The following is a 72,089-nucleotide window of genomic DNA, read 5'->3' as shown; positions in this document are numbered from 1 at the left end:
GAATGATCAATGATTGCACCCAAACCTTGTCGTCCCTTATCATTAGTCCAGCTAACAAACTGGGCCTGTTCCCTTTGAATACCGCAGCCTGGGAAATGAACAAAGAGCAAAGAAAAACTTCCTCTGATGCTGGAAATCTGAAACAACGACAGAGAGAGGTGGAAAACACTCCGCTCGGTCAAGCCGCATCGGTGGAGAGAGAAAGAGCGGCGTCAACGCTTCAGCTGTGGGTCCGGTCATCAAAACATTAGCCTAAGTATCGCAACAACTTGCATTTCTATGGCGCTTTTAACATAGGAAAACGTTGCGAGGCGCTTCACAGAAGCAATTATCAGACAGCATTTGACACCGAGCCACATGAGGTAGTAGGACAGGTGACCAAAAGCTCGGTCAAAGAGGTAGGTTTTAAGGCGGGAGAGATTTATAGGGAGTGAATTCCAGAGCTTAGGGCCCAGGCAGCTGAAGGCGCGGCTGCCAATGGTGGAGCGATGGAAATCGGTTTGCAATGTTGACAGACAAACACACAACACATTCATCCTATTTTAGCGGAGGCGCCAACCCAGTTAAAACGATCAGAACATAAGATATAGGAACAGGAGTCGGTCATTCGGCCCCTCGAGCCTGCTCCGCCATTCAATAAGATCATGGCTGATCTGATCTTGGCCTCAACTCCACTTCCTCGCCTGCTCTCCCATAACCCTTGACTCCCCTGTAGCTCAATATCTGTCTATCTTCACCTTCAATATATTCAATGACTCCGCCTCCACAGCTCTCTGGGGAAGAGAATTCCAAAGATTCACGACCCTCTGAGAGAAGAAATTCCTCCTTATCTCCGATTTAAATGGGCAACCCTTTATCCTGAAACTATGCCCCCTAGTTCTAGATTCCCCCACGAGGGGAAACATCCTCTGTGCATCTACCCTGTCAAGCCCCCTCAGAATCTTACATGTTTCAATAAGATCCCCTCTCATTCTTCTAAACTCCAATGAGTGTAGGCCCAACCTGCTCAACCTTTCTTCATGAGTCAACCCCTTCATCTCAGGAATCAACCTAGTGAACCGTCTCTGAACTGCCTCCAATGCAAATATATCCTTCCTTAAATAAGGAGACCAAAACTGTACGCAGTACTCCAGGTGTGGTCTCACCAATACCCTGTACAGGACTTCCCTGCTTTTATACTCAGGATATCATCTGTGTTAAAATAAGACAAAGGAATGTCACATTAAGCATTCTGCCATTAATATTGGCATTTTTAGGCTTGGCTCTCTTCCTCACATTGGTAACTACTCTTTCACCTCAGCCATCAAAAATAACTGGAAATACTCTCCCCTACGTCATTTACACAGTATATTACAAAAGGGATATCGAGTCACTGGCCAAGGTGCAAACAAGATTTACTAGGACGATACCAGAACTGAGAGGTTATAACTTATCAGGAAAGACTGAACAGGCTGGGGCTCTTTACTCTAGAAAAGAGAAGGCTGAGGGGTGACCTGATCGAGGTCTTTAAGATTATGAAGGGGTTCGATAGGGTAGACGTAGAGAAGATGTTTCCACGTGTGGGGGAGACCAGAACTAGGGGCCATCAATATAAGATCGTCACTAATAAATCCAATAGGGAATTCAGGAGAAACCTCTTTACCCAGAGAGTGGTGAGAATGCCACAAAATATTACAAAGTATTTGCAGCACAGAAACAGGCCATTTGGCCCAACTGGTCCGTGCCGGTGTTTATGCTCCACACGAGCCTCCTCTCACCCTCTCTTCATCTCATCCTATCAGCATATCCTTCTATTCCAATCTGGAACTCGCTACCACAGGGAGTGGTTGAGGCGAATAGCACAGATGCATTTATGGGGAAGCTGGATAAACACACGAGGGAGAAAGGAATAGAAGGATAGGGTGAGATGAAGTAGGGTGGGAAGGAGGTTTGTGTGGAGCATCAACGCTAGCACAGACCAGTTGGGCCGAATGGCCATTCTCTGCGCTGTAAATTCTATGCAACTCCTGGGGACCCAGAACAAACGGCAGCAGAACTCTTGACAGTCACTGCCCTCACCACAGTCAGAGAGCCTCGGCTGTTTATTAACACCCTCTGCTCTCTGTTGCCGAGACGGTTTTCAATCTAGCCGGTCAATCTGCTGTTTAACTTGGCGAGGATGAATGGACCTTGCGTGAGTCAAAGTGATCAGTCATTCCTGGTCTATTCAGCCCGCCCCTGAGCCGTGTGAGACAGAGCGGGAAGGCCGGAGTCTCCAGGCCTGTTCCTTACAGCTGGCTCCCATTGTCCCATGCAGCGAGCCCCTTTTAACTGCTCGGTAAACCGTTCTGACCACTGACTGAACATGTCAGCTATCCCACTGCGCTGCAAAGGCTGTGCCGCGACAATTAATGACACAGCCTCCCCGGATGGCTCAGTTGGTTAAGTCAGTGAATAATTGTGTCAGGCAGACCAGAACATCCCAGCTTGAATTCGCAGTTGGTGCTGAGTTAGCTGAGGGACGGTATTTGGGACACGATAATTAGCCCCAGTGCTGAACGGACAATGGAGGGGAGGAATCAGCAAAGGCTCCTGCTTCTGACCTCTGGCCAGTGACTCTACTGGAAAGCGTGGAGGCTAAGGTGTCAGCCTTGGATCCCTTGGTAGCACTCTCGCCTCTGAGTCAGAAAGTTGGGGGTTCAAGTCCCACTCCAGAGACTTGAGCACAAAATCTAGGCCGACACTCCCAGTGCCAGTACTGAGGGAGTGCCGCACTGTCAGAGGTGTTGTACTGAGGGAGCGCCGCACTGTCGGAGGGGCTGTACTGAGGGAGCGCCGCACTGTCGGAGGGGCGGTACTGAGGGAGCGCCGCACTGTCGGAGGGGCGGTACTGAGGGAGCGCCGCACTGTCGGAGGGGCGGTACTGAGGGAGCGCCGCACTATCGGAGGGGCGGTACTGAGGGAGCGCCGCACTGTCGGAGGGGCGGTACTGAGGGAGTGCCGCACTGTCGGAGGGGCTGTACTGAGGGAGCGCCGCACTGTTGGAGGGGTAGTACTGAGGGAGTGCCGCACTGTCGGAGGGGTAGTACTGAGGGAGCGCCGCACTTTCGGTGGGGCAGTACTGAGGGAGCGCTGCACTGTCGGAAGGGCAGTACTGAGGGAGCGCCGCACTGTCGGAGGGGCAGTACTGAGGGAGCGCCGCACTGTCAGAGGGGCAGTACTGAGGGAGCGCCGCACTGTCGGAGGTGCCGTCTTTCGGTTGAGACATGTCGGAGGTGCCGTCTTTCGGTTGAGACATTAAACCGAGGCCCCATCTGCCCTCTCGGGCGGATGTAAAAGATCCCACGGCCACTATTTGAACAAAGAGCTGGGGAGTCCTGGGGCCAATATTTATCCCTCAATCAACATCACTCAAACAGATGATCTGGTCATTATGACACTGCAATTTGTGGGACCTTGCTATGCACAAATTGGCTGCCGCGTTTTCTACATTACAACAGTGAGCACACTTCAAAAAATACTCCATTGGCTGTAAAGCGCTTTGGGACGTCCTGAGGTTGTGAAAGGCGCTGTAGAAATGCAAGTCTTAATTTTTTTTCCTATTAAGGCGAGGACAGAATCGGGCCCTCGATGGGAAAATACAAGCAGTTGCCTTGAGAGGCATTGGCCCTCACCCCCCACCCTCTGCATTCCCTGCGGAATCAAACACAGAGGAATTTGAATGATCAGGAGACGGATATGCAAACACGACAACATGAAAAACAATGGAGCCACAGTCAATGAAACACAGCGACCTCCCAGCCAGAGGTCATCAATTCCCGTCAGCACGAGCACTTCAGTAGAACATCTGACAGGTGATCCCTTAGTGTGGATGAAAAGTCGCCTACTTTACAAAGCGTGACCGTTCAACCAATACACAGGGAGGCATTAACATGGTGGAGAGAGGACCATGCAGTTAAGGATTAATCAGCGCCAACCAGCTCCAGTTTCTTTCCCAAGAGACTCCCGCACAGGCTGTGGACTAAATGAGAAGTGAAATTGCATCCAGCTGCGATTTCATGTGCTAGCGCCACAGCGATTATTCTAATGGCCTGTTAACCCTCAAAATGCTAGAGTGATTGGAGACAAGATTGGAGGCTCTCGGGAACAGACGACAACACTGAGTATCTGGGACCAAGGGCAGATCATGAGCTTAGGACCAAGGGCAGATCATGGGCTTGGGACCAAGGGCGGATCATGAGCTTGGGACCAAGGGCGGATCATGAGCTTGGGACCAAGGGCGGATCATGGGCTTGGGACCAAGGGCGGATCATGGGCTTGGGACCAAGGGCGGATCATGGGCTTGGGACCAAGGGCGGATCATGGGCTTGGGACCAAGGGCGGATCATGGGCTTGGGACCAAGGGCGGATCATGGGCTTGGGACCAAGGGCGGATCATGGGCTTGGGACCAAGGGCGGATCATGGGCTTGGGACCAAGGGCGGATCATGGGCTTGGGACCAAGGGCGGATCATGGGCTTAGGTCCAAGGGCGGATCATGGGCTTGGGACCAAGGGCGGATCATGGGCTTGGGACCAAGGGCGGATCATGAGCTTAGGACCAAGGGCAGATCATGGGCTTGGGACCAAGGGCAGATCATGGGCTTGGGACCAAGGGCAGATCATGGGCTTGGGACCAAGGGCAGATCATGGGCTTGGGACCAAGGGTAGATCATGGGCTTGGGACCAAGGGCGGATCATGGGCTTGGGACCAAGGGCGGATCATGGGCTTAGGACCAAGGGTGGATCATGGGCTTGGGACCAAGGGCGGATCATGGGCTTGGGACCAAGGGCGGATCATGGGCTTGGGACCAAGGGCGGATCATGGGCTTGGGACCAAGGGCGGATCATGAGCTTAGGTCCAAGGGCGGATCATGGGCTTGGGACCAAGGGCGGATCATGGGCTTGGGACCAAGGACAGATCATGGGCTTGGGACCAAGGACAGATCATGAGCTTAGGACCAAGGGCGGATCATGGGCTTGGGACCAAGGGCAGATCATGGGCTTAGGGCCAAGGGCGGATCATAGGCTTAGGACCAAGGGCGGATCATGGGCTTGGGACCAAGGGCAGATCATGGGCTTAGGGCCAAGGGCAGATCATGGGCTTAGGACCAAGTGTCGTGCAACTGCAGGCAGATCCACGGATATAGGAAGGCAGTGCAGTACCGAGGGAGCGCTGCACTGTTGGAGGTGCCATCTTTTAGATGAGACGCTAAACCAAGGCTCCGTCTGCTCTCTCGGGTGAAAGATCCCGTGGCACTATTTGAACGAAAAGCAAGGGACAATATCCCTCAACCAAACAATAAAAACAGATTATCTGGCCATTATCACATTGCTGTTTGTGGGAGCTTGCTGTGCGCAAACTGCCTGCCGCGTTACTACATTACAACAGTGACCACACTTCAAAAGCTGCTTCATTGGCTGTAAAACGCTTTGGGACGTCCTGAGGTGGTGAAAGGCACTGTATAGAATCATAGAATGACACAGCACAGAAGGAGGCCATTCGGCCCATCGTGCCTGTTCCAACTTTTTAACAGAGCTCTCCAATTAGTCCCATTACCCCCTGCTCTTTCCCCATAGCCCTGTAAACTTTTTCCCTTCAAGTATTTATCCAATTCCCTTGTTACTATTGAATCTTTCAGGGAGCGCATTCCAGGTCATAATAACATGCTGCGTATAACTATTTTTTTCCTCATGTCGCCTCTGGTTCTTTTGCCAATCAATCACCTTCAATCTGTGTCCCCTTGGTTACTGCCCCTTCTGCCACATGGAAACGGTTTCTCCTTATTTATTGTAGCGAAACAGATCAGAGCTTTGAACGCCTCTGTCAAATCTCCTCTCAACCTTCTCAAACGAGAACAATCCCAGCTTCTCCAAACTCTCCACGTAACTGAAGTCCCTCATCCCCAGTACAGTTCCAGTAAATCTCCTCTGTACCCTCTCCAAGGCCGTGACATCCTTCCTAAAGTGCGGTGCCCAGATTTGGACTCAATACTCCAGCTGGGGCCGAACCAGTGATCTATAAAGGTTTAGCATAACTAAATAATCCAGAATAAGGGGTCGTCCATTTAAGACGGAGATGAGGAGGAATTTCTTCTCTCAGAGGGTGGTGAATCTTTGGAATTCTCTACCCCAGAGAGGTGCGGAGGCTGGGTCATTGAATATATTCAAGGCGGAGATTGACAGACATTTGAACTGCAAGGGAGGCAAGGGGCATGGGGAGGGAGCGGGAAAGTGGAGTTGAGGCCAAGATCGGATCAGCCATGATCTTATTGAATGGCGGAGCAGGCTCGAGATGCCGATTGGCCTCCTCCTGCTCCTGTTTCTTATGTTCTTAAACTGCAAAGTTTTTATGTTAAAAAGTGGAACTCTGTGCCACTACCTCAGAGATGCTGCCTTCAGTGGCAAAACACAGCGTGAAATCACATTCTCGGTCACCTTCACAAGCTATAAATTCGGCCAAATACCATAACTTTGAAAGCACTAATTTGATTTGTTTCTATTTAGACCCATTATATAAGGACATACCAGAGTCCCACTGGATAAATGCGTGTCCTCTAACCCTTGCTTTACAATCTGTCAGCTAAGAGCACAAATAGCTCTGGGGACTGGCAGTAAAACATCCGCCTGCAAATCCCCCAAGGGTTGAGATCAGTGAGGACGAGCTGCCTGGATCCTTCTTTCCCCCTGCGCATCGGGGAGAATTTACGGAGCAGCATTTCCAAAAGAGAAGCCAGGAAGTCAGGCGTGAAATGTCCCAGCTCGGGATCTTTCAAAGCTGCTGAATAATGAAGGGCAGAGAGAAGGGATAGGTGGAGGAGGCAGTTTGTGGCTATGTGATGTGAAGTATGATGAAAAGGTGCATCTTCTCACCGGCTAAATATGTAATTTGCTATCAATGTAATGTTTAAACTCACTGTTCTGACCTACAGTCTTAATTTTTTTGTGTTAATCGTTCTTTATAGTAATATTTCAAGTCACCAAGTCACACACCATCCTGACTTGGAAGTATATCGGCCGTTCCTTCATCGTCGCTGGGTCAAAACCCTGGAACTCCCTCCCTAACAGCACTGTGGGAGTACCTTCACCACACGGGGCTGCAGCGGTTCAAGAAGGCGGCTCACCACCACCTTCTCGAGGGCAATTAGGGATGGGCAATAAATGCTGGGCCTTGCCAGCGATGCCCACATCCCCCAGGAACTAAGAAAAAAAATTAACAGGGTCTTGGATTGTGAAACTCACATTCGGAGATTCCAAACCAGCATTTTTTTTCTCCCACTATAAATGACCAGATAATCTGTTTTATTGATGTTGTTTGAGGGATAACTGATGTAAGAAAACTCACTAAGCACTTGGTTGAGTATAAAACAAGGCTTTAATCAACTGTTTCACAACCATGAGATTCTAGTTACATCACTAGTTCCTGGTTACAAAAACGTCCTGGGCAAGCTGGGCCCACGCCCGAGTATTTATACTCCTTGGACGGCGCCACCAGCTGGCCGCCCAGTGTTATTTCATGAGTCATTTCTTCATGAACAATAAGATTCATGACAATAACTACTGTCCAGGACACCGGGGAGAAATCCCCTGCACTCCTTTGCATAGTGCCATGGGATCTTTGATGTCTACCCGTACATTGATGTAGCCTAGATGGCTCATTGTGTGATAGTCAGAGACCCAGCTTAGAAAAGACCCCCTGCTTCAAAAGACACAGAGGTGCACAGTTCTGACTGGGCCACTGGGCTCTGCAGCCAGCTGCTCCAGCTCCGACGGCACCATGAGGCTGGCTGGCCTTCCGCCACGGTCTTGCTCCTCTCCCTGGTGTTGTGCGCTGTCTTGTCCTGCAGCGAGAGCAGCCGGCAGTTGGTGAGTGTCTCCGACACAGCACAGTGCGGACGTGAGGGAAAACACGACGGGGTTGAACAGCAAGCGAGCCTTTGGAATACCAAGTGGGGGGAAGGAGTCCCAAGAGAAGTTGCTCATTCTGCAATGTCTACCAAGTGAGAAGAGAATTGCTGCTAGTGGCTGCTGAGAAAGGGGCAAGGAAGAGGAAAGCGTGTCTGTGGAATTTCAATGCAAAATCAATTGAAAAGCAAGCCCTTATACTGGAAGGTGAAGTATAAAGAAAGTAAGACTTGCATTTCTACAGCGCCTTTCACGACCACCGGACATCTCAAAGCGCTTTACAGCCAATGAAGTACTTTTGAAGTGTCGTCACTGTTGTAATGTGGGAAACGCAGCAGTCAATTTGTGCACAGCAAGCTGCCACAAACAGCAATGTGATAATGACCAGATAATCTTTTTTTGTTTTGTGGATTGAGGGATAAATATTGACCAGGACACTGGGGAGAACTGCCCTGCTCTTCTGCGAAATAGTGCCGTGGGATCTTTTACGTCCACCTGAAAGAGCAGACGGGGCTTCGGTTTAACGTCTCATCCGAAAGACGGTACCTCCAACACTGCGGCGCTCCCTCAGCACTGCCCCTCCGACAGTGCAGCGCTCCCTCAGCACTGCCCCTCTGACAGTGCAGCGCTCCCTCAGTACTGCCCCTCCGACAGTGCGGCGCTCCTTCAGTACTGCCCCTCCGACAGTGCAGCGCTCCCTCAGTACTGCCCCTCCGACAGTGCGGCGCTCCTTCAGTACTGCCCCTCCGACAGTGCAGCGCTCCCTCAGTACTGACCCTCCGACAGTGCGGCGCTCCCTCAGCACTGCCCCTCCGACAGTGCGGCGCTCCCTCAGCACTGCCCCTCCGACAGTGCGGCGCTCCCTCAGCACTGCCCCTCCAACAGTGCGGCGCCCCCTCAGCACTGCCCCTCCGACAGTGTGGCGCTCCCTCAGTACTGCCCCTCCGACAGTGCGGTGCACCCTCAGTACTGCCCCTCCGACAGTGCGGCGCTCCCTCAGGACTGCCCCTCCGACAGTGCGGCGCTCCATCAGCACTGCCCCTCCGACAGTGCGGCGCTCCCTCAGCACTGCCCCTCTGACAGTGCAGCGGAGCTCCCTCAGTACTGCCCCTCCAACAGACTGCGCGCTCCCTCAGTAACGGCCCTCCAACAGACAGTGCGGCTCTCCCTCAGTACTGCACTGGAGTGTCAGCCTAACTTTATGTGCTAAAGTCCCTGGAGTGGGACTTGAACCCACGATCTTCATGACTCAGAGGGGAGGGTGCTACCCACTGAGCCACAGCTGACACAGCTATAGAGGGGAGGGAATAGATCATAGGGACATAGTAACAGGAGTAGGCCATTCAGCCCCTCATGCTTGTTCCACCTTTCAGTTAGATCTGAGCTCTGGATCAATGTGCTGGAGCAAGGGATGGGAAGGACTGTTGGCAGGTGTCACTGAGAGAACTGGAGAATGCAGAGTTGTACGCACCCTGGTTACGCTAATGAGGTCATTGAACCTTTTCAGACATTGAATCCAGGTTCTGGAGGTGATGCTGCTGGGGCTGACCACCCCACCTCTGTCATCTCCTTCCAGGCCTGGTGGACCTTATTCTTCGGGACTCTCCTTCCAGCACTGGGTAAAGGACCCTACTCTTCCTCACCTCTTCCAGCAGGATCTTCAGTAAGGTCTCAGAGAACCTTGGGGCTTGTTTCCTTGACCTTCCCCTTCTCAAAATTTACCCAGTAGCCAGAAGGCAATGCAACCTCATCTGAAAAGCTGCAATGCCACTTTAAAGAAAGAAAGACTTGCATTTCTGTGGGACCTTTCACGACCACCGGACGTCTCAAAGCGCTTTACAGCCATGAAGCACATTTTGAAGTGGAGCCACTGTTGTAATGTGGGAAACGCGGTAGCCAATTTGCGCACAGCAAGATCCCATAAACAGCAATGTGATAATGACCAGATAATCTGTTTTTGTTATGTTGGTTGAGGGATAAATATTGGCCCCAGGACACCGGGGAGAACTCCCCTGCTCTTCTTCGAAATAGTGACATGGGATCTTTTACGTCCACCTGAGAGAGCAGACGGGGCCTCGGTTTAAGGTCTCATCCGAAAGACGGCCCCTCCGACAGTGCGGCGCTCCCTCAGTACTGCCCCTCCGACAGTGCGGCGCTCCCTCAGTACTGCCCCTCCGACAGTGTGGAGCTCCCTCAGTACTGCCCCTCCGACAGTGCGGAGCTCCCTCAGTGCTGCACTGGAGTGTCAGCCTAGCTTTATGTGCTCGAGTCTCTGGAGCGGGACTTGAACACACAACCTTCTGACTCAGGCGAGTGTGCTACCCACTGAGCCACAGCCAACACTACATAAGCCTTTGTTTGACCCCCCATGAAATTGCGCTGCCAAAGTGGGTGGGTTTCCCCGTTGTGTTGGCCAATCAGGTGGGAAAGCCGCCCGTCAGATTACAATGAGGCCCGGGAGTTAAAATCCCCCGAGCCTGTAGCTTCTGCGGCAGGTGCGATTACTCACTCACCCCACCCATAACCCGCCCGGCGTTAAAACCACGCCCTGTGGTGTAGTCCAGCAGAGCCGAGCGGCAGAGGAGTCCAGGGATCTGGGAAAGCAAATCGGAACATAGGAACAGGAGGAGGCCATTCAGCCCCTCGAGTCTGTCCCACCATTCAATTGGTTCAAGACTGATCTGTATCTTAACTCCATCTACCCGCCTTGGTTCCGTAACCCTTAATACCCTCACCCAACAAAAATCTATCAATCTCAGTTTTGAACGCTCCAATTGACCCCCCCCAGCCTCAACAGCTTTTTGGGGGAGAGAGTTCCAGATTTCCACTCCCCTTTGTGTGAAGAAGTGCTTCCCGACACCACCCCTGAACGGCCTGGCTCTAATTTTAAGGTTCTGCCCCCTTTGTTCTGGACATAAAGGGGACGATTTTGTCAATGGGGGCGAGTTGGAGGCGGGACTCCCACTTGTCGGGTTTCAGTCCCGCCTCCATCAACGTCTGGCCAACCCACACTATTTTCCCTTGATTGACCTTGTTAAACCCGCCCAGCGGGCACAGTAGGCCAATTAAGGGGAAGCCGGTTACAGAGAACGTCAGCGTATGACGTTTCATCTGTTGTCATCGTTTGACAGCTCTGTGAAGCTGTCAAACACTGACATTCTCTGTAGTTTAATGAGGCCTTGCATACAAGAACTCATCAAACCTCTTTCTTTTTACAGAAATGAGATGGTTGTTGCATATGAGAATGCAACGGCCATCTGTCATCTGCAACACGGAGGTGCGAGACTCTCCGTATAAAAGCCGACTGAAGCCTGCAGGAAGAAACAACGGAAAGTACACTTTTAAAAACACTTTGCACTTACCTCCGATACTCACCTCTACACTCTTGCACCCATCACTTACCTTCACACCACACTTTTGCACCCCGCAGACCCAGTCCTCGCCTTGCTGAGCTGGCGGGTTTCGCAGCCATCGGGAAGCCCGCACTTGTGAGGGCAAAAAGGAGATAATCCTATTTTCTGCCTGTTACCTACCTGTTAACAGGCAATTAATAGGCTTTAATCCCTTCCCGCCTCCAAGGAGACGGGACCCGGCGCGGGACGGCTTCCCGCCTCCTGGGAAGATGGCACGGGGGCGGCTTGGGCACCCGCCCCCAAATTCTGCCATTTTCCCGGCAGTCCCGCCTCCATACCTGCCTCCTCGGGGCTGAGACAATCGCCCCCAGAGTGTACGATGTTATAATTGAACCAAAATGATACGTTTCGAAGAGCCGACCTTCAACTGTTGAAAAGGCACGGTTTTTATAAAACTAGACGATTTGCACTTTACACCGCCTGAGGGTGTGTTGAGTGCCACTTTACCTGTTCCCAAGACACAGAGAAATGAAGGAGCTCCAGAGATTAATTCCCACTGCGGATGTTTTGTTGATTCAGTTTATTCTGATCGGGAATCCTCCTCCTCCAGATAAGCTTGACTTGGCTGTTTGCCCAGCTCTTCGATCCGTATCATGGTGTTGGTTCAATTATTACATCGTACACTTTATGTTCAGTGCTGCAGGCTAGTACACTTCCAACCCAGAGATACGCCATTGCCCCAGCGTAGCATAGGCCAAGGAGATATGGGGGTGAGGGAAGTGCAGAGGGGGGGGGGGGGGCGGTGGCGTGACAAACATGTTATCATTTGACTGGATAGGGGTCATTCATGACAACATCACACCAAGCGCAAGGTTTTATTACCTCGGTTGAACTAATGAAACCTTCAAGCCTAGTTGCCCTTCACTAAAGCCGAGTGTAACCCACGGAAGAGTCTGGTCCAAAATACATGCAGCTCCTTTCTGAGCCGTGCTGTACCCTTAAGACAAGAGTTGGAACGGAAACAGCTCACAGCAGATCAGAGGTCATTGGGGGGTAATTTGGACTTTGGGCAGTTGTGTAAAACGGGCGATGTTGGCTCGGCTAAACACTCACACAAATACAGACACACTAATAAACACACACACACACACAAATACAGACACACACTAATAAACACAAACATACACACACAAATACAGACATACACTAATAAACACATACAGACACACAAATACAGACACACACTACAGTAATAAACACAAACACACACACAAATACAGACACACTAATAAACACAAACACACACATACAAATACAGACACACACTAATAAACACACACACACACATATAGACACACACTACAGTAATAAACACAAACACACACACAAATACAGACACACACTAATAAACACAAACATACACAAATACAGACACACACTAATAAACACATACAGACACACAAATACAGACACACACTACAATAATAAACACAAACACACACACAAATACAGACACACACTAATAAACACAAACACACACATACAAATACAGACACACACTAATAAACACACACACACATATAGACACACACTACAGTAATAAACACAAACACACACACAAATACAGATACACACTAATAAACACATGCAGACACACAAATACGGACACACATTAATAAACATACACACACAAATACGGACACACAATAAACACAAACACACACAAATACAGACACACATTAATAAATACATCCGCACACAAATACAGACACACATTAATATACACAAACACACGCACACAAATACAGTCACACACTAATAAACACACACAAATATAGACACACACTAATAAACACACACAAATACAGACACACACTAATAAACACACACACAAACACAGACACACACTAATAAACACGCACACACACATACAGACACACACTAATAAACACATCCGCACACAAATACAGACACACATTAATATACACAAACACACGCACACAAATACAGTCACACATTAATAAACACACACAAATACAGACACACATTAATAAACACATACACACACATAAACAGACACACACTAATAAACACAGACACACACATACACAGACACACACTAATAAACACAAACACACACACATTAATAAACACACACAAATACAGACACACGCTAATAAACACAAACACACACACACATACAGAACACACTAATAAACACAGACACACACATACACAGACACACACTACTAAACACAAACACACACACACATTAATAAACACATACACACACACAAATACAGACACGGACGTAAGAAAACTACTAGGCACTTGGTCTGAACGTTAAACAAAGCTTTAATCGACTGTTTTACAACATGGAGGTCTAGTTGTGTCCTTCACTAGTTCCTGTTAAGAATGTCCTGCGCATGCTGGGCCCGTGCCCGAGTATTTATACTCTCCCTGGACAGCGTCACCTGCGGGCCACTCAGTATTATTTCATAAGTCTTTCTTTCATGAATGACTGATTCATGTCACACACTAATAAACACACACACACAAACAGATATAGACACACACCAATAAACACATACACACACACACAAATACAGACACACACTCATAAACACAAACACATACACAGACATACACTAATAAACACAAACACACACACATTAATAAACACAAACACACACACAAATACAGACACACAATAAACACAAATGCACACATACACAGACACACACTAATAAACACACACACACAAATACAGACACACACTAATAAACACAAACATACACAGACACACACTAATAAACACACACACAAATACAGACACACACTAATAAACACAAACACACACAAATACAGACACACACTAATAAACACAAACACACACAAATACAGATACACACTAATAAACAAAGACACACACAAATACAGGCACACACTAATAAACACAAACACACAAATACAGACACACACTAATAAACATAGACACACACACAAATACAGACACACACTAATAAACACACACACACTAATACAGACACACACTAATAAACACAGACACACAAATACAGACACACACTAATAAACACAAACACACACGCAAATACAGACACACAAATAAACACAAACACACAAATACAGACACACACTAATAAACACACACACACACACAAATACAGACACACACTAATAAACACAGACACACACACACAAATACAGACACACACTAATAAACACACACACAAATACAGACACACACTAATAAACACAGACACATGCACAAATACAGACATACACTAATAAACACACACACACAAATACAGACACACACTAATAAACACAGACACACACAAATACAGACACACACTAATAAACACACACACACTAATACAGACACACACTAATAAACACAGACACACACAAATACAGACACACACTAATAAACACAAACACACACGCAAATACAGACACACAAATAAACACAAACACACAAATACAGACACACACTAATAAACACACACACAAATACAGACACACTAATAAACACAGACAAAACACACAAATACAGACACACACTAATAAACACAGACACACACACACACAAATACAGGCACACACTAATAAACACAGACACACATATTCACAAAGACAGACACACACATCCACAGATATTAGTTACTTGGCAGTAACCCTAATTTTAATGTAATTTCCACAAGCTTTTATTTCCCACATGGAATTACTCCAGCAATGTATTAGCAGGAAACTCAAACAATGAAATAATTAATTAAGGGACAGACCTGATTAAACTAAGCCAGGCTGCTGTTTTTTAACACTTTGTTGTGTGTTAAACGTTGTGCTATAAGCCATAGTTGAAGAGGAATCAATACTTTCTACGCTGTTTGAGTAACGATTAGTCACAGATCTCTCCGATAGCTTCAGTACAGAAGAATCAACTGGGATTTATTTGGCGAGGGAGATCTGTTAACGTTCAGCGGGAGGCAGTCGCTGAGGGAGTTTTTGCACTTGAAAGCTATGTATATTTAAAACAAACTATTTTACTTTTTCGGCTTAAAGGAACAGCAATAATTATGACATAAAGTCATGTTCCAATCAATTCAAGTCCTAACACGTGAAAGATAGTCAATATGACAAATCCATGCAGCACTGTTGGAGTCTCAATAGGGACACCTGACTTCAGATGCATCTGAGAACTGTCTTTTTCACATGACCTCCGTACGGAGGGCACCTTTGAGTCTCGGCTGGAGTTGTCCGCTGGCTTTGGTCTTTAAGTCCAACTTAGCTGCCATTTTGATGAGGTTATAACTTAGATGTGATGCGGCCTCCTTCGCCCCTTTCCTGACAAGAGAAGAAAATTCTATTCATTGTCACCACCAACCCCATCTTAAAAAAGAAATGGTGTGGAGATGCCGGTGTTGGACTGGGGTGGACAAATGTGAGAAGTCACACAACACCAGGTTATAGTCCAACAGCTTTATTTGAAATCACAAGCTTTCGGAGCGCTGCTCCTTCGTCAGGTGAAGTGGAGAGATGCATAAAAACACAGCTTATATAGTCAGAGAATAATGTCAGATGTTTACAGGTAATCTTTCTAACTGCCATTTATCACACCTCGGCAGAGAGATAATCACAGCAATCAATAACCTGGTGTTGTGTGACTTCTCACATTAAAAAAGAAAGGCAAGGGATGAACTCCCAAACAGAGGAGTCTATTTGGCCCATTCTACCTGTGCCAGCTCTCTGCAAGTCCCCTTCCCCGTACCCTTTTAATTTTTAATACCTCCATAAACTCCAGCTCATCCCAAACTCTGCTGCCCCGTGTCCCAACTCGCACCCAGTCCCGTTCACCCATCACCCCCTGAGCTCGCGGACCTACATTGGCTCCCGGTCCAGCAACGACTCGATTTTAAAATTCTCATCCTCGTGTTCAAATCCCTCCACGGCCTCCTCGTCCCCCTCCCCATCTCTGTAACCTCCTCCAGCCCCTACAACCCTCCCTATCTCTGTAACCTCCTCCAGCCCCTACAACCCTCCCTATCTCTGTAACCTCCTCCAGCCCTACAACCCTCCCTATCTCTGTAACCTCCTCCAGCCCCTCAGCCCTCCCTATCTCTGTAACCTCCTCCAGCCCCTACAACCCTCCCTATCTCTGTAACGTCCTCCAGCCCCTACAACCCTCCCTATCTCTGTAACCTCCTCCAGCCCTACAACCCTCCCTATCTCTGTAACCTCCTCCAGCCCTACAACCCTCCCTATCTCTGTAACCTCCTCCAGCCCCTACAACCCTCCCTATCTCTGTAACCTCCTCCAGCCCCTACAACCCTCCCTATCTCTGTAACCTCCTCCAGCCCTACAACCCTCCCTATCTCTGTAACCTCCTCCAGCCCTACAACCCTCCCTATCTCTGTAACCTCCTCCAGCCCCGACAACCCTCCCTATCTCTGTAACCTCCTCCAGCCCCTACAACCCTCCCTATCTCTGTAACCTCCTCCAGCCCCTACAACCCTCCCTATCTCTGTAACCGCCTCCAGCCCCTACAACCCTCCCTATCTCTGTAACCTCCTCCAGCCCCTACAACCCACCCTATCTCTGTAACCTCCTCCAGCCCCTACAACCCTCCCTATCTCTGTAACCTCCTCCAGCCCTACAACCCTCCCTATCTCTGTAACCTCCTCCAGCCCTACAACTCTCCCTAGCTCTGTAACCTCCTCCAGCCCCTACAACCCTCCCTATCTCTGTAACCTCCTCCAGCCCCTACAACCCTCCCTATCTCTGTAACCTCCTCCAGCCCTACAACCCTCCCTATCTCTGTAACCTCCTCCAGCCCCTACAACCCTCCCTATCTCTGTAACCTCCTCCAGCCCCTACAACCCTCCCTATCTCTGTAACCTCCTCCAGCCCTACAACCCTCCCGATCTCTGTAACCTCATCCAGCCCCCGACAACCCTCCCTATCTCTGTAACCTCCTCCAGCCCTACAACCCTTCCGATCTCTGTAACCGCCTCCAGCCCCTACAACCCTCCCTATCTCTGTAACCTCCTCCAGCCCCTACAACCCTCCCTATCTCTGTAACCTCCTCCAGCCCTACAACCCTCCCTATCTCTGTAACCGCCTCCAGCCCCTACAACCCTCCCTATCTCGAAAACCTCCTCCAGCCCCTACAACCCTCCCTATCTCTGTAACCTCCTCCAGCCCCTACAACCCTCCCTATCTCTGTAACCTCCTCCAGCCCTACAACCCTCCCTATCTCTGTAACCTCATCCAGCCCCCTACAACCCTCCCTATCTCTGTAACCTACTCCAGCCACTACAACCCTCCCTATCTCTGTAACCTCCTCCAGCCCTACAACCCTCCCTATCTCTGTAACCTCCTCCAGCCCCTACAACCCTCCCTATCTCTGTAACCTCCTCCAGCCCTACAACCCTCCCTATCTCTGTAACCTCCTCCAGCCCTACAACCCTCCCTATCTCTGTAACCTCATCCAGCCCCCTACAACCCTCCCTATCTCTGTAACCTACTCCAGCCACTACAACCCTCCCTATCTCTGTAACCTCCTCCAGCCCTACAACCCTCCCTATCTCTGTAACCTCCTCCAGCCCCTACAACCCTCCCTATCTCTGTAACCTCCTCCAGCCCCTACAACCCTCCCTATCTCTGTAACCTCCTCCAGCCCTACAACCCTCCCTATCTCTGTAACCTCATCCAGCCCTACAACCCTCCCTATCTCTGTAACCTCCTCCAGCCCCCTACAACCCTCCCTATCTCTGTATGAGGAGAGATTGTGTCGATTGGGCTTATACTCACTGGAGTTTAGAAGATTGAGAGGGGATCTCATCGAAACCTATAAAATTCTTTCAGGCCTGGACAGACTAGATGCAGGAAGGATGTTTATGATGGCTGGGGAGTCCAGAACCAGGGGTCATAGTCTAAGGATAAGGGGTAAGCCATTTAGGACAGAAATGAGGAGGAATTTCTTCACCCAGAGAGTGGTGAACCTGTGGAATTCTCTGCCACAGAGGGCGGTGGAGGCCAGTTCATTAAATATCTTCAGAAAAGAGTTGGATATATTTCTTAAGGCTAAAGGGATCAAGGGATATGGGGAGAAGGCAGGGACAGGGTACTGAATTTGGATGATCAGCCATGATCTCATTGAATGGCGGAGCAGGCTTAGAGGGCCGAATGGCCTACTCCTGCTCCTATCTTCTATGTTTCTATGTTTCTATGTAACCCTCCCTATCCCTGTAACCTCCTCCAGCCCCTACACCCCTCCCTATCTCTGTAACCTCCTCCAGTCCAACGACCCTCCGAGATCTCTGTAATCTCCTCCAGCCCAACAACCCTCCGAGATCTCTGTAACCTCCTCCAGCCCTACAACCCTCCCTATCACTGTAACCTCCTCCAGCCCCTACAACCCTCCCTATCTCTGTAAACTCCTCCAGCCCCTACAACCCTCCCTATCACTGTAACCTCCTCCAGCCCCACAACCCTCCTATCTCTGTAGCCTCCTCCAGCCCTACACCCCTCCCTATCTCTGTAACCCCCTCCAGCCCCTACAACCCTCCCTATCTCTGTAACCTCCTCCAGCCCTACAACCCTCCCTATCTCTGTAACCTCCTCCAGCCCTACAACCCTCCCTATCTCTGTAACCTCCTCCAGCCCTACAACCCTCCCTATCTCTGTAACCGCCTCCAGCCCCTACAACCCTCCCTATCTCTGTAACCTCCTCCAGCCCCTACAACCCTCCCTATCTCTGTAACATCCTCCAGCCCCTACAACCCTCCCTATCTCTGTAACCTCCTCCAGCCCTACAACCCTCCCTATCTCTGTAACCTCATCCAGCCCCCTACAACCCTCCCTATCTCTGTAACCTCCTCCAGCCACTACAACCCTTCCTATCTCTGTAACCGCCTCCAGCCCCTACAACCCTCCCTATCTCTGTAACCTCCTCCAGCCCCTACAACCCTCCCTATCTCTGTAACCTCCTCCAGCCTTACAACCCTCCCTATCTCTGTAACCGCCTCCAGCCCCTACAACCCTCCCTATCTCTGTAACCTCCTCCAGCCCCTACAACCCTCCCTATCTCTGTAACCTCCTCCAGCCCCTACAATCCTCCCTATCTCTGTAACCTCCTCCAGCCCTACAACCCTCCCTATCTCTGTAACCTCATCCAGCCCCCTACAACCCTCCCTATCTCTGTAACCTACTCCAGCCACTACAACCCTCCTTATCTCTGTAACCTCCTCCAGCCCTACAACCCTCCCTATCTCTGTAACCTCCTCCAGCCCCTACAACCCTCCCTATCTCTGTAACCTCCTCCAGCCCCTACAACCCTCCCTATCTCTGTAACCTCCTCCAGCCCTACAACCCTCCCTATCTCTGTAACCTCATCCAGCCCTACAACCCTCCCTATCTCTGTAACCGCCTCCAGCCCCTACAACCCTCCCTATCTCTGTAACCTCCTCCAGCCCCTACAACCCTCCCTATCTCTGTAACCTCCTCCAGCCCCTACAACCCTCCCTATCTCTGTAACCTCCTCCAGCCCTACAACCCTCCCTATCTCTGTAACCTCCTCCAGCCCCCTACAACCCTCCCTACCTCTGTATGAGGAGAGATTGTGTCGATTGGGCTTATACTCACTGGAGTTTAGAAGATTGAGAGGGGATCTCATCGAAACCTATAAAATTCTTTCAGGCCTGGACAGACTAGATGCAGGAAGGATGTTTATGATGGCTGGGGAGTCCAGAACCAGGGGTCATAGTCTAAGGGTAAGGGGTAAGCCATTTAGGACAGAAATGAGGAGGAATTTCTTCACCCAGAGAGTGGTGAACCTGTGGAATTCTCTGCCACAGAGGGCGGTGGAGGCCAGTTCATTAAATATCTTCAGAAAAGAGTTGGATATATTTCTTAAGGCTAAAGGGATCAAGGGATATGGGGAGAAGGCAGGGACATGGTACTGAATTTGGATGATCAGCCATGATCTCATTGAATGGCGGAGCAGGCTCGAAGGGCCGAATGGCCTACTCCTGCTCCTATCTTCTATGTTTCTATGTTTCTATGTAACCCTCCCTATCCCTGTAACCTCCTCCAGCCCCTACACCCCTCCCTATCTCTGTAACCTCCTCCAGCCCAACGACCCTCCGAGATCTCTGTAATCTCCTCCAGCCCAACAACCCTCCGAGATCTCTGTAACCTCCTCCAGCCCTACAACCCTCCCTATCACTGTAACCTCCTCCAGCCCCTGCAACCCTCCCTATCTCTGTAAACTCCTCCAGCCCCTACAACCCTCCCTATCACTGTAACCTCCTCCAGCCCCACAACCCTCCTATCTCTGTAGCCTCCTCCAGCCCTACACCCCTCCCTATCTCTGTAACCCCCTCCAGCCCCTACAACCCTCCCTATCTCTGTAACCTCCTCCAGCCCTACAACCCTCCCTATCTCTGTAACCTCCTCCAGCCCTACAACCCTCCCTATCTCTGTAACCTCCTCCAGCCCTACAACCCTCCCTATCTCTGTAACCGCCTCCAGCCCCTACAACCCTCCCTATCTCTGTAACCTCCTCCAGCCCCTACAACCCTCCCTATCTCTGTAACATCCTCCAGCCCCTACAACCCTCCCTATCTCTGTAACCTCCTCCAGCCCTACAACCCTCCCTATCTCTGTAACCTCATCCAGCCCCCTACAACCCTCCCTATCTCTGTAACCTCCTCCAGCCACTACAACCCTTCCTATCTCTGTAACCGCCTCCAGCCCCTACAACCCTCCCTATCTCTGTAACCTCCTCCAGCCCCTACAACCCTCCCTATCTCTGTAACCTCCTCCAGCCTTACAACCCTCCCTATCTCTGTAACCGCCTCCAGCCCCTACAACCCTCCCTATCTCTGTAACCTCCTCCAGCCCCTACAACCCTCCCTATCTCTGTAACCTCCTCCAGCCCCTACAATCCTCCCTATCTCTGTAACCTCCTCCAGCCCTACAACCCTCCCTATCTCTGTAACCTCATCCAGCCCCCTACAACCCTCCCTATCTCTGTAACCTACTCCAGCCACTACAACCCTCCTTATCTCTGTAACCTCCTCCAGCCCTACAACCCTCCCTATCTCTGTAACCTCCTCCAGCCCCTACAACCCTCCCTATCTCTGTAACCTCCTCCAGCCCCTACAACCCTCCCTATCTCTGTAACCTCCTCCAGCCCTACAACCCTCCCTATCTCTGTAACCTCATCCAGCCCTACAACCCTCCCTATCTCTGTAACCGCCTCCAGCCCCTACAACCCTCCCTATCTCTGTAACCTCCTCCAGCCCCTACAACCCTCCCTATCTCTGTAACCTCCTCCAGCCCCTACAACCCTCCCTATCTCTGTAACCTCCTCCAGCCCTACAACCCTCCCTATCTCTGTAACCTCCTCCAGCCCCCTACAACCCTCCCTACCTCTGTATGAGGAGAGATTGTGTCGATTGGGCTTATACTCACTGGAGTTTAGAAGATTGAGAGGGGATCTCATCGAAACCTATAAAATTCTTTCAGGCCTGGACAGACTAGATGCAGGAAGGATGTTTATGATGGCTGGGGAGTCCAGAACCAGGGGTCATAGTCTAAGGGTAAGGGGTAAGCCATTTAGGACAGAAATGAGGAGGAATTTCTTCACCCAGAGAGTGGTGAACCTGTGGAATTCTCTGCCACAGAGGGCGGTGGAGGCCAGTTCATTAAATATCTTCAGAAAAGAGTTGGATATATTTCTTAAGGCTAAAGGGATCAAGGGATATGGGGAGAAGGCAGGGACATGGTACTGAATTTGGATGATCAGCCATGATCTCATTGAATGGCGGAGCAGGCTCGAAGGGCCGAATGGCCTACTCCTGCTCCTATCTTCTATGTTTCTATGTTTCTATGTAACCCTCCCTATCCCTGTAACCTCCTCCAGCCCCTACACCCCTCCCTATCTCTGTAACCTCCTCCAGCCCAACGACCCTCCGAGATCTCTGTAATCTCCTCCAGCCCAACAACCCTCCGAGATCTCTGTAACCTCCTCCAGCCCTACAACCCTCCCTATCACTGTAACCTCCTCCAGCCCCTACAACCCTCCCTATCTCTGTAAACTCCTCCAGCCCCTACAACCCTCCCTATCACTGTAACCTCCTCCAGCCCCACAACCCTCCTATCTCTGTAGCCTCCTCCAGCCCTACACCCCTCCCTATCTCTGTAACCCCCTCCAGCCCCTACAACCCTCCCTATCTCTGTAACCTCCTCCAGCCCTACAACCCTCCCTATCTCTGTAACCTCCTCCAGCCCTACAACCCTCCCTATCTCTGTAACCTCCTCCAGCCCTACAACCCTCCCTATCTCTGTAACCGCCTCCAGCCCCTACAACCCTCCCTATCTCTGTAACCTCCTCCAGCCCCTACAACCCTCCCTATCTCTGTAACCTCCTCCAGCCCCTACAACCCTCCCTATCTCTGTAACCTCCTCCAGCCCTACAACCCTCCCTATCTCTGTAACCTCATCCAGCCCCCAACAACCCTCCCTATCTCTGTAACCTCCTCCAGCCACTACAACCCTTCCTATCTCTGTAACCGCCTCCAGCCCCTACACCCCTCCCTATCTCTGTAACCTCCTCCAGCCCCTACATTACTCCCTATCTCTGTAACCTCCTCCAGCCCTACAACCCTCCCTATCTCTGTAACCTCCTCCAGCCCTACAACCCTCCCTATCTCTGTAACCTCCTCCAGCCCCTACAACCCTCCCTATCTCTGTAATCTCCTCCAGCCCCTACAACCCTCCCTATCTCTGTAACCTCCTCCAGCCCCTACAACCCTCCCTATCTCTGTAACCTCCTCCAGCCCTTACAACCCTCCCTATCTCTGTAACCTCCTCCAGCCCTACAACCCTCCCTATCTCTGTAATCTCCTCCAGCCCTACAACCCTCCCTATCTCTGTAACCTCCTCCAGCCCTACAACCCTCCCTATCTCTGTAACCTCCTCCAGCCCTACAACCCTCCCTATCTCTGTAACCTCCTCCAGCCCTACAACCCTCCCTATCTCTGTAATCTCCTCCAGCCCTACAACCCTCCCTATCTCTGTAACCTCCTCCAGCCCTACAACCCTCCCTATCTCTGTAATCTCCTCCAGCCCTACAACCCTCCCTATCTCTGTAACCTCCTCCAGCCCCTACAACCCTCCCTATCTCTGTAACCTCCACCAGCACCTACACCCCTCCCTATCTCTGTAACCTCCTCCAGCCCTACAACCCTCCCTATCTCTGTAACCTCCTCCAGCCCTACAACCCTCCCTATCTCTGTAACCTCCTCCAGCCCTATACCCTCCCTATCTCTGTAACCTCCTCCAGCCCTATACCCTCCCTATCTCTGTAACCTCCTCCAGCCCTACAACCCTCCCAAATCTCCACCGTCCTCCAATTCTGGCCTCTTGCGCAGCCCCCGATTTCCATCGCTCCACCATTGGCGGCCGTGCCTTCAGCTGCCTGGGCCCCGAGCTCTGGAATTCCCTCCCTAAACCTCTCCGCCTCTCTCTCTCCCCCTTTAAGACGCTCCTTAAAACCGACCTCTTTGACCCAGCTTTTGGTCACCAGCCCCAATATCTCCTTATGTGGCTCAAATTTTGTTTGATTTACGCCCCTGTGAGAAGCGCCTTGGGAAGTTTTACTACGTTAAAGATGCTATATAAATACAAGTAGTTGTTGTTGTTTTCAAACATTTATTCATGGCCCTTTTAAAAGCTATTATGCATTCTGGTTCCATCACTGTTTCTGGTAGGACTTTTCATATCCTAACAATTCTCTGCGCCAAAAAAAATCTCCTAACCTCTCCCTTTGTTCTATTGGTGATGATTTTAAATTTATACTCCCTCATTGCCAATTCACTGACCGGTGGAAATTTCACCGCAAACTTCAGCTCATCCAAAACTCTGCCAGTGCCAGAGGAAGCGAACCCGAGTTGGAATCAGAGCTATCAGGAGAGGAGACGGAGGGAAGAAATTTGAGAAGCGGATGAAGAGAAGATTTAGAAAAGGGGTAGACTGTAAAAAGCGAGATCAGGGAAGCAGAAAACACAAAAAATAATAATTTAATTGGAATCGCAGAAATAAAACCTGGAGTTTTAAGGGAGTGCCGCACTGTCAGAGGGGCAGTACTGAGGGAGCGCCGCACTGTCGGAGGGGCGGTACTGAGGGAGCACCGCACTGTCGGAGGGGCGGTACTGAGGGAGCACCGCACTGTCGGAGGGGCGGTACTGAGGGAGCGCCGCACTGTCGGAGGGGCAGTACTGAGGGAACGCCGCACTGTCGGAGGGGTGGTACTGAGGGAGTGCCGCACTGTTGGAGGGGTAGTACTGAGAGAGCGCGGCACTGTCGGAGGGGCAGTACTGAGGGAGCGCCGCATTTTCGGTGGGGCAGTACTGAGGGAGCGCTGCACTGTCAGAGGAGCAGTACTGAGGGAGCGCCGCACTGTCGGAGGGACGGTACTGAGGGAGCGCCGCACTGTCGGAGGGGCAGTACTGAGGGATCGCCGCACTGTCGGAGGGGCAGTACTGAGGGAGTGCCGCACTGTCAGAGGTGCTGTCTTTCAGATGAGATGTTAAACCGAGGCCCCATCTGCCCTCTCAGGTGGACGTCAAAGATCCCACGGCCACTATTGGAAGAAGAGCAGGGGGAGTTCTCCCCGGTGTCCTGGGGCCAATATTTATCCCTCAACCAACATCACTAAAAACAGATTACCTGGTCATGATCTCATTCCTGTTTGTGGGAGCTTGCTGTGCGCAAATTGGCTGCTGTGTTTCCGACATTACAACAGTGACCTCACTTCAAAAAGTACTTCTATTGGCTGTAAAGCACAGGTCGTGAAAGGCGCGATAGAAACACAAGCCTTTCTTTTGAAAAGGGTTAAAATCAGACAAAGGCAGACAGGTGCGATTTCTCCATTTGTAGTGTCTGAAAGAATCGGCCTTGTCAGAGGCAGGCTTGGCTATTTATCTTGGCGCTGCTCTCAGGATGTGTGGTGGATCACATTACTGACTTTAGCAACGTCCTTCAACATCTTCCCATGCATGACCACAGGGCAGGAGCTCCAAGAAGAAATGCTTCTCACGGACAACGGTGCTGATGGATTCAAGAAGGGTGCCTGCTGCTCGAAGGGCTGCTGCGTTGCAAAAAAAAACACAAAAAAAAGCAACGGTAGCCCAGGCGCGGGCGGCAAAAATCCTGCAGCATCTTGTCGTTCATTGTTGAGGGAGTGCTGGAGCACCGGACTGTGGAGTGGTGGAGCGAGGTGCAGGGGTTCTCTGCCTGGCGGGTTTGCACTTGTCGTGGGGGGTCGTGAGAGAGTGAGGAGGGAGGCGCTTCCCAGAGGGGATCAAGGGGGCGGAATCGATCTCGGGTGGTATTCAGCAATGGGCGACGGAGAATCGTCAGCCCGTTTACACCCGCTCCGATTGTCAAAGGGCAGGATTTTCATTGGGCCGTGGAGGCGGGATTGGAGGCGTGTGGGGGGGCTAAAATCTCGAAATCGGCGGGGGGGGCACGAACCCATCCCGCCCCCAACCCGCCTCCATGCCAGTTTCAAAGGAGGTGGGTACCCGCCCCACACTGGGACCCGCCTCCCTGAGGCAGGAAGGGGATTAGTGCCAATTAATTGCCTGTTAACAGGTAGTTAACAGGCAGTTTTTAGCCTAATCCCTATTTTTATAGCTGAAGTGTGGGATTCCCGACGGCTCCAAACCACGACAAGTTAGCGAGGCGGACCGTCGGGCTGAGATACTTGGAGAGTTCGAGATGTCCAGTGTTCAGGTGAGTGATGGGTGCATGAGTGCAGAGGTAAGTGTGTTTGGTGTGTGTAAAGTGTTTAAAGAAGTTTTAGTTACATTTACTTACCTTTACAGCCTTCCTTCCTTCAGGTCTCAGGAGTCCCTCATCTCACCGGCACAGAAAGCAGAATGGCTGCGAGCTGTCAAAAGTTGCAGCATTCAGCTTTCTGTTCTGGAGAGATCTTTAAATCAACCTGAGAGGAAGGAGTACAGATTGTCAGTGTTTGACAGCTTCAAACAGCTGTCAAACGCTGATATTTCATCTGTCAAAAGCTGGGTGGGCTCAACAAGGTCAATCAAGTGAAAATTGCGTGGGTTGGCCACAACTCGATGGAGGCGGGACTACAACCCCGAAAGTTGTAGTCCCGCCTCCTACACACCTCCTCAAATCAAAATCCAGTCCAAAGTGTCAGCCGCGGCTCAGTGGGTAGCACACTCTCGCCTCTGAATCAGAAGGTTGTGGGTTCGAGTCCCACTCCAGGGACTTGAGCACCACATCTAGGCTGACACTTTAGTGCAGTGCTGAGGGAGTGCTGCACTGTGGGAGGGGCAGTACTGAGGGAGCGCCGCACTGTCAGAGGGGCAGTACCGAGGGAGCACCGCACTGTCAGAGGGGTGGTACTGAGGGAGCGCCGCACTGTGGGAGGGGCAGTACTGAGGGAGCACCGCACTGTCAGAGGGGTGGTACTGAGGGAGCGCCGCACTGTCAGAGGGGCGGTACCGAGGGAGCACCGCACTGTCAGAGGGGTGGTACTGAGGGAGTGCTGCACTGTGGGAGGGGCAGTACTGAGGGAGCGCCGCACTGTCAGAGGGGTGGTACTGAGGGAGCGCCGCATCGTCAGAGGGGCAGTACCGAGGGAGCGCCGCACTGTCAGAGGGGCAGTACTGAGGGAGCGCCGCACTGTCGGAGGGGCAGTACTGAGGGAGCACCGCACTGTCGGAGGGGCAGTACTGAGGGAGCGCTGCACTGTCAGAGGGGCGGTACTGAGGGAGCGCCGCACTGTCGGAGGAGCAGGGCTGAGGGAGCACCGCACTGTCGGAGGAGCAGGGCTGAGGGAGCACCGCACTGTCGGGGGGGCAGTGCTGAGGGAGCGCCGCACTGTCGGAGGGGCAGTGCTGAGAAAGCGCCGCACTGTCAGAGGGGCAGTACTGATGGAGCGCCGCACTGTCGGAGGGGCAGTACTGAGGGTGCGCCGCACTGTCGGAGGGGCAGTACTGAGGGAGCGCCGCACTGTCGGAGGGGCGGTACTGAGGGTGAGCCGCACTGTCAGAGGGGCAGTACTGAGGGAGCGCTTTCGGATGAGACATTAAACCGAGGCCGCGTCTGCACTCTCAGGTGGATGTAAAAGATCCCACGGACACTATTTCGAAGAAGAGCAGGGGGAGATCTCTCCGGTGTCCTGGGGCCAATATTTATCCCTCAATCAACTTAACAAATCCAGATGATCTGGTCATTATCACATTGCTGTTTGTGGGAGCTTGCTGTGCGCAAAATTGGCTGCCGCGTTTCCTACATTACAACAGTCACCACACTTCAAAAAGTACTTAATTGGCTGTAAAGCGCTTTGAGACGTCCAATGGTCGTGAAAGGCGCTATAGAAATGCGAGTCTTTCTTTCTTTTTACTGTTGAAGTCATTATTAGTTATTAGGATGGGGCCTAATTAATTGCAAGCATTTGGGCCGCACGAACCTCCGAGTTTTGCGGACGGCCAAAGTTAGGTTCGGTTCTTGTCACCTTCATATTTTCAGCCTTCGTCCCCTTTCTTCCGCCTGCCTCCCTAACGAGCTGCCCTCATAGGATCATTACGAGAGATCACGGGCCTCTCCGGAGAGGCCATAAAGCCTGATCGTCCGCCTCTCGCCAGCCCAGGGCATTCGGGCTGAGTTAGAACAGCAGCGAGGCAGTCAGCTCCAACACAAACAATGCTTTTATACGCTGATTAAAAAAAGATTACTCGGCCCATTCCTCACACACCGGCAGACCCCATTGTATTCCTTCGATTTTTCCACTTTTCAGAAGAATGGAATCCCCACTTTTCTATGACAGTAATCCTCGGATCCTCCCAGCTGGATCTGACTGGGGTAGTTAGAGTCAGGTGCTCGGGTCAATTACTCTTGCTATGTGTTGAGAGGGCGGAAGGATTAGGCCAGAAAGGGCCTGGGAGAGGTTTGAATGAAGTTTCCGGGGCAGGTATTACACCGTCTTTTGTCCTAAAGCTGCCCTTTTTACTTTCTCGGCGCTATCGGTAAATCAGCCTTACACGCTGCGCACAAAAGGCCACAAACCCTATTAGTGAGGCAGCGTGAGAGCACTATCAGCTAAATGTGGGCCTTTCTCTGTTAAAGCCAGGCGTTTCATTAATAATTTTGTTTTTATTCGTTTATGGGATGTGGGGGTCGCTGGCAAGGCCAGCATTTATTGCCCATCCCCAATTGCCCTGGAGAAGGTGGTGGTGAGCCGCCTTCTTGAACCGCTGCAGCCCGTGTGGTGAAGGTGCTCCCACAGTGCTGTTAGGGAGGGAGTTCCAGGATTTTGACCCAGCGACGATGAAGGATCGGCGATATACTTCCAAGTCAGGATGGTGTGTGACTTGGAGGGGAACTTGGAGGTGGTGGTGTTCCCATGCGCCTGCTGCCCTCGTCCTTCTAGGTGGAAGAGGTCGCGGGTTTGGGAGGTGCTGCCGAAGAAGCCTTGGCGAGTTGCTGCAGTGCATCTTGTAGATGGTACACACTGCAGCCACGGTACGCCGGTGGTGGAGGGAGTGAATGTTTAAGGTGGTGGATGGGGTGCCAATCAAGCAGACTGCTTTGTCCTGGATGGTGTCGAGCTTCTTGAGTGTTGTTGGGAGCTGCACTCATCCAGGCAAGTGGAGAGTATTCCATCACACTCCTGACTTGTGCCTTGTAGATGGTGGAAAGGCTTTGGGGAGTCAGGAGGTGAGACACTCGCCGCAGACTACCCAGCCTCTGACCTGCTCTTGTTGCCACAGTATTTATGTGGCTGGTCCAGTTAAGTTTCTGGTCAATGTTTCCGTTCACATCATGCCTCAGCTACTGAACGTGGTCTGGCTATCACAGAATCACAGAAACCCCACAGTGCAGATAGAGGCCATTTCGGCCCATCGAGCCTGCACCGACACATATCCCACCCGATCCCCGTAACCCCTACACCAACACATACCCACCCTATTCCTGTAACCCCATGTATTTAATCCCCCCTAACACTAAGGGTCAATTTATCATAGCCAATCAACCTAACCCGCACATCTTTGGACTGTGGGAGGAAACCGGAGCACCCGGAGAAAACCCACGCAAACACGGGGAGAATGTGCAAACTCCACACAGACAGTCGCCCGAGGCCGGATTCGAACCCGGGTCTCTGGCGCTGTGAGGCAACAGTGCTAACCACTATGCCACCGTGCTGCCCTCATAAAACATTTTTTCGCCTCCAATTCTTGGTACTTCCATAAGGCTCAGATTATGATACAGTTCCTTCGACACTCACAGTTTGATAGAGCTACTTTGGCACTGGCTGCACTTCAGTATCTCATCCATATGTAACCATTGAGAAACCCTTCGGAGGTTATTAAGAGTCAGCCATGTTAGCATGGGACTGGAGTCACATATATTCCACAGGAACTTTCAACAGGCAATTGGGCATGTATTTGAAGAGAACTAAATTGCAGGGTTATAGAAACATAGAAGCATAGGAGCAGGAGTCGGCCATTCGGCCCTTCGAGCCTGCTCCGCCATTCAATATGATCATGGCTGATCCTCTATCTCAATACCATATTCCTGCTCTCTCCCCATACTCCTTGATGCCTTTTATGTCTAGAAATCTATCTATCTCCTTCTTAAATATATTCAGTGACTTGGCCGCCACAGCCTTCTGTGGTCGAGAATTCCAGTCTGTCTTGTCCTGTCAGAATTTTATACGTTTCAATGAGATCCCCTCTCATTCTTCTAAACTCTAGGCCTAGTCTAGAATACAGGCCTAGTCGACCCAATCTCTCCTCATACGACAGTCCTGCCATCCCAGGAATCAGTCTGGTGAACCTTCGCTGCACTCCCTCTATGGCAAGTATATCCTTTCTTAGACAAGGAGACCAAAACTGCACACAGTACTCCAAGTGTGGTCTCATCAAGGCCCTGTATAATTGTAGTAAGACATCCTTGCTCCTGTACTCAAATCCTCTTGCAATGAAGGCCAACATACCATTTGCCTTCCTCACTGCTTGCTGCAATTGCATGTTTGCTTTCAGTGACTGGTGTACAAGGACACCCAGGTCCCTCTGTACATCAACATTTCCCAATCTAGCACCATTTAAATAATACTCTGCCTTTCTGTTTTTCCTACCGAAGTGGATCACTTCACATCTATCCACGTTATGGGGGGAAAGCTGGGGTATGGGACTAATTTGTCAGCTCTTTCAAAGACCACTGCTGTTCACAATTTACATTAATGATTTAGACTTTGGAATCAAAAACACAATGGCCCAGTAATTCAGGTCCCAACGCGTGAGTAAGCACCGTGTACTCACGCGTGGGCCCGATGGAATTGCCGGTTTTCAGCATGCACAGCGCATGCGCGGAAAACCGGCATTTCCTTTCCTCTGAACCAAGGGGTTCAGAGGTTGAACGCGTGCGCGCAGGAGTCTGCGCGTGCACGCTGAAATTCCTTTTTTTTTTTACAGGGTTGCCCGTGCGTTAAGGCCTCCAGTTTTTACACGAGAAAAAAGCAGACGTAAGTACTTAGTTTTAAAAAGTAAGTGGTCTATTAATTAAAGTTAGAATTTTTTTTCCACAGGTTTATTATTTTTAAAGACTTTACAGTAAGGTAAGTGTATTTTTAGACCTGATTTGTTAAAACATTATTTTTTTCAAAAATTTGAATAATTGTTTAAATTAGTTTTTTAGTTATTAATAGTTCATTTAATTAGTGGGATGTTTTTTTAACTTTTATTTGAAGTTTAAGTACTGTTTTGGGCGCCCGGAGTTTTCATGAGTTTGACAGTTCTTACTATCAAACTCATGAATGAACTTTTGCAACCTCCGATTGGTTGCCCAGTGCTCACGTGATCCCAGCCGGCTCATCGCACTAACTACGCCGCTGGATCACACAAGCACAGCGCGCCGGGAGCTGAACCGGGCCACTGACAGGAAATCCACGCAGGGCCAGGCTTCAACTGTCGGCGCGCTAGGTAAGTGTAGGTCGGGGGCTTGCACCCACGGGAAGCCCCCGACACCAATTTCTGGGCCAATTTCTAAATTTGCGGATGACACCAAATTGACGGGGGGGGGGGGGGGATAGTCAATACTGAGGAGGACTGCAACAAATTACAGGAGGACATTAATAAACTTGCAGAATGGGCATATAATTGGCAAATGAAGTTCAACACAGATAAATGTGAGGTATTACATTTTGGTAGTAAGAATAGGGAGGTCACTTATCACTTGGAGGGTGCGAGTCTGGGTCGGGTAGAGGAACAAAGGGATCTGGGAGTACAAATACACAAATCACTAAAAGTTGTGACGCAGGTTAGCAAGGTCATAAAAAAGCAAACCAAGCACCAGGGTTTATTTCCAGAGGGATTGAATTGAAAAGTAGGGAAGTTATGCTAAACCTGTATCGAACCTTGGTCAGACCACACTCGGAATACTGTGTACAGTTCTGGTCGCCATATTATAAAAAGGATACAGAGGCACTGGAGAGGGTGAAGTGAAGATTTACAAGGATGATACCACCACCAACAACAACAACAACTTGTATTTATATAGCGCCTTTAAAGTAGTAAAACGTCCCAAGGCACTTCACAGGAGTATTTCAAGACAACAAATTTGACACCGATCCACCGAGAGACGGAAGGGAATTCCAGAGCTTGGGGCCCAGGCAACAGAAGGCACGACCGCCAATGGTTGAGCGATTATAATCAGGGATGCGCGAGGGCAGAATTAGAGGAGCGCAGATATCTCGGGGGGTTGTGGGGCTGGAGGAGGTTACAGAGATAGGGAGGGGCGAGGCCATGGAGGGATTTGAAAACAAGGGCCAGAAATGCGAGGGTATACTTATCAGGAAAGGATGAACAGGCTGGGTCTTTTTTCTCTTGAAAAGATGAGGCTGAGGGGTGACCTAATAGAGGTCTTTAAAATGATGAAAAATTTTGATAGAGTGGACACAGAGAGAATGTTTCCACTTGTGGGGAAGAGCATAACTAGAGGCCATCAATATAAGATAGTCACCAAGAAATCCAATCGGGAATTCAGGAGAAACTTCTTTACCCAGAGAGTGGTGAGAATGTGGAACTCACTCCCACAGGGAGTGGTTGAGGCGAATAGTATCGATGCATTTAAGTGGAGGCTGGACAAGCACACGAGGGAGAAGGGAATCGAGGGTTATGCTGATAGATTTAGATGAGGAAAGATGGGAGGAGGCTCGAGTGGAGCATAAACGCCGGCATAAGAACATAAGAACATAAGAAATAGGAGCAGGAGTAGGCCAATCGGCCACAGGTTGGGCCGAATGGCCTGTCTCTGTGCTGTACATCCTGTGTAATCCTATGTAAAGAGGCACGATGGGCCGAATGGCCTCCTTCTGTGCTGTAAGATTCTATGTCCAGGCCGGGTAAGGACGGCAGATTTCCTTCCCTAAAGGACATTAGTGAACCAGTTGGGCTTTTACAACAATCCCATAGCTTCATGGTCACTTTTACTGGCACCAGTGACTTTTTAATTTCCAGATTTTAAACTGAATTAAAATACTCATACTGTTATGGTGAGATTTGAACTCATGTTCTCTGGATTATTAGTGCAAGACTCTTGACCACTCGTCCAGTAACAGAACCACAACACGACACTACTATAGACGCTTAATCAAAGGCTTCCTTTTTTTTTACTCGTTTTATGAGTTGTGGGCGTCACTGGCAAGGCCAGCATTGATTGCCCATCCCTAATTGCCCTTGAGAAGGTGGTGATGAGCCGTCTTCTTGAACCGCTGCAGTCCGTGTAGTGAAGGTGCTCCCACAGTGCTGTTAGGGAGGGCGTTCCAGGATTTTGACCCAGCGATGATGAAGGATCGGCCGATGTATTTCCAAGTCAGGATGGTGTGTGACTTGGAGGTGAACTTGGAGGTTGAGGTGTTCCCATGCACCTGCTGCCCTTGTCCTTCTAGGTGGAAGAGGTCGTGGGTTTGGGAGGTGCTGCCGAAGAAGCCTTGGCAAGTTGCTGCAGTGCATCTTGTAGATGGTCCACACTCAAACTGACCATTTCCGGTATTTTAATACTAAATTCTAAGTTGTGCCATTGTTTTCTTATCTACATAACTGATCTGGATGCTGAAACGAATTTGCAGTTCAATAGGGAGAGCACTGGGGACGGAGAATGTAATTAAGATTTGGCAGAAGGATTGGGATCCGTTATGCAAATGAGCAGATGAATGGCAGATTAAATGTAATACTGACAATGCAAAGTACTGCATCTTAGGTGTACAATGAAGAGAATAGAATTAATACAGGGAGATCTTGAACGGGACCTGGGAGTAACAGCAGAATCGCCATGTTCAAGATGGTACAAATATGGAAGAGTGATTAAAAAGGAGACTGAATGTTGAATCGAGCTTACAGTGCTATAGCCCAATCCTCAACCTACGCTCACAGCCAGAGAGGCTCCCTGACCCTGACAGTTGTGCTACCTTGCACAAATTACCCCTTATAAATCTACAGAGTTTATGCTGAGGCTCTCACATACATTAATCAGACCTCACCGAGAGTACAGGGTGCAATTCAGGTGGACATCTTCAGAAGAGACATATATGCAAGGGAAAGGGTGTAGAAAAGAGCAACACGGTGATCCCGTGTGCTGGGGTGGCTGAGCTGGAACCAACCTATGTGAGTGTGATGCTGAGCTGGGTGAGTGTGATGTCGGACTGGGTGAGTGTGATGTCGGACTGGGTGAGTGTGATGTCGGACTGGTGAGTGTGATGTCGGACTGGGTGAGTGTGATGTTGGGCTGGGTGAGTGTGATGTCGGACTGGGTGAGTGTGATGTCGGGCTGGGTGAGTGTGATGTCGGACTGGGTGAGTGTGATGTCGGACTGGTGAGTGTGATGTTGGACTGGGTGAGTGTGATGTCGGACTGGGTGAGTGTGATGTTGGACTGGTGAGTGTGATGTCGGGTTGGGTGAGTGTGATGTCGGGTTGGGTGAGTGTGATGTCGGACTGGGTGAGTGTGATGTTGGACTGGGTGAGTGTGATGTCGGGCTGGGTGAATGTGATGTCGGACTGGGTGAGTGTGATGTCGGACTGGGTGAGTGTGATGTCGGACTGGGTGAGTGTGATGTCGGACTGGTGAGTGTGATGTCAGGCTGGGTGAGTGTGATGTCGGGCTGGGTGAGTGTGATGTCGGACTGGGTGAGTGTGATGTCGGGCTGGGTGAGTGTGATGTCGGACTGGGTGAGTGTGATGTCGGACTGGTGAGTGTGATGTTGGACTGGTGAGTGTGATGTCGGGTTGGGTGAGTGTGATGTCGGGTTGGGTGAGTGTGATGTCGGACTGGGTGAGTGTGATGTCGGACTGGGTGAGTGTGATGTCGGACTGGTGAGTGTGATGTCAGGCTGGGTGAGTGTGATGTCGGGCTGGGTGAGTGTGATGTCGGACTGGGTGAGTGTGATGTCGGATTGGGTGAGTGTGATGCTGAGCTGGGTGAGTGTGATGTCGGACTGGGTGAGTGTGATGTCGGACTCGGTGAGTGTGATGTCGGACTGGGTGAGTGTGATGCTGAGCTGGGTGAGTGTGATGTCGGACTGGGTGAGTGTGATGTCGGACTCGGTGAGTGTGATGTCGGACTGGGTGAGTGTGATGTTGGGCTGGGTGAGTGATGTCGGGCTGGGTGAGTGTGATGTCGGGCTGGGTGAGTGTGATGTCGGGCTGGGTGAGTGATGTTGGACTGGGTGAGTGTGATGTCGGACTGGGTGAGTGTGATGTTTGACTGGGTGAGTGTGATGTCGGGCTGGGTGAGTGTGATGTCGGGCTGGGTGAGTGTGATGTCGGGCTGGGTGAGTGTGATGTCGGGCTGGGTGAGTGTGATGTCGGGCTGGGTGAGTGTGATGTCGGGCTGGGTGAGTGTGATGTCGGGTTGGGTGAGTGTGATGTCGGGTTGGGTGAGTGTGATGTCGGGTTGGGTGAGTGTGATGTCGGGTTGGGTGAGTGTGATGTTGGACTGGGTGAGTGATGTTGGGCTGGGTGAGTGATGTTGGGCTGGGTGAGTGATGTTGGGCTGGGTGAGTGTGATGTTGGACTGGGTGAGTGTGATGTTGGACTGGGTGACTGTGATGTTGGACTGGTGAGTGTGATGTTGGACTGGGTGAGTGATGTTGGGCTGGGTGAGTGTGATGTTGGACTGGGTGACTGTGATGTTGGACTGGTGAGTGTGATGTTGGACTGGGTGAGTGATGTTGGACTGGGTGAGTGTGATGTTGGACTGGGTGAGTGTGATGTTGGACTGGGTGAGTGTGATGTTGGACTGGGTGAGTGTGATGTTGGACTGGGTGAGTGTGCTGTTGGACTGGATGAGTGTGATGTTGGACTGGGTGAGTGTGATGTCGGACTGGGTGAGTGTGCTGTTGGACTGGGTGAGTGTGATGTCGGACTGGGTGAGTGTGATGTCGGGCTGGGTGAGTGTGATGTTGGGCTGGGTGAGTGATGTCGGGCTGGGTGAGTGTGATGTCGGGCTGGGTGAGTGTGATGTCGGGTTGGGTGAGTGTGATGTCGGGCTGGGTGAGTGTGATGTCGGGCTGGGTGAGTGTGATGTCGGACTGGGTGAGTGTGATGTCGGACTGGGTGAGTGTGATGTCGGACTGGGTGAGTGTGATGTCGGGTTGGGTGAGTGTGATGTTGGGCTGGGTGAGTGTGATGTTGGGTTGGGTGAGTGTGATGTAGGGTTGGGTGAGTGTGATGTCGGGCTGGGTGAGTGTGATGTTGGACTGGGTGAGTGTGATGTTGGACTGGGTGAGTGTGATGTTGGACTGGGTGAGTGTGATGTCGGGTTGGGTGAGTGTGATGTTGGACTGGGTGAGTGTGATGTTGGACTGGGTGAGTGTGATGTCGGGTTGGGTGAGTGTGATGTCGGGTTGGGTGAGTGTGATGTCGGGTTGGGTGAGTGTGATGTCGGGCTGGGTGAGTGTGATGTCGGGCTGGGTGAGTGTGATGTCGGGCTGGGTGAGTGTGATGTCAGACTGGGTGAGTGTGATGTCGGACTGGGTGAGTGTGATGTCGGGCTGGGTGAGTGTGATGTCAGACTGGGTGAGTGTGATGTCGGACTGGGTGAGTGTGATGTCGGACTGGGTGAGTGTGATGTCGGGTTGGGTGAGTGTGATGTTGGGCTGGGTGAGTGTGATGTTGGGTTGGGTGAGTGTGATGTTGGACTGGGTGAGTGATGTTGGGCTGGGTGAGTGTGATGTCGGACTGGGTGAGTGTGATGTTGGGTTGGGCGAGTGTGATGTTGGACTGGGTGAGTGTGATTTTGGGCTGGGTGAGTGCGATGTTGGGTTGGGTGAGTGTGATGTTGGACTGGGTGAGTGTGATGTTGGACTGGGTGAGTGTGATGTTGGGTTGGGTGAGTGTGATGTTGGGCTGGCTGAGTTAGATGGGCTGGGTACGTCCCCTGCTCTTCTTCAAAATAGTCCCACGGGATCTTTCACAACCACCTGAGTCGGGGCCTAGGTTTAATGTCCCATCTGCAAGACGTCACCTCCGACGGTGTAGCCCTCCCTCAGCACTGCACTGGGAGTGTGGGCCGATATATTGTCTCAAATCTCTGGAGTGGGACTTGAACCCATGACTTTCTGACGCTGAGGCGATCGTGCTACCCACTAAGCCACGGCCGACACACACTGAAGCCACACAGAAAGCTAGCATGCAGGTACAGCAAGCAATTAGGAAGGCAAACGGCATTTTGGTCTTTATTTCAAGGGGGTTGGAGTATAAGAGTAAGGAAATCTTGCTAAAGTTGTACAGGGCCTTGGTGAGACCACACTTGGAGTACTGTGCACAGTTTTGGTCTCCTTATCTAAGGAAGGATATACTTGCCTTGGAGGCGGTGCAACGAAGGTTCACTCGATTGATTCCTGGGATGAGAGGGCTGTCCTATGAAGAGAGATTGTATAGAATGGGGATTGACAGGGTAGATGCTGAGAGGTTGTTTCCCCTGGCTGGAGAGTCTAGAACTAGGGGTCACAGTCTCGGGATAAGGGGTCGGCTATTTAGGACTGAGATGAGGAGGAATTTCTTCACTCAGAGGGTTGTAAATCTTTGGAATTCTCTGCCCCAGAGGGCTGTGAATACTGAGTCGTTGAGTATATTTAAGGATGAGATCGATAGATTTTTGGACTCTGGGGGAATCAAGGGATATGGGGATCGGGCGGGAAAGTGGAGTCGAGGTCGATGATCAGCCATGATCTTATTGAATGGCGGAGCAGGCTCGAGAGGCCGTATGGCCAACTCCTGCTCCTAATTCTTATGTTCTTATTCAAGAAGGAGTTAGATATATTTCTTAAGGCTAAAGGGATCAAGGGATATGGAGAGAAGGCAGGGACAGGGTACTGAATTTGGATGATCAGCCATGATCTCATTGAATAGCGGAGCAGACTCGAGGGGCCGAATGGCCTACTCCTGCTCCTATCTTCTATGTTTCTTATAGAGCCATAATAGGGTTCTTGACTCTTTAGTGTCTGTTGTTAACCCTTGGATCTTAAAGTTGGGATTCTGAAGCCATATATTGTGCCGGCTGAAATTTCCAACTTGAGTACCAAGCTGTGATGCCCCTCTCCCAGATCGAAAAGCCTGCCAGCAGGCACTATCCACTCTTGCATGTGAAAGGGTGGCCACCTACAGCAGGTGACCATGTACAGCAGGCACCTCAAAGCACTGGAGAGGTACCACCAACGCTGCCTCCGCAAGATCCTGCAAATCCATTGGCAGGATAGGCGCACCAACGTCAGTGTTCTTGCTCAGGCCAACATCCCCAGCATCGAAGCTCTGACCATGCTCGATCAGCTCCGATGGACGGGCCACATCGTTCACATGCCCGATACGAGACTCCCAAAACAAATGCTCTACCTGGAGCTCCGACACGGCAAGAGAGCCTCAGGTGGGCAGAGGAACCGCTTCAAGGACACCCTCAAAGCCTCCTTGAAAAAGTGCAACATCCCCACCACCGACACCTGGGAATCCCTGGCCCAAGACCGCACAAAGTGGAGGAGAAGCATCTGGGAAGGCGCCGAACACCTCGAGTCTCTTCGCCAGAAGCAAGCGAAAGCTAAGCGCAAGGAGCGCAAGGATCGCACATCAACCCAAGCATCCCACCCACCCGCCCCTTCAACCACCGTCTGCCCCACCTGTGACAGAGACTGTAGGTCTCGCATTGGACTCATCAGTCACCTGAGAACTCATTTTTAGTGTAGAAGCAAGTCATCCTCGGTTCCGAGGTACTGCCTAAGAGAGAGAGAGAGAGAAGACTCGAGCAAGATAGGGAGGGCTGCTGTCGGCCATGTAGACCTATGCCAGCTGGAGTCAGCTCCTGCAGAAGAGGAGGGGAGCAAATCGCAATGAAATAGGGTTGAGAGACAGGCTGAGGCGGTGAATCCACAAACGCTGAGTGTCAACCAGGTTAAAAGGACAGCAGCGACCTTAAGTAAAATTATCGTTCATTAACTGCAGCCGAGAGAGTGGAGAGCCAAGAACAAAAGGGGCCTAATGGATCAGCTAAAAGAGCTCTGTCTAAAACTAGTTACTGTGGTAACCACATGACTAAGCCGTACGAATAAATAGGCCCTGTGCCTCAGGAGATTTCTGAACAACAAGAACATTGAGGAATAACAAGCGGGTTGGACTGATCAAGAGTGGTTGGTTTCAGTGAGTGAAAAACTCCTTTTTTTGCTTCCGGTTTTTGAGGTGGTGTGGTGTATGTAACCGTTCCACCTTTAAGAGAACTATTTTAAGAGATGCACTACTTTATCTTGGCTGCTGTATACTGTAATACCGGTGGTGACCACACCGGTATATAAGTGCTGTGTAATGATTTATTGGGCAGTTCAGCCTGACCTTCGACTAGTAAAGACCTGTTGAATTTATTCTTGTGGTCTGTGTGCAGTGATTCTTATTAACAATAACTAGAACACACAGACTTAACAGTGGCGACGATGACGATCTTACCCTGCGGCAGAGATATATCCAAGGCAGTTTAACGGGCGTCGAGAAGAGGCATCCGCCCTCATCATCCTGCTGAGAAAAGACTCGGGTCTGAAGAGCAAGGAAGAATCCTGACACGAAGCCTTCCATCAGCAACAGGCAGTGATCATCCCTTCTACCACGGTGGTGGGTAAGCCGATCAGCGACGAGCAGCAAGTCGGCCACGTTGGCTGTGAAGTAGGGGAGGGAAAAACGGAGGATATAAGGGCGGAGAACTCGACCACGGCCGGGGAAAAGAGCCGGACAGAAGTCGGGGCCAGAGGCGCTGAGACTGGGGCAGCGTAAGGCACGGGAGCCGCGGTGAATGCAAACGCAGCCGGTGTAAAAGACCGGGCTGCAAGCGGGCTGGGAGACGCAACAGCGTCGAGAGAGAGCTCGACCGCGACCGGGGAAAAAGGCCGGGCAGCTACCGAGGCCGCGAGGCGCGGGAGAAAAGAAAAAGAAAACCGCGGAGAACTCAGCCGCAGCCGGGGGAAAGGACCGGACTGCAAGAGGGGCTGGGAGGCACGATTTGAGAACCGCTGGGGAGGGCGAATGCAGCAATACGGCAATCGCCATTACAGCCAGCGGGGGAGAAAGGCAAACGCGGGAAGCCGCCATTTTCGTAAGCGGGGGAAGAAGACAAGCGCGGGAAACCGCCATTTTGAAAATAAATAAATAAATAAAAGAAAAATTTCTTTTTGTTTCTCAAGAAGATTGCGAGGATGCCTAAGCGTGGTAACATCAATGATTTCGATGCCGATGTTGAAGATTGGGCCACGTATGTAGAACGCATAGAGATTTATTGTAAGGCAAATAAAATATCAGATGAAGATAAAGCACTCACCTTACTAAACTCAATGGGTGCGAAGACATACGGGCTATTGAAGCATCTTCTATCACCAGCTAAACCGGCGGATCAGACTTTCGCTAATATTGTTGCTGTCCTGAGAAATCATTTGAACCCCACACCGCTGATGTTAGCGGAACGATTTAAATTTTATGCGAGAACGCAACTGAAAGAGGAAAGCAACGCGGAGTATTTAATTGAACTGCGTAAGCTAGCGAAATACTGTCAGTTTGGGGAAAGACTGACAGAGGCACTGAGAGACAAATTCGTGTGTGGATTGTCGAAAGAAGGAACACAAAAGCGGCTGCTTGAAGAGAATGATCTTACACTTGATAAGGCTGTCACTATTGCAGCATTGCACGAAGCCGCAGTGAGAGGCACTGCAGAAATGCAGCTGAAGGCAGAGGTACTCAGCGTAGATCAAATGGCTTTGGGTACAGCGAAATGTTATCGTTGTGGAAAGACAACACACGATCAGAACCAATGCTGGTTTAAAAATCAGGAATGTAGAAAATGTGGCAAGCTTGGTCACATAGCTAAAGTATGCCGGTCAGGAAAGAAGACCAGCAACAAAAAGTCACCGCAGGAAAAGTGCAGAAAGGTACATAAGGTGGCTGAGAAGAGTTCGGATGAACAGAATTCGGATTCAGACTCCAACAGCAAGGTACTGGGTAGTCTGAGAATTCACAATGTGAGTAAGGAAGCTGACCTACAAACTATCTGGGTCACACTTCAGATAGCAGGAGTCCAAGTGAAGATGGAATTGGACACCGGATCGGCATTGACGGTCATGAATAAGCAAGATTACAAAAGGTTATTCACACATATTCCCCTACGGGATACGGAGATAGTATTGCAGACATACACGGGGCAAAGAGTATACCCCATCGGAAAGATAAAAGTCAAGGTGGTACACAAGGGCAAAGAACACCAAGGAATGGACTTATATGTACTACCTGAGGGAGGTCCACCACTTCTGGGACGGGAGTGGATCAGGAAAATAAATATGGACTGGCACTCCCTAAAAGCAATAACGGTAGATTCCGGAAAAAAAGATGTCAAACCTGAACGATTGTCCAGAATATTGGATGAGGCTAAAGAGGTGTTCCAACAGGGACTGGGAACACTGAGAGGAATTACGGCAAAAATCAAGATTGCAGAACATGCAAACCCAAAATTTTTCAAAGCCAGACCGGTACCTTATGCGATACGACCTGCTGTGGAAGCTGAGCTGGAAGGGCTAGAACGTTCAGGAGTACTGTCTAAGGTGGACTGGAGTGAGTGGGCCACGCCCATTGTTCCCGTCATGAAGCGTTCATCGAGTAACAAGCCAGGGGAACCGGGGAAGGTCCGCATCTGTGGAGACTTCAAGATCACGGTTAATCCGGTGCTTCACACGGTGCAATATCCGCTTCCGCGGATTGAGGATATCTTTGCTTCATTGTCTGGCGGGAAACACTTCACCAAGATAGACCTGGCGCAAGCGTACTTACAGATGGAAGTTGAGGAAGAGTCGCGCCAGTATCTCACAATCAACACGCACAGAGGCTTGTATCGATATAATAGACTGGTTTTTGGAGTGGCTTCGGCTCCAGCAATTTGGCCGAGGGCCATGGAGCAGGTATTACAGGGAATTCCAAGCACTCAATGTTACTTGGACGATATCCTGATTACAGGAGATGACAATGAGGAACACCTTGCAAATTTGAAACTGGTGCTCACCAGATTGAAGGAATATGGACTTCGAGTTAATCGCCAGAAATGTGAGTTCTTTCAGAAACGGATCTCGTACTGTGGTCATGTCATTGACCAGGAGGGGCTGCACAAGTCACCTGACAAGATCGAAGCTGTTGTGAAGGCTCCCGCTCCGGAAAATGTATCCCAGTTGAGGTCGTTCCTAGGGTTGATTAACTATTACCATAAGTTTCTGCCAAATCTATCCACGGTGCTGCACCCGCTGAACGCTCTTTTGCAGAAAGAAGTACCATGGAAGTGGAGCGAGGACTGTAAGAAGGCCTTTCGCAAAAGCAAGGCATTGATCGCCTCAGAGGAAGTGTTGGCTCACTTTAACCCAACGCTACCTATTCGTTTAGCTTGTGATGCTTCTCCTTATGGTATTGGAGCAGTACTCTCACACAAGTTGCCAAATGGCTTGGAAAGGCCAGTCGCATTTGCATCCAGATCATTGACCTCCGCTGAGCGCAACTATGCTCAGATAGATAGGGAGGCTCTCAGCCTTGTGTGGGGAGTAAAGAAGTTTAATCATTACCTGCAGGGCCAAAAGTTTACACTGCTGACAGATCACCAGCCGTTGGTATCCATTTTTAACCCTAAGAAGGGTGTTTCGGTGATGACAGCACAGAGGCTCCAGAGATGGTCCCTTTTCCTAGATAGAATTCAAAGGTACAAAGCAGCATGGTAATGCTGATGGGCTGTCGCGCCTGCCACTACCTACTGAGGAGGAGGCACCGACGGTTGACCCGGTGGAGTTATTTCACTCGACCATCATCGAATGTTTACCTGTCACCAATGCAAATATTGAAAGGGAGACTAGGAATGACCCGACACTGTCCCGGGTCTACGAATTGACAGTAAAGGGATGGCCAGCCCATGGTGATCCACTGTTACCGGCATTCTCAGCAAGACGAGAACAGCTGTCCATCTGTCAGGGAACATTGATGTATGGAACAAGGGTGATTATCCCTCCTAAGTTAAGAGAGAGAGTTCTAAAAGAACTACATGAAGGTCATCTGGGGGGAGTCAAGATGAAAAGCCTTGCTAGGGCTTATGTGTGGTGGCCGGGTATCGACCAACAGATAGAGGATCTGACGAAAAGCTGCTCAGGGTGCCAAAAAGTCCAAAATGCACCTCCAATTGCACCGCTGCATCCATGGGAATGGCCTTCAACCCCATGGCAACGTGTACATATTGACTTTGCTGGTCCATTCATGGACTCCATGTTTTTAATTGCGGTGGACGCACATTCTAAATGGCCAGAAGTGATTAAAATGACTACCACTACCTCGGAGAAGACGATCGTGGTGCTAAGAACGATATTTGCAAGAAATGGATTGCCAGAGCAAATATGTTCAGACAACGGACCACAGTTCGTGTCAGAGGAATTCCAGAAATTCCTGAAGAAGAATGGGGTGAAACATTATACCTCTGCCCCATATCATCCAGCTACGAATGGGCTGGCCGAGAGGTTTGTACAGACGTTCAAAAAGGCAATAAAGGCCATGAGCGAAGATCAGATTCCACTGCAACACAAGGTGGACAATTTCCTACTGGCATATCGAAACGCCACCCATGCAACAACAAACCAAAGTCCTGCCATGATGTTCTATAACAGGAGGTTGCAGTCCAGGTTGGACTTGTTAAAACCAAATGTGCGGAGGGAAGTCGAAAACAAACAGTTCCAGCATATCAATAACAAGCCCACTCGGAGTTTTGAAATAGGACAACCGGTGTTAGCCAGGGACTATAAAAACGAGAAATGGCAATCTGGAACAATTCGGGCCAGACAAGGACCCCTGATGTACACGGTAGATGTTGGTGAAAATGTAATGCGACGTCATGCTGACCAACTGGTGGGATCGAGAACAAGGGTCGAGCCCATGGTTACGACAGAGACAACCGTGGAGGAAGTTAGTGAACCTGAAGCATCTACCTCAGAAGTGAATATACCTGATGATGATGTCCTATCCATAGGGGATCAACTAGATGAGTCACCCCAGCAACGAGAACCAGAGACCCCTGAAAGGCGTTATCCGTCTCGGATCAGGAGGCCTCCTCAGAGACTGAATCTGTGAACTGTTTTTACATGAAGTTGTGTATATATGTTATTATGTTATGTTAAATGGGGAATATATACTGTTAAGCTAAAAAGGGAGGATTGTGGTGTATGTAACCGTTCCACCTTTAAGAGAACTATTTTAAGAGATGTACTACTTTATCTTGGCTGCTGTATACTGTAATACCGGTGGTGACCACACCGGTATATAAGTGCTGTGTAATGATTTATTGGGCAGTTCAGCCTGACCTTCGACTAGTAAAGACCTGTTGAATTTATTCTTGTGGTCTGTGTGCAGTGATTCTTATTAACAATAACTAGAACACACAGATTTAACAGGTGGAATCACCGTTTTATCGGCCTGACCCTTGCTTGTCTTCTGTTGAAGAGGAAGTCTGCAGAGATTTGCCATGCTGTGGGACAAGCTGACTCCAAGCCCAGTGGGACTGGAGCAAGCTGCTGGTCGCTGTCCCTCAGGAGGGGCGGGAGGGGGGACATCCGTCATCATGTTGGCAGCTAACGTGGAAAGTTATTAGTAAACACATCCATCACGGCGACAGACCACCCGAGACTGAGGGTCTGGTCTCTCTTGCCTCAGAGTCAGAAATTCGGTCACATTTTTGCTTTGAGCAAAGTGATCAGAGAGCAGAGTGGGCCTTCTGATTGTGTTTCACCTCTCTCTCAACCTCTCCTGAAGGTACTGCCACTTGCTGGGCTACGGATACCCCACAGTGTCTCATCTAAGGTGCCATTCGTCATCTGTGAGCCTGTACAAAGAAAAGGACCTGCATTTCTACAGTACCTTGCACCACCTCAGGATGTCCCAAAGTGCTCACAGCCAATGAAGTACTTTTTGAAGTCGCGGTTGTAATGTAGGAAATGCGGCAGCCAATTTGCGCACAGCAAGGTCCCACAAGCAGCAATGACATACTGACCAGATCATCTGTTTTAGATGTTGGTTGAGGGATAAATATTGGCCCCAGCTTATTGGGGAGAACTCCCCCTGCTCTTCTTCAAAATAATGGCCGTGAGATCTTTTACGCCCACCTGAGAGAGCAGGCGGGGCCTCGGTTTAATGTCTCATCCAAAAGCCGGCAGCTCCGACAGTGCGGCGCTCCCTCAGTACTGCCCCTCCGACAGTGCGGCGCTCCCTCAGTACTGCCCCGCCGACAGTGCGGCGCTCCCTCAGTACTGCCCCTCCGACAGTGCGGCGCTCCCTCAGTACTGCCCCTCCGATAGCGCGGCGCTCCCTCAGTACTGACCCTCTGACAGTGCGGCGCTCCCTCAGTACTGCCCCTCCGACAGTGCGGCGCTCCCTCAGTACTGCCCCTCCGACAGTGCGGTGCTCCCTCAGTACTGACCCTCTGACAGTGCGGCGCTCCCTCAGTACTGCCTCTCCGACAGTGCGGCGCTTCCTCAGTACTGCCCCTCCGACACTGCGGCGCTCCCTCAGTACTGCCCCTCCGACAGTGCGATGCTCCCTCAGTACTGCCCCTCTGACGGTGCAGCGCTCCCTCAGTACCGCCCCTCCGACAGTGCGGTGCTCCCTCAGTACTGCCCCTCTGACAGTGTGGCGCTCCCTCAGTACTGCCCCTCCGACAGTGCGGCGCTCCCTCAGTACTGCCCCTCCGACAGTGCGGTGCTCTCTCAGTACCGCCCCTCCGACAGTGCGGCGCTCCCTCAGTACCGCCCCTCCGACAGTGCGGCGCTCCCTCAGTACTGTCCCTCCGACAGTGCGGCGCTCCCTCAGTACTGCCCCTCCGACAGTGCGGTGCTCCCTCAGTACTGACCCTCCGACAGTGCGGCGCTCCCTCAGTACTGCCCCTCCGACAGTGTGGCGCTCCCTCACAGAATCCCCACAGTGCAGATAGAGGCCATTTCAGCCCATCAAGCCTGCACCGACACATATCCCACCCGATCACCGTAACCCCTACACCAACACATATCCCACCCTATCCCTGTAACCCCCCGAACACTAAGGGTCAATTTATCATAGCCAATCAACCTAACCCGCACATCTTTGGACTGTGGGAGGAAACCGGAGCACCCGGAGAAAACCCACGCAAACACGGGGAGAATGTGCAAACTCCACACAGACAGTCGCCCGAGGCCGGATTCGAACCCGGGTCCCTGGCGCTGTGAGGCAACAGTGCTAACCACTATGCCACCGTGCCGTCCTCAGTACTGCCCCTCCGACAGTGCAGCGCTCCCTCAGTACTGCCCCTCCGACAGTGCGGCGCTCCCTCAGTACTGCCCCTCCGACAGTGTGGCGCTCCCTCAGTACTGCCCCTCCGACAGTGCAGCGCTCCCTCAGTGCTGCACTGGGAGAGTCAGCCTAGACTTTGTGCTCAAGTCTTTATACAGTGCGTGTCTCTGTGACGCACCACTGAGCCTGAACCTGTCCTCAATCAACATTCACACATGCACTTTCCAGATTGTGTCACTGGATAAACATCTCAGGTCTTCTGCCTCGTTTGAAACCTGCTAACAAAGTATCAGGAATGGTGATTTTGAAATGTGCAATTCTTGAAAAGGTAATTTGCTTTGTGGGAACGGAACCGTCTGCACTGGAGTCTATTTTAACACGGCCTCCAGCCTCTCAGGGCTGGATTTTACCAATGGGGAGCTTTTGGAGGCGGGACTCCCACTTGTCGGGTTTCAGTCCCGCCTCCATCGACTTCTGGCCAACCCACGCTATTTCCCCTTGATTGACCTTGTTAAACCCGCCCAGCGGGCTCAGCAGGGCAAGTAAGGGGAAGCCGGTTACAGAGAACGTCAGCGTATGACGTTTCATCTGTGAAAAAGTTTTGACAGCTGAATTGTCATTGTTTGACTGCTCTGTGAAGCTGTCAAACACTGACATTCTCTGTAGTTTGATGAGGTCTTGAATTCATTACCTCATCAAACCCCTTTCTTTTGTAGAAATTAGATAGTTGCTGCATTGGAGAATGCAACGGCCATCTGTCATCTCCGCCGCGGAGGTGCGAGACTCTCCACATACAAACTGACTGAAGCCTGCAGGAAGAAACAAAGGTAAGTACACTTTTACTTACACTTTTCACTTACCTCAGATACTCACCTCTCCACACTTGCACCCATCACTTACCTTCACACCACACTTTTGCACCCTCCGACCCCCGCAGACCCTCTACTCGCCTCGGTGACCCTGGCGGGGTTCGGAGCCTTCGGGAAGCCTGCAGTTGTGTGGGCAAAAAGGGGATAATCCTATTTTCTGCCTGTTAACTACCTGTTAACAGGCAGTTAAGTGGCACGAATCCCCTTCCCACCTCCAAGGAGACGGGACCCGGCGCGGGTCAGCTACCCACCTCCTGGCAAGATGGCACGGAGGTGGGTTGGGCACCCGCCCCCAGATTCTGCCATTTTCCCGGTAGTCCTGCCTCCATACCCGCCTCCCCAGGGCTGGGAAGATTGCCCCCTAAATTCCTAATCCCACCCGGCCGGCCAGGCTGGGAGTCTGTCCGGGAATCCCCACAGGCTAATTTAAACATTAACCCAGTTTTGGATCAGCAGTGGGGGACTAATTGGAGAGCTCTTTCAAAAAGCCGGCACCGACACGATGGGCCGAATGACCTCCTTCTGTGCTGTAAGATACTTATGATGATCCCCAGCACTACCATCCCTCACTTTGATGAGTGCAATATTAACCCCACCCCAAAATAACAACAACAACAACAACTTGTATTTATATAGCACCTTTAACGCAGTAAAACGTCCCAAGGTGCTGCACAGGAGTATTTTAAGACAAAAAAGTTGACACCGAGCCACGTAAGGATAAATTAGAGCAGGTGACCAAAAGCTTGGTCAAAGAGGTCGGTTTTAAGGAGCGTCTTAAAGGAGGAGAGAGAGAGGCGGAGAGGTTTAGGGAGGGAATTCCAGAGCTTAGAGCCCAGGCAGCTGAAGGCACGGCCGCCAATGGTGGAGCGATTATAATCAGGGATGCTCAAGAGGGCAGAATTAGAGGAGCGCAGATATCTCGGGGAGGTTGTGGGGCTGAAGGAGGTTACAGAGATAGGGAGGGGGGCGAGGGCCGTGGAGGGATTTGAAAACAAAGATGTGAATTTTGAAATTGAGGCGCTGCTTAACCGGGAGCCAATGTAGGTCAGCGAGCACAGGGGGTGATGGGCAAACGGGACTTGGTGTGGGTTAGGACACGGGCAGCCGGGTTTGGGATGACCTCAAGTTTACGTAGGGTGGAATGTGGGAGGCCAGCCAGGAGTGCGTTGGAATAGTCAAGTCTAGAGGTAACAAAGGCATGGATGAGGGTTTCAGCAGCGGATGAGCTGAGGCAAGGGCAGAGACGGGCGATGATGCAGAGGTGGAAATGGGCGGTCTTAGTTATGCTGCGGATTTGTGGTCAGGAGCTCATTTCAGGGTCAAATATAGTACGGTAAAAGACAGCACAGGCCCCCGGAGTGATTTGTGTTTGGATTGCTGTGGGTGAGGAGTGTCGGGAAGGGGTTGTATACTGTGTAAAAGTGAACTCCTTACAGAGTCCATGGAAATAATTGGATGCATTCAGGCACAAATATCACAAATTGGATTTCTTTTTTAAACAGTTGTCGAGAATCCTGATGGAAACAATACTCAGCAAAGTGTTACATACTCAATCAGGTTCACACTGTGCTAAGAATATATATTGTTATATGTTAGGCAATGACTATAATGTAATATTAGTTGCCCGCAGTCTAAAGTAAAAAATAAAACAATTGTTTCTGTGTTTTTCTAACTTTAACTATTTCTGATCAACTCTCTTCTTCCAATTTGTCCTTTGAGGTTGGCTGTGGTTCAGTGGGTCGCACTCTCGCCTCTGAGTCAGAAGTTCATGAATCAGGCCCCACTCCAGACACTTGAGCACAAAAATCCAGGCTGACAGGCCATGCGCCAGTACTGAGGGAGGGGCGGTACTGAGGGAGCGCCGCACTGTCAGAGGGGCAGTACTGAGGGAGCGCCGCACTGTCGGAGGGGCAGTACTGAGGGAGCGCCGCACTGTCGGAGGGGCAGTACTGAGGGAGCGCCGCACTGTCGGAGGGGCTGTATTGAGGGAGCTCCGCACTGTCGGAGGGGCTGTACTGAGGGAGCGCCGCACTGTCGGAGGGACAGTATTGAGGGAACGCCGCACTGTCGGAGGGACGGTACTGAGGGAGCGCCGCGCTGTCGGAGGGTCAGTACTGAGGGAACGCCGCACTGTCGGAGGGGCAGAACTGAGGGAGCGCCGCACTGTCGGAGGGGCAGTACTGAGGGAGCGCCGCGCTGTCGGAGGGGCAGTACTGAGGGAGCGCCGCACTGTCGGAGGGGCAGTACTGAGGGAGCGCCGCACTGTCGGAGGGACAGTACTGAGGGAACGCCGCATTGTCGGAGGGGCGGTCCTGAGGGAGCGCCGCGCTGTCGGAGAGGCAGTACTGAGGGAGCGCCGCGCTGTCGGAGGGTCAGTACTGAGGGAACGCCGCACTGTCGGAGGGGCAGAACTGAGGGAGCGCCGCACTGTCGGAAGGGCAGTACTGAGGGAGCGCCGCACTGTCGGAGGGGCAGTACTGAGGGAGCGCCGCACTGTCGGAGGGACAGTACTGAGGGAACGCCGCATTGTCGGAGGGGCGGTCCTGAGGGAGCGCCGCGCTGTCGGAGAGGCAGTACTGAGGGAGCACCGCACTGTCGGAGGGGCAGGAGTAGGTCTCTCAACCAACATTGCTAAAACAGATGATGTATAAGAACATAAGACGTAGGAGCAGGAGTCGGTCATTTGGCCCCTTGAGCCTGCTCCGCCATTCAATAAGATCATGGCTGACCTGATCTTGGCCGCAACTCCACTTCCCTGCCCGCTCCCCATAACCCTTGACTCCCTTACCGTTCAAAAATCTGTCTATCTCCACCTTAAATATATTCAATGACTCCGCCTCCACAGCTCTCCGGGTTAGAGAATTCCAAAGATTCACCACCCTCTGAGAGAAGAAATTCCTCCTCATCGCCGATTTAAATGGGCGACCCTTTATTCTGAAACTATGCCCCCGAGTTCTAGATTCCCCCACGAGGGGAAACATCCTCTCAGCATCTACCCTGTCGAGCCTCCTCAGAATCTTATGTGTTTCAAAAAGTACTTTGTCGGCTGTAAAGCACTTTGAGACGTCCGGTGGTCGTGAAAGGCGCTGTGGAAATGCAAGCCTTTCTTTTTTTTCTTTTACCCTTTCTGTCTCAGCTCTTTATCTGGCTCTGGGACATATGTCAGGTCAGGTCAGCAGACAAACATCACAACCTGTGCTTCAGACCTCAGATTACGTGCGAGCAGCTCCACGGGATGTCCACTCGTCAATAATGTTTGCTCATCTCCCTCTCTGGTTCTTTTGCCGATTATCTTCAATCTGTGTCCTCTGGTTACCGACCCTCCTGCCACTGGAAACACTTTCTCCTTATTTACTCGATCAAAACCCTCATGATTTTGAACGCCTCTATTAAATCTCCTCTTAACCTTCTCTGCTCTAAGGGAGAACAACTCCAGCTTCTCCAGTCTCTCCACAAGCCCCTCGTCCCTGGTGCCATTCGAGTAAATCTCTTCATTTTAATTTTAACAATTAAAAGGCATCAGCTTGCCCTAACCTACAGTAACAGTGAACCAATTGAAGGGATGCAGCCTTGATAATGGTATAGAGGATTTGTGGAGACAGGACCCAGAACGCCTCTGCCTTGCTCTTAGAATCATAAAATGATACACCGAAGGAGGCCTTTCGGCCCATCGTGCTGGTACTGGCTCTTTGGTACAGCTCTTCAACTCATCCCACTCCCCCCCCACCCCACTGTTTCCCCGTAGCCCTGCAATTTTATTTTCTCTTTTGAAAGTTACTATTGAATCTGCTTCCAACACCCTTTCAGGCAGCGCATTCCAGATCACAACAACCCGCTGCGTAAAAACAGCAAGCTGATCCCCTTTTTAATTATTAAAATTAAAGGAAGAGATGGACTAGAATGGTACTAGCACGAGGGACCTCTGTTTCTTTGGCCAGTCACCTTCAATCTGTGCCCTCTGGTTACCGACCCTCCTGCCACTGGAAACACTTTCTCCACATTTAGTCTTTCAAAACCTTTGAACACCTCCAGCAAATCTCCTCTTAACCTTCTCTGCTCTAAGGAGAACAACCCCAGCTGCTCCAGTCTCTCCACGTGACTCCAGTCCCTCATCCCCTGGGACCATTCCAGTAAATCTCCTCCGCACCCTCTCCAAGGCCCTGACACCCTTCCTAAAGTGTGGTGCCCAGAATTGAACACGATACTCCAGCTGGGGCCGAACCAGTGTTTTATAAGTCATAAAGAACATAAGAACATAAGAAATAGGCGCAGGAGTAGGCCAATCGGCCCCTCGAGCCTGCTCCGCCATTCAATAAGATCATGGCTGATCTGATCCTAACCGCCAATCCACTATCACAGAACCATCTCCTGAATCTAACAGAATTAGACACACGAAATAGGAGCAGGATCAGGCTACACGGCCCCTGGACCCGCTCCGCTACCCACAGGGCCATGACTGATCCGAACCTAGACTCATGTCCAAATTCCTGCCCGCTCCCCGTAACCCTTAATTCCCTTTACTTCTAGGAAACTGTCTATTTCTGTTTTAAATTTATGTAATGATGTAGCTTCTACAGCTTTTTGGGGCAGCATATTCCTCCTCATCTCAGTTTTGAAAGAGCAGCCCCTTATTCTAAGACTATGCCCCCTAGTTCTAGTTTCACCCATCATCGGGAACATCTTCCCCGCATCCACCCGATCCAACCCCTTCACAATCTTATATGTTTCAATAAGATCGCCTCTCATTCTTCTGAACTCCAATGAGTAGAGTCCCAATCTACTCAACCTCTCCTCATATGTCCATCCCCGGGATTAACCGAGTGAACCTTCTTTGTACTGACTCGAGAGCAAGTATGTCCTTTCTTAAGTATGGACACCAAAACTGTACGCAGTATTCCAGGTGCGGTCTCACCAATACCTTGTACAACTGAAGCAATACCTCCCTATTTTTATATTCTATCCCCCTAGCAATGAAAGCCAACACTCCATTGGCCTTCTTAATCACTTGCTGCACCTGCATACTAACCTTTTGAGTTTCGTGCACCAGGACCCCCAGATCCCTTTGTACTTCAGTACTTTCACATTGTTGATGTGGCTGGTGCAGTTTTCTTACAGGTTAACCTCTGTGGAGAGGTCACATGGAGCCATTGTTAATCGCTCCTCCGTGGTGCTCATCTGGCCTCTAATAGGATACAACACCTGGGACATATCCCAGAGCCTTTTTTTTTATTCGTTCATGGGATCTGGGCGTCGCTGGCAAAGCCGGCATTTATTGCCCATCCCTAATTGCCCTGGAGAAGGTGGTGGTGAGCCGCCTTCTTGAACCGCTGCAGTCCGTGTGGTGTTCAGGAGGGAGTTCCAGGATTTTGACCCAGCAACGATGAAGGAACGGCCGATATATTTCTAAGTCAGGATGGTGTGTGACTTGGAGGGGAACTTGGAGGTGGCGGTGTTCCCATGCGCCTGCTGCCCTTGTCCTTCTAGGCGGAAGAGGTCGTGGGTTTGGGAGGTGCTGCCGAAGAAGCCTTGGTGAGTTGCTGCAGTGCATCTTGTAGATGGTCCACACTGCAGCCACGGTGCGCCGGTGGTGGAGGGAGTGAATGTTTAAGGTGGTGGATGGGGTGCCAATCAAGCGGGGCTGCTTTGTCCTGGATGGAGTCGCGCTTCTTGAGTGTTGTTGGAGCTGCACTCATCCAGGCAAGTGGAGAGTATTCCATCACACTCCTGACTTGTGCCTTGTAGATGGTGGAAAGGCTTTGGGGAGTCAGGAGGTGAGACACTCGACGCAGAATACCTAGACTCTGACCTGCTCTTGTTGCCACAGTATTTATGTGGCTGGTCCAGTTAAGTTTCTGATCAATGGTGACCCCTAGGATGTTGATGGTGGGGGATTCGGTGATGGTAATACCGTTGAATGTCAAGGGGAGCTGGTTAGACTCTCACTTGTTTCATGCTGGTTGTTATGGAAACTCATGAAGGCAGTAAGAACGTAGGCTACAATTTAGTACTGAATAAATGTCTAAACGTTCTTTCAACAAGCTCTAGAAAGGGAGTCACAGCAAAACTCCCGTCACAAGCTTTTCTTCTTAGATATTTGTTTGCTATTTTTCCCCTTCCGCTTTCCTCCTGAGGACACTGACTCTATAGTTCCAAAGGCGCCCTCCAGTTCCTGACTCCAAGTGCCCACAGAATGTTTGTGGGAGCTTGCTGTGCGCAAATTGGCTGCCATTACAACAGTGACTACGCTTCTAAAGTGCTTCAACAGCTTTACATTGGCTGTTACGCACTTTGGGACAACCTAGGGTCATGAAAGTCTTTCTTATTTTTTTCTTTATAAGCCATTGAGACAGCTTGACAGCATTTCCTAAATATCACGAAAGGCAGAAGCAAAACAAATTTGGGGATTGGTTGGAACCGTCAGACGCTGTGAAAGATTTAAGGGACGTACATTATGTTTTAATGAGCCAGGTTAAACTGGGGTCAGAATCTTTGAAATGCAGCCAAAATGGTGAAAAGTTAATTTTCCAGAGATAATTTTGTTCCAATTCATTTTTATTTAATTACCAGAAAGCTGGCCACAGTCCAGCCCCTTGCCTTGGGAGGATATCTCATGTCCGAGCTTCAGGAACGACTTAAAAGGGAACAGTACCACAAAGAACTACCATTAAGAGAGTAAAAACTAGGAGCTGGAGTCGGCCATTCGGCCCCTTGAGCCTGCTCCGCCATTCAGTAAGATCCTGGCTGATCTTCGACCTCAACTCCACTTTTTTGCCCGATCCCCACATCCCCTTGATTCCAGCAAACAATCCCCACACACCTGATGGCTCGGTGAGTAAACACGCCACCTCTGTCGTGAGATGGTTTCCCTGGTTTTGTTTCTGGTCTGCGCTGAGTTAGTCGACCTCAACCAGAGCAGCCGTTGAGGCCTCAGCGCCCCCCCGGGCCTAATGTGGGGAGAAAAGCAGCCAGGGTTCCTGCTCCTGACCAATATCTATTGACGGCCGCTGGACAGTGCGCAGGCGAGGACAGCAATGGCTTGTAGTTTCATAGCGCCTTTTGACGTAAGAAAACTACTAGGCACTTGGTCTCAGCGTTAAACAAAGCTTTAATCAACTGTTTTACAACACGGAGGCCTAGTTGTGTCCTTCACTAGTTCCTGTTAAGAATGTCCTGCGCAAGCTGGGCCTGTGCCCGAGTATTTATACTGTCCCTGGACAGCGCCACCCGTAGGCCGCTCAGTATTATTTCATAAGTCTTTCTTTCATGAATGACTGATTCATGTCACCTTTAAGGTAGTAAAACGTCCCAAGGCGTTTCACAAAGGAGAGTTACAATAGAAAATTTGACACTGAGCTACATAAGGAGATATTAGGACAGGTGACCAAAAGCTTGGTCAAAGAGAGAGGTTTTTCCAGAGTTTAGGGCCCAGGCAGCTGAAGGCACAGCCGCCAATGGTGGAGCGATTATAATCAGGGAGGCTCAAGAGGCCAGAGTAAGAGGAGCGCAGATATTTCAGCGGGGTTGTGGGGCTGGAGGAGATTACAGGCAGAAACAAAGACTTGCATTTATATAGAGCCTTTCACAAACGTCTCAAAGCGCTTTACAACCAATGGAGTACTTTTGAAGTGTAGTCACTGTTGTAATGTGGGAAACGCGGCAGCCAATTTGCGCACAGCAAGATCCCATAAACAGCAATGTGATAATGACCAGATCATCTGTTTTAGTGATGTTGATCGAGGGATAAATATTGGCCCCAGGACACCGGGGAGAACTCCCTTGCTCTTCTTCCAATAGTGCCGTGGGATCTTTTACGTCCACCTGAGAGAGCAGACGAGGCCTCGGTTTAACATCTCACCCGAAAGACGGCACCTCCAACAGTGCAGCGCTCCCTCAGTACTGACCCTCCGACAGTGTGGCGTTCCCTCAGCACTGTCCCTCCGACAGTGCGCCGCTCCCTCAGTACTGCCCCTCCGACAGTGCGGCGCTCCCTCAGTACCACCCCTCCGACAATGCGGCGCTCCCTCAGTACCGCCCCTCCGACAGTGCGGCGCTCCCTCAGTACCGCCCCTCCGACAGTGCGGCGAACCCTCAGTACCGCCCCTCCGACAGTGCGGCGCTCCCTCAGTACTGCCCCTCCGACAGTGCGGCGCTCGCTCAGTACTGCCCCTCCGACAGTGCGGCGCTCCCTCAGTACTGCCCCTCCGACAGTGCGGCGCTCCCTCAGCACTGCCCCTCCGACAGTGCGGCGCTCCCTCAGTTCTGCCCCTCCGACAGTGCGGTGCTCCCTCAGCACTGCCCCTCCGACAGTGCGGCACTCCCTCAGTACCGCCCCTCCGACAGTGCGGCGCTCCCTCAGTACTGCCCCTCCGACAGTGCGGCGCTCCCTCAGCACTGCCCCTCCGACAGTGCGGCGCTCCCTCAGCACTGCCCCTCCGACAGTGCGGCGCTCCCTCAGCACTGCACTGTGGAGTGTCAGCCTAGTTTTATGTGCTCAAGTCCCTTGAGTGGGACTTGAACCCACAACCTTCTGACTCAGAGGCGAGTGTGCTACCCACTGAGCCACAGCTGACAAAGGCAGGCAAATGGGTTCGAGGTACAGATCAGCCGTGATCCAATAGAATGGCGGAGCAGACTCAAAGAGCTGAATGGCCGACTCCTGCTCCTACCTGGAAAAACGTGAAATAAACCATCAAATAATAATCAAATGACACCGGACTTTAAAAGGTTGAAGACTGTAGGAGGAAAAGGATGGCTGGGGGGTGGGTGGGGGCGGGGCGGAAAGAGAGGAAGGAAAGAAGTGGCACAGTTTTAAGGTGGAAGCCTTTATAATTCCCATCTTCAGCTGGCGCGAATACTCATTAGTTTAAATTTGCATTCATTAGCATGTCGTTAATTTAAGCGCGGTGCTGCTGTCTCAGTAAACGAGTTGGCCACTGGAAGCCTCACGCCCTGCCTTACCTCCGCCCCTGGGGCTGCGGGCCCTGGCCGGCGCTGCATAACAAGCTGTGTCTCAGTGGGCATGACCAGGATATTTCAGATCTCTTCCGCCGCTTCATTAAAACCATCCTCAATTAGCACGCGGCACCAGCCCATCTCCCAGCAGAACTCCTTAATTACAGTGAGCAATCTGGCAGCTTCCTTCGAAGGAGCGAGAGAGCGCGAGCAGCTCGTGCTCTGTTATTATTCGGCAGATTTTGCTCCCCCCCCCACCCCCAACACACACCAGGGGCAGGATTTTCATTGGGTCGTGGAGTCGGGATTGGAGGCATGCGGGGGGTTAAAATCCCAAAATTGGGGGTCCCGACCCCATCCCGCACCCAAACCCGCCTCCATGCCAGTTTCAAAGCAGGCGGGTACCCGCCCTGCACTGGGACCCGCCGAACCGAGACGGGAAGGGATTAGTGCCAATTAACTGCCTGTTAACAGGTAGTTAACAGGCAGTTTTTAGCCTAATCCCTATTTTTGAGGTTGAAGTGTGGGATTCCCGACGGCTCCAAACCACGCCAAGTTAGCGAGGTGGACCATCGGGTTGAAGGACTTGGAGGGGTCGAGATGTCCGGTGTTCAGGTGAGTGATGGGTGCATGAGTGCAAAGGTAAGTGTGTTTGGTGTGTCTAAACTGTGTAAAGAAGTTTTACTTCCCTTTTCTTCCCTTTTCAGCCTTCCTTCCTTTAGGTCTCGGGAGTCCCTCATCTCACCGGCACAGAAAGCAGAATGGCTGCGATCTGTCAAAAGTGACAGCCTGCAGCTTTCTGTGCAGAAGAGATTTCTAACTGAGTCTGTGTAGAAGGACTCAGGTTAGAAGTAAGACTGTCAGTGTTTGACAGCTTCAAACAGCTGTGAAACACTGATATTTCATCTGTCAAAACCTCTTGACAGATGAAATTTCAGTCTGTAATTGGCCTGCTGAGCCCGCTGGGCAGGCTCAACAAGGTCAGTCAAGTGAAAATCGTGTGGGTTGGCCGCATCTCGATGGAGGCGGGACTACAACCCCGAAAGTTGTAGTCCCGCCTCCAACCCGAATCCTGAATGAAAATCCTGCCCATGGAGTCTGGGATATAAAGCGGGGGTTTCTCCCCCGCCGAACCCGCTTGAAAGATGATTTCAACAGTGGTCTCGCACAGAAAGGACGTACTTGGGATGTGGGCGTCGCTGGCGAGGCCCAGCATTTATTGCCCATCCCTAATTACCCTTGAGAAGGTGGTGGTGAGCCGCCTTCTTGAACCGCTGCAGTCCGTGTGGTGAAGGTGCTCCCACAGTGCTGTTAGGGAGGGAGTTCCAGGATTTTGACCCAGCGACGATGAAGGATCGGCCGATATACTTCTAAGTCGGGATGGTGTGTGACCCGGAGGGGAACTTGGAGGTGGTGGTGTTCCCATGCGCCTGCTGTCCTTGTCCTTCTAGGTGGTAGAGGTCGCGGGTTTGGGAGGTGCTGCCGAAGAAGCCTTGGTGAGTTGCTGCAGTGCATCTTGTAGATGGTTCACACTGCAGCCACGGTGCGCCGGTGGTGGAGGGAGTGAATGTTTAGGGTGGTGGATGGGGTGCCGATCAAGCGGGCTGCTTTGTTCTGGATGGTGTCGAGCTTCTTGCGTGTTGTTGGAGCTGCACTCACCTAGGCAAGTGGAGAGTATTCCATCACACTCCTGACTTGTGCCTTGTAGATGGTGGAAAGACTTTGGGGAGTCAGGAGGTGAGACACTCGTCGCAGAACACCCAGCCTCTGACCTGCTCTTGTTGCCACAGTATTTATGTTGCTGGTCCAGTTAAGTTTCTGGTCAATGGTGACCCCTAGGATGTTGCTGGTGGGGGATTCGGCGATGGTAATGCCGTTGAATGTCAAGGGGCAGTGGTTAGACTCTCGCTTGTTGGAGATAGTCATTGCCTGGCACTTGAGTGGCGCGAATGTTACCTACCACTTATCAGCCCAAGCCTGAACGTCGTCCAGGTGTACTTCTTCTTCTCCTTCTCTTCTTCTTAGGCAGTCCCTGGGAACCGAGGATGACTTGCTTCCATATTAAAAATGAGTTCTCAGGTGACTGATGAGTCCAATGCGGGACCTACAGTCTCTGTCACAGGTGGGACAGACGGTGGTTGAAGGGGCGGGTGGGTGGGGTGCTTGGGTTGAAGTGCGCTCCTTCCGCTGTTTGCGCTTGGCTTCCGCTTGCTCCCGGCGAAGAGACTCGAGGTGTTCAGCGCCTTCCCGGATGCTTCTCCTCCACTTTGTGCGGTCTTGGGCCGGGGATTCCCAGGTGTCGGTGGGGATGTTGCACTTTTTCAAGGAGGCTTTGAGGGTGTCCTTGAAGCGTTTCCTCTGCCTACCTGGGGCTCTCTTGCCGTGTCGGAGCTCCGAGTAGAGGCGCTTGTTTTGGGAGTCTCGTATCGGGCATGTGGACAATGTGACCCGTCCATTGGAGCTGATGGAGCGTGGTCTAAGCTACAATGCTGGCCTGAGCGAGAATACTGATGTTGGTGCGCCTATCCTGGCAATAGATTTGCAGGTTCTTGCGGAGACAGCGTTGATGGTACCTCTCCAGTGCTTTGAGGTGCCTGCTGTACATGGTCCATGTCTCTGAGGCATACAACCGGGCGGGTATCACTACTGCTCTGTAGACTGCTGCTGTGTGCAATGCGTATGTGAGACTACAACAACAACTTGCATTTATACAGCGCCTTTAACGTAGTAAAACGTCCCAAGGCGCTTCACAGGAGCGATTATCAAACACAATTTGACACCGAGCCACATAAGGAGATATTAGGACAGGTGACCAAAAGCTGGGTCAAAGAGGACGGTTTTAAGGAGCGTCTTAAAGGAGGAGAGAGAGGCGGAGAGGTTTAGGGAGGGAATTCCAGAGCTCAGGGCCCAGGTAGCTGAAGGCACGACCGCCAATAGTACAAATATGGGGTGAAATTGGGCTCAAGGTACTTTGTTAGGATCATGCTGGGAGTTTGCTCAGGAGTTTCTCCGTAACTTCGGTGGAAACTGACCTGTATCAGTCATTCATGAAAGAAAGACTTACGAAATGATACTGAGCGGCCTGCGGGTGGCGCTGTCCAGGGAGAGTATAAATACTCGGGCACGGGCCCAGCTTGCACAGGACATTCTTAACAGGAACTAATGAAGGACACAATTAGACCTCCATGTTGTAAAACAGTTGATTAAAGCTTTGTTTAACGCTTAGACCAAGTGCCTAGTAGTTTTCTTACATCAGAAACTATCCAGGATCTCATGGTCTTTCCACCGCCCCCCCCCCCCCCCACTCAACGTTATGGGAACCAATTGGGGAAAAAACCGCAGGGAGATTCCCAACATCTGCATCTAAACCGCGCTGCACCTGCCCTGGGAGCGTTTCCTCTGTCTGTTACGTTTAACAAAATGATAAATCCATGTAAAGAACGGTTTCAGCAGTTTTCTACATACACAGCAAAGCAAATCCCAGTATCATTTCCTTCAGTTACATCTCATTAGAAACACATCCAACAATCTCCTCAGCCCAATTTACATTTACCAAAAGAGGGCAATGAAGTGGAAGAAAAGGAAGACTTTCTATAGTGTCCTTCACCACCTCAGGGCGTCTCAAAGTGCCAATGAAGTACTTTTGAAGTGTGGTCACTGTTGTAATGTGGGAAACGCGGCAGCCAATTTGCACACAGCAAGCTCCCACATCAAGAGCAATGTGATAATGACCAGATCATGGGCTAAAAATTCAGTTTGGGGCGCCAAGCTCGCCTGGGCGCCGGAATTACCGCTGCGCGCGGAGCCACTTGCGCCATCGGGATATTCAGTTTCTGCGCCCCAAATGGAAGCCGGCCGCTAAACGAGGCTTCCCGCGCCCCGCTTGGGGTGCTGAAACTGAATATCGGCGCGCAAAGTGCCGCAGCGCCACCCGCTGCGGCACGGCACGCTGCGGTACTGCAGGCCTTCCTCCCACTGTTAAGGGGGAGGTGGCTGCAACAGCGCGATCCCCGCTCGCGAGTGCCGGCAAATGAGCCCGGCACCAAGGATAAGTGCCGGGCTGTCGGGAAACAGCCGGCAATGCCGCGGGGGGCGGGGGGGGAGTAGGAGGCCGGGGACGGAGGTGCGGGCAGGCGGCCGCCGAAAAAGCGGCCGGCCGCACCTCCACCTTAACTCGCCCCACTACCGCCACAGGTAGGCCCCTGTGTACCGGTCGCTATTTGCGGCCGGCGCGGAAGAGGCGGGCGCAACCTAATATGGCGTTCGGGGCGGTAGCGGGGCACTGCGCACACCGATGATGTCATCGGTGGCGGCGCAGCGCTACAGGCTAATGCCGCCATTAGCGCCCCGCTAAATATCGCGGTGGTTGTGGCCAGTGGCGCTAAAGCCTCTGAGTGGCCTCTTTGGGCGCAAACTGGTGGCACAAGCAACTGAATTTCTAGGCCCATATGTTTTAGTAATGTTGATTGAGGGATAAATATTGGCCCCAGGACACCGGGGTGAACTCCCCCTGCTCTTCTTTAAATAGTGGCCGTGGGATCTTTTACATCCACCCGAGAGGGCAGACACCAGCTCCGACAGTGCGGCGTTCCCTCAGTACCGCCCCTCCGACAGTGCGGCGTTCCCTCAGTACCGTCCCTCCGACAGTGCGGCGCTCCCTCAGTACCGCACCTCCGACAGTGCGGCTCTCCCTCAGTACAGCCCCTCCGACAGTGTGGCGTGCACTAAGTGCTGCCCCTCCGACAGTGCGGCGCTCCCTCAGTACTGCCCCTCCGACAGTGCGGTGCTCCATCAGTACTGCCCCTCCGACAGTGCGGCGCTCCCTCAGTACTGCCCCTCCGACAGTGCGGTGCTCCATCAGTACTGCCCCTCCGACAGTGCGGTGCTCCCTCAGTACAGCCCCTCCGACAGTGTGGCGTGCACTAAGTGCTGCCCCTCCGACAGTGCGACGCTCCCTCAGTACCGCCCCTCCGACAGTGCGGTGCTCCCTCAGTACTGCCCCTCTGACAGTGCGGCGCTCCCTCACTACTGCCCCTCCGACAGTGCGGTGCTCCCTCAGTACTGCCCCTCCGACAGTGCGGCGCTCCCTCAGTACTGCCCCTCCGACAGTGCGGCGCTCCCTCACTACCGCCCCGATGACAGTGCGGCGCTCCCTCAGTACTGCCCCTCCGACAGTGCGGCGCTCCCTCACTACTGCCCCTCCGACAGTGCGGCGCTCCCTCAGTACTGCCCCTCTGACAGTGCGGCGCTCCCTCAGTACTGCCCCTCCGACAGTGCAGTGCTCCCTCAGTACTGCCTTTCCGACAGTGTGGCGCTCCCTCAGTACTGCCCCTCCGACAGTGTGGCGCTCCCTCAGTACTGCCCCTCCGACAGTGCGGTGCTCCCTCAGTACTGCCCCTCCGACAGTGCGGCGCTCCCTCAGTACTGCCCCTCCGACAGTGCGGCGCTCCCTCAGTACTGCCCCTCCGACAGTGCGGCGCTCCCTCAGTACTGCCCCTCCGACAGTGCGGTGCTCTCTCAGTACCGCCCCTCCGACAGTGCGGCGCTCCCTCAGTACTGTCCCTCCGACAGTGTGGCGCTCCCTCAGTACTGCCCCTCCGACAGTGCGGCGCTCCCTCGAGGTACTGCCCCTCCGACAGTGCGGCGCTCCCTCAGTACTACACTGGAAGTGTCAGCCTAGCTTTTGTGCTGAAATCTCTGGAGTGGGACTTGAACCCACAACCTTCTGATTCAGAGGCGAGTGTGCAACCCACTGAGCCACAGTTAAGGTGGGTGAAAATGTTCCTCCTAACCCTTCACTTCCCAATTTTTAACCTGTGCCTGAACCCATCCCCAGGGCGAGCAACTTGTCCGGATCAACTTTGCCAAAATTCCCTTTGGAATCTTGAAAACTTCATCGCGGTCACGTCAAGATCTCATCGCTCCCAAGGAAAACCGATCCAAACATTCTTAACCTTTCCCCATATCTCACATTCCTTGAATCACCTTCATTGTTCCACGCTGCCTGTCTCGAGGGCAATACGGAGAGGGGGTGGTGGCGGGGGCGGAATTAATACATAAACTTTAAGGAGGGTAATTGAGCCCAGCTGGGGTTTATAATTCAAAACAGCTTTCGTTTATTTTTTGAAAGGGTTCCTGTTTTCCCCTCCTCCGCAAAGACTTCCTGGAGTCTTGTATCACGGGTGTCTGTGTCCCCCTCCAGGAGCCCCCCCGCCAACGTCCACTCTTCATGCACGAGTCCAGGCAGTGAGTGTCGAAGTTTATTCAATCCTAAAAGACCTCACAGCCAAACACAATCCTGTCACTGTGGCTCAGTGGGTAGCACCCTCTCTCACCTCTCAGTCAGAAGGTTGTGGGTTCATATCCCATGCCAGAGACTTGAGCACATAAAGCTAGGCTGACACTCCAGTGCAGTATTGCGGGAGCGCCGCACTGTCGGAGGGCAGTACTGAGGGAGTGCCGCACTGTCGGAGGGGCAGTACTGAGGGAGTGCCGCACTGTCGGAGCGGCAGTACTGAGGGTGCGCCGCACTGTCGGAGGGGCGGTACTGAGGGATCTTTGCACTGTTGGAGGGGCGGTACTGAGGGAGTGCCGCACTGTCGGAGGGGCGGTCCTGAGGGACTGTCGGAGGGGCGGTACTGAGGGAGCGCCGCACTGTCGGAGGGGCAGTACTGAGGGAGCACCGCACTGTCGAAGCGGCAGTACTGAGGGTGCGCCGCACTGTCGGAGGGACAGTACTGAGGGAGCTTTGCACTGTCGGGGGGGCGGTACTGAGGGAGTGCCGCACTGTCGGAGGGGCGGTACTGAGGGAGCGCCGCGCTGTCGGAGGGGCAGTACTGAGGGAAGGCCGCACTGTCGGAGGGACAGTACTGAGGGAGCGCAGCACTGAGGGAGCACTGCACTGTCGGAGGGGCCGTACTGAGAGAGCGCTGCACTGTCGGAGGGGCGGTACTGAGGGAGTGCTGCACTGTCGGAGGAGCAGTACTGAGGGAGCACTGCTCTGTCGGAGGGGCAGTACTGAGAGAGCACAGTACTGATGGAGCACCACAGTGTCGGAAGGGCGGTACTGAGGGAGGACTGCACTGACGGAGGGGCAGTACTGAGGGAATGTCGGAGGAGCAGTACTGAGGCAGCGCTGCACTGTTGGAGGGGCAGTACTGAGGGAGCGCCGCACTGTCGGAGGGGCGGTACTGAGGGAGCGCCGCACTGTCGGAGGAGCAGTACTGAGGCAGCGCTGCACTGTTGGAGGGGCAGTACTGAGGGAGCGCTGCACTGTCGGAGGGGCGGTACTGAGGGAGCACCGCACTGTCGGAGGGGCAGTACTGAGGCAGCGCTGCACTGTTGGAGGGGCAGTACTGAGGGAGCGCTGCACTGTCGGAGGGGCGGTACTGAGGCACTGTCGGAGGGGCAGTATTGAGAGAGTGTCGGAGGGGCGGTACTGAGGGAGCGCCACACTGTTGGAGGGGCGGTACTGAGGGAGCGCCACACTGTCGGAGGAGCAGTACTGAGGCAGCGCTGCACTGTTGGAGGGGCGGTACTGAGGGAGCGCCGCACTGTCGGAGGGGCGGTACTGAGGGAGCGCTGCACTGTCGAAGGGGCAGTACTGAGGGAGCGCCGCACTGTCGGAGGGGCAGTACTGAGGGAGTGCCGCACTTTTGGAGGGGCAGTACTGAGGGAGCACCGCAGTGTCGGAGGGGCAGTACTGAGGGAGCGCCGCACTGTCGGAGAGGCAGTACTGAGGGAGCACCGCATTGTCGGAGGGGCAGTACTGAGGGAGCGCCGCACTATCGGAGGGGCAGTACTGAGGGAGCGCTGCACTGTCGGAGGTGCCGTCTTTCGGATGAGACGTTAAACCGAGGCCTCATCTGCTCTCTCAAGTGGACATAAAAGATCGCACGGTCACTGTTTCGAAGTCCAAAGATGTGCGGGTTAGGTTGATTGGCTATGATAGATTGACCCTTGGTGTTAGGGGGATTAAATGCGTGGGGTTACGGGGATCGGGTGGAATGTGTGTCGGTGCAGGCTCGATGGGCCGAAATGGCCTCTATCTGCACTGTGGGGTTTCTGTGATTTCTGTGATTCTGTGAAGAGCAGGGGAGTTCTCTGTAATGTATATACCTTTAATGGGGGAACTATCTTTTACAGCTCATGTATACTGCAGTACCGGCAGTGACCACACCTGTATATAGCACTGAGTAGTAATCTGTACAGATCAGTTCCAGTGTGAGCCACGTTGAGTAAACACCTGTTGTACCGTTCTCCTGCAGTCTGTGTCTTATTATACACAGACACAACATTGGCGACAAGGCAATTTCGAACCTACCTGCAACTCTGCATCACCTCCCGGGGATTTGTTCCTGGAGATCAGTGGATTGGAGGTCGAGGCCAGAGACTCGGGCGTCGACCACGGGCAACCGCCCAGTCATCCAGCAGAGACTCGAGAATTGCGGGGGAGGCTGTCGAGAGCCAGGCTTGGCTTTCCAGTCGAGGTGGTCCAGCGAAACGGGCTGGCAACAGGTAGTGCGCAGACCCTTCCCGGACAGCGGTGGGCTAGAGCCCGACCGAGCGGCACAGCAAAGGGCCGAGCAGCGTCGACGGGGGAGAGAGAGAGAGGGCAGAGCGCACAAGGGGCAGCCGGTGTTCAGGGGCCGAGCAGTGTCGAAGAGAGGGAGAGAGCGATGCGCAGAAACCCGCGAGGCGCCGCCATTGCCACGAGGACCGCCGAGAGCAGCGTTGGCAGCAGCGCAGGAGAAGCGCGCGAAACCTACAGGGCGCCGCCATTGCCACAAGAACCGCCGGGAGCGGCGTTGGCAGCAGCGGGGGAGGAAGGAAAGCGCGGGAGACACCATTTTAAGCCATTGGGAGACGCCATTTTAAACCACACCCAAAATGCCGACGAGTGGCAGTATCACCGCATTTGACAATGAAGTCGAAGATTGGACTACATATGTCGAACGAATAGAGGTATACTGCAAGGCAAATGAGGTGTCAGATGACAAGAAAGCGTCGGTATTGTTAAATTTAATGGGTGCAAAGATGTATGGTTTATTACAAAATCTAGTAACCCCAACGAAGCCAATGGAAAAGAGTTTTGAAGACATAGTAACGATACTACAGGAACATTTAAACCCCACACCGCTGCTGATAGCAGAAAGATTCAAGTTTCACAAACGGAACTAGCATAAGGATGAAAGCAATGCTGATTATTTAACAGAACTGCGCAAACTATCGAAACACTGCCAGTTTGGAGCGGGACTGGCAGATACCTTAAGGGACAAGTTTGTGTGTGGGCTTCAAAGTGAAGGAACCCAGAAACGGCTTTTATCTGAAAAGGACCTTACGCTGGAAAAGGCTTTCAGCATTGTGGTATCATATGAAGCAGCAGCACGGGGCGCTGCAGAGATACAACAGAGACCGCAAGAATATGGCACAAACGAAATGTCATATGGAACAGAGAAGTGCTATCGCTGCGGCAGAACAACACACGACCAGAATGATTGCTGGTTCAAAGACAAAGTGTGCAGACAGTGTGGAAAAGTAGGACACATAGCACGAGTCTGCAGGTCGGGAAAGAAAACCAGCAATAAGAAACCTACCAAAGAAAAGTACAAGAAGGTACATAAGATGACGGAGAATAGTTCAGATGAACAAAAGAGTGATAACGACTCCGAAAGCAGGGAACTGAGTTGTCTGAAACTGCATAATGTGATCACAACGGAGGATCACCGAACCATTTGGGTCACTCTCAAGATAGCAGGAGTCCAGGTAAAGATGGAATTGGACACAGGATCAGCCCTAACAGTCATAAACCGACGGGACTACGAGCGGCTATTCTCACACATACCCTTGAGAGACACAAAAATTATTTTGAAGACGTACACGGGGCAAAAAGTCTACCCCAAAGGAAAAATAAGGGTGACCGTTAGGTATAACGGTAAGGAAACACCAAAACTAGACCTGTATGTATTGCAAGATGGAAGACCACCATTACTGGGACGTGAATGGATCCGGAAAATACAACTGGATTGGCATTCCATACAGGCACTGACTGTAGCTGACAAAAAGGATGACGACGTCACACCTGGGCGACTGTCAAAGATCCTAACTGACGCGAAAGAAGTGTTCCAGCAAGGACTCGGAACACTAAAAGGCACGACAGCGACAATTAAAATTGAAGAAAACGCAAGCCCAAAATTTTTTAAGGCCAGACCGGTACCTTAAGCGATCCGCCCAGCTGTCGAAGCAGAGCTGGAGAGTCTGGAACGTTCAGGTGTACTGTCCAAGGTAGACTGGAGCGAGTGGGCTACACCCATCGTCCCTGTGATGAAAAAGTCGTTGAGCAGCATGCCTGGGGAACCAAGGAAGGTTCGCATCTGTGGGGACTTTAAGGTAACAGTGAACCTGGTCCTTCACACCGTACAATATCCACTTCCGCGGATTGAAGATATTTTCGCCTCGCTATCTGGAGGGAAACGCTTCACTAAGATTGATCTGGCCCAGGCGTATCTGCAAATGGAGGTAGAAGCATCAAAAAAATACCTCACAATCAACACCCATAAAGGTCTCTACCAATACAACCAGCTGGTATTCGGGGTAGCATCAGCTCCGGCTATTTGGCAGAGGGCAATGGAACAAGTCCTGCAAGGGATCCCAGGGACCCAGTGTTATTTGGACGACATCCTGGTCACGGGCGAAAATGACAGTGATCACCTTGCCAACCTGGAGCAGGTGCTCACTAGATTGCAGGAATATGGGCTCCGAGCTAACCGCCCCAAATGCGAGTTTTTTAGAAAACAGATCTCGTATTGTGGCCACGTTATCGATAAAGAGGGGTTACATAAGTCCCCAGAGAAGATTGAGGCAGTAGTCAAGGCTCCAGCACCGGAAAATGTGTCACAATGTGTCCTCGGGCTGGTAAACTACTACCATAAGTTCTTGCCAAATTTGTCTACAATACTACACCCACTGAACACCCTACTGCAAACTGGGGTGCCATGGAAGTGGAGTAACGAATGTAGACGAGCTTTCCAGAAGAGCAAAACACTAATCACATCGCAAGAGGTATTGGCCCATTACAACCCAGCATTACCAATTCGGTTGGCATGTGATGCGTCACCCTACGGCATTGGAGCGGTGCTGTCGCACAAATTCTCGGACGGCTCAGAGAGGCCAATAGCCTTTGCGTCACGATCACTAACCTCAGCCGAGCGTAACTACGCCCAGATTGACAGGGAGGCCCTCAGCCTAGTGTGGGGAGTGAAAAAGTTCAATCACTATCTGCACGGGCAGAAATTCACCTTGCTGACTGATCACCAGCCTCTTGTCTCCATTTTTAATCCGAAGAAGGGCGTTCCGGTGATGACTGCGCAACGACTACAAAGATGGTCACTTTTTCTAGGGGCGCACCACTATGAGATTGAATATAAGGGCACGAAACAGCATGGAAATGCTGATGGGCTATCATGCCTGCCACTGCCTACTGCGAAGGAAGCACCAGCAGTGGATCCTGTCGAAATATTCCATTCGACTATAGTGAATACCTACCGGTAACTAACGCTTGTATCGAAAAGGAAACCCGAAATGACCCGACACTGTTTCGGGTATATGATTTGACGGTGAAGGGATGGCCAGCACATGGTGACTCACTGTTGCCAGCATTCTCGACAAGGAGAGAACAGCTGTCAGTGTGCCGGGGGACCTTGATGTGTGGATCCCGAGTGGTAATTCCACCCAAGTTAAGGGATAGAGTGCTCAATGAGCTTCATGAGGGTCATCTGGGAGGGGTAAAAATGAAAAGCCTAGCCAGGGCTTATGTGTGGTGGCCGGGAATCGATAAACAAATCGAGGACCTGACCAAGAGCTGCTCAGGATGCCAGAAAGTCCAAAATGCACCACCACAGGCCCCTCTACACCCATGGGAGTGGCCCTCATCTCCATGGCAATGGGTGCATATTGATTTTGCTGGTCCATTCATGGACTCAATGTTTTTAATAGCCGTGGATGCGCACTCGAAATGGCCTGAGGTCATCAAAATGTCCTCCACCACCACGGAGAAAACTATTGCAGTCCTACGGACCATTTTTGCCAGGAATGGCTTGCCAGAACAGATTTGCTCCGACAACGGACCACCGCTTGTGTCCGAAGAGTTCCGGAGGTTCTTGAAAAAGAATGGGGTAAGGCATTACACATCCGCCCCATATCATCCAGCCACAAATGGATTGGCTGAGAGGTTCGTACAAACCTTTAAGAAGGCAATAAAGGTTATGTACAATGACAACATTCCGCTGCAGCACAAGGTGGACAATTTCCTGTTCGCCTACCGAAATGCGACACATGCAGTCACCAACCAGGCCCCAGCCATGATGTTCTTTAACCGAAGGTTAAGATCGCGCCTGGATTTGCTCAGACCAAACGTACGAAGAGATGTTGAGAGTAAGCAATTCCAGCACATCCATGAGAAGCCAACAAGGAGCTTCAATGTAGGGCAACCAGTCTTGGCCCGTGACTACCGAACAGAAAAATGGCAGCCAGGAACGATATGCACACGGCAGGGCCCCCTAATGTACACAGTGGACGTTGGGGAGAGCATCGTGAGATGCCATGCTGACCAGATCCTAGAGTCACAGGAACAAGTCAACCCCATGCCTCGCCCATACGTACCTGGTGATGAACCCGACGTACAGGTCGCATCTACCCCAGAAACAGTAGCATCGGAAGCTGATGAACCAACCGACGACAGGGGGCCAGAATCGCCTCCGCACCAAGAGCAAGACACTCGGAAAGGATCAGGAAGCCTCCCCAAAGACTGAATATATAAATAGACTATTTTCAGCTAATGTTGCATGTTAAAAGTGTTAATTGTAATTAGTTTGATATTTAATTGTTAAATGAGTGTTATGGTACTGTTAATCTAAAAGGGGAGGAATTGTAATGTATATACCTTTAAGGGGGAACTATCTTTTACAGCTCATGTATACTGCAGTACCGGCAGTGACCACACCTGTATATAGCACTGAGTAATCTGTACAGATCAGTTCCAGTGTGAGCCACGTTGAGTAAACACCTGTTGTACCGTTCTCCTGCAGTCTGTGTCTTATTATACACAGACACAACATTCTCCCCGGTGTCCTGGGTCAATATTTATCCCACCCCCCTGTAGTGTATGTACCTTTAAGGGGAGAACTACTTTTTACAGCTCCTGTATACTGTAGTACCGGCAGTGACCACACCTGTATATAAACCCTGAGTAGGGATCTGTAGAGTTAGTTTTAGAGTAACCCTCATCCAGTAAACACCTGTTGATTGTTCCTGTGCAGTCTCTGTCGATTTATTGAAGACACCATACATCAAGATTCACGGATTTAACCCCCCCCCCCACCAGTTTCTCTCTTTCTACCCTATTCAATCCTTTAATCATCTTAAACACCTCAATTAAATCACCCCTTAATCATCTAAACTCGAGGGAATAACAAGCCCAGTCTGTGCAACCTGTCCTCGTAATTTAACCCTTTTGGCCCCGGTATCAATCCAGTGAATCTGCGCTACCCCCGCACCACCCCCCCCCCCCCTCCCCTCCGAGGCCAATATATCCTTCCTGAGGTGTGGGGCCCATATATTACAGCAGTGCTCCAGACAGGGTCTGACCAGACCTCGGTACAGCTGTAGCATAACTTCCTCCCCTTTGTACTCCAGCCCTCTTCAGATAAAGGCCAACCTGCCATTTTTTCCTTTTAAAGTATCTTTTGTACCTGCCCACTAGTTTTGAGTGATTTCTGTACCTGGAGCCCTAACTCTCTCTGCTCCTCCGCTTCTGGCCATTTAGGAAATACTCTGCATTCTTCGGTCCAGGGTGGACTGAAACCAGGAAGCGCTTTTTTTGCACACAAAGGGCAGTGGAAATCTGTGGATGCTGAGGAGGGCCGTGCAGCTGCATTGTGTGAGGCCAGTGGATCAGGGATACTTTCCCCATGGAGCGTCCAGTCTTGCTCTGTGTGCTGCAGTGTGACGCCGCCTCCACTGGAGGGCAGTAAACTCTCTGTGAATTTCCTACACAGCTCGTTTGCCCCATCCAGTGGAAGAGGGCCAGTACTGCAGCAAAGCGCCCACTCGCCCAACAACTGCACACATTGATATAAAGAAAGACTGGCATTTCTACAGCGCCTTTCACGACCACCGGACGTCTCAAAGCGCTTCACAGCCAATGAAGTAGTTTTCGAAGTGTAGTCACTGTTGTGATGTGGGAAACGCAGCTGCCGATTTGCGCGCAGCAAGCTCCCACGAACAGCAATGTGATAATGATCAGATAATCTGTTTTAGTGATGCTGATTGAGGGATAAATATTGGCCCCAGGACACCGGGGAGAACTCCCCCTGCTCTTCTTCGAAATAGTAGCCGTGGGATCTTTTACGTCCACCTGAGAGGGCAGCTGGGGCCTCGGTTTAACTTCTCATCCGAAAGACGGCACCTCCGACAGCGCAGAGCTCCCCCAGTACTGCACCTCCAACAGTGCGGCGCTCCCTCAGTCCTGCCCCTCCGACAGTGCGGCGCTCCCTCAGCACTGCCCCTCCAACAGTGCGGCGCTCCCTCAGTACTGCACCTCCAACAGTGCGGCGCTCCCTCAGTACTGCCCCTCCGACAGTGCGGCGCTCCCTCAGTACTGTCCCTCCGACAGTGTGGCACACCCTCAGTACTGCCCCTCCGACAGTGCGGCGCTCCCTCAGTACTGCACCTCCAACAGTGCAGCGCTCCCTCAGTACTGCCCCTCCGACAGTGCGGCGCTCCCTCAGTACTGTCCCTCCGACAGTGTGGCACACCCTCAGTACTGCCCCTCCGACAGTGCGGCGCTCCCTCAGTACTGCCCCTCCGACAGTGCGGCGCTCCCTCAGTACTGCCTCTCTGACAGTGCAGAGCTCCCTCAGTACTGCCCCTCCGACAGTGCAGTGTTCCCTCAGTACTGCCCCTCCGACAGTGCAGCACTCCCTCAGTACTGCCCCTCCGACAGTGCGGCGCTCGCTCAGTACCGCCCCTCCGACAGTGTGGTGCTCCCTCAGTACCGCCCCTCTGACAGTGCGGCGCTCCCTCAGTACCACCCCTCCCACAGTGTGGCGCTCCCTCAATACCGCCCCTCCGACAGTGCGGCGCTCCCTCAGTACTGCACTGGAGTGTCAGCCTAATCTCTGGAGTGGGACTTGAACCTACAACAAGATGCGAATAACACATTATTTAACATAAGAGTAGAAACTCACTCTCCCTGACCAGGGCAGAGATTCTCCACTTGCAGCCTGCTGCTCCCTTTTTGGCATCTTCTCTCACAGTCACCACAAAGACCACCAAAGTTTTTCCAACATTCAGGAGCAAAGTGTCTGAGCAAAGTGAAAAGCCAGACGTCGCTAATGATTTGTACATGAAATGGATCTCAAAGAACAATTTCCCATCTCACATTATAATTACTATTTGTCAGTCTACTGATCCACAGCTACCTGGACTACACTTCCACCGACCATGCTTCCTGTAAGGACTGTTCCATTCTCTCAGTTTCTCTGACTCCATCACATCTGTTCTGACGATGCCACCTTTCACACTAGTGCTTCCGACATGTCGTCCTTTCTCCTTGACCGAGGACTCCCCTCCACCGTGGTTGACACAGCCCTCGACCGTCTCCGTTCCATATCCTGTATTTCTGCGCTCACCCTTCCCCTCCCTCCCAGAACCATGATAGGGTTCCCCTTGTCCTCACCTTTCACCCCACCAGCCTCCACATTCGACGGATCATCCTCCACCATTTCCGCCACCTCCAGCGTGACCCCACCACCAAACACATCTTCCCCTCACCTCCCCTTTCAGCATTCTGAAGGGACCGCTCCCTCCGCGACACCCTGGTCCACTCCTCAATCACCCCCAACACCCCTTCCCCTTCACCTGGCACCTTCCCGTGCAAGCGCAGGAGATGCAACACCTGCCCTTTTACCTCCTCCCTTCCCACTGTCCAGGGCCCCAAACACCCCTTCCAGGTGAAACAGCGATTTACTTGTACTTCTTGCAATCTAGTATACTGTATTCGCTGTTCACGATGCGGTCTCCTCTAC

This window comes from Somniosus microcephalus, unplaced genomic scaffold, assembly GCF_052327205.1.
Source record: "Somniosus microcephalus isolate GS21.2 unplaced genomic scaffold, FLI_Smic_1.0 unresolved_chr2, whole genome shotgun sequence".
Taxonomy (NCBI): domain Eukaryota; kingdom Metazoa; phylum Chordata; class Chondrichthyes; order Squaliformes; family Somniosidae; genus Somniosus; species Somniosus microcephalus.
This window is presented reverse-complemented; position numbering follows the sequence as displayed.